Source organism: Mytilus trossulus, chromosome 7, assembly GCF_036588685.1.
Source record: "Mytilus trossulus isolate FHL-02 chromosome 7, PNRI_Mtr1.1.1.hap1, whole genome shotgun sequence".
NCBI classification, from domain to species: Eukaryota; Metazoa; Mollusca; class Bivalvia; order Mytilida; family Mytilidae; genus Mytilus; species Mytilus trossulus.
In genome coordinates, this window is record NC_086379.1 from 45,354,635 (window position 1) to 45,426,723 (window position 72,089).

General features: G+C 30.8%; 2 protein-coding genes across 5 annotated transcripts; both read right to left on the reverse strand.

Annotated features, from left to right (window-relative positions):
- Nucleotides 1–1,343: 1,343 nt before the first annotated feature.
- On the reverse strand, nucleotides 1,344–30,259 carry LOC134725158 (beta-1,3-galactosyl-O-glycosyl-glycoprotein beta-1,6-N-acetylglucosaminyltransferase-like). Of its 3 annotated transcripts, none has more exons than XM_063588745.1 (3): nucleotides 30,178–30,259; nucleotides 4,913–5,900; nucleotides 1,344–1,697 (listed from the first exon to the last, which is right to left on the reverse strand). In XM_063588745.1, exons 2-3 carry the CDS (start codon nucleotides 5,868–5,870, stop codon nucleotides 1,423–1,425), a joined length of 1,233 nt encoding a protein of 410 aa, XP_063444815.1. In that variant the 5' UTR covers nucleotides 5,871–5,900; nucleotides 30,178–30,259; the 3' UTR covers nucleotides 1,344–1,422. The 3 variants fall into 3 exon arrangements, with proteins under 3 accessions (XP_063444815.1, XP_063444817.1, XP_063444816.1); XM_063588747.1 differs by lacking the exon at nucleotides 30,178–30,259 and adding an exon at nucleotides 29,740–29,801; XM_063588746.1 differs by lacking the exon at nucleotides 30,178–30,259 and adding an exon at nucleotides 28,752–28,864.
- Nucleotides 30,260–35,010: 4,751 nt separating this feature from the next.
- On the reverse strand, nucleotides 35,011–50,972 carry LOC134727069 (acid-sensing ion channel 5-like). 2 transcript variants are annotated; one of them, XM_063591454.1, is made up of 8 exons: nucleotides 50,754–50,972; nucleotides 48,749–49,289; nucleotides 44,721–44,822; nucleotides 43,556–43,715; nucleotides 40,757–40,807; nucleotides 39,771–39,927; nucleotides 39,124–39,215; nucleotides 35,012–36,700 (listed from the first exon to the last, which is right to left on the reverse strand). In XM_063591454.1, the coding sequence occupies exons 1-8, from the start codon at nucleotides 50,867–50,869 to the stop codon at nucleotides 36,552–36,554; spliced, it is 1,368 nt and encodes a 455-aa protein (XP_063447524.1). In that variant the 5' UTR covers nucleotides 50,870–50,972; the 3' UTR covers nucleotides 35,012–36,551. The 2 variants fall into 2 exon arrangements, with proteins under 2 accessions (XP_063447525.1, XP_063447524.1); XM_063591455.1 differs by lacking the exon at nucleotides 40,757–40,807 and having other exon boundaries at nucleotides 35,011–36,700.
- Between the last annotated feature and the right edge of the window lie 21,117 nt (nucleotides 50,973–72,089).

The window sequence follows — 72,089 nt, forward strand, 5'->3', positions numbered from 1 at the left end:
AAAAAATAGAATCCGGACCTAGCATTTCATATTCTACTTTTTAGCTCACCTGGCCCGAAGGGCCAAGTGAGCTTTTCTCATCACTTGGCGTCCGTCGTCTGTCGTCGTCCGTCGTCGTCGTCCGTCGTCGTCGTCCGGCGTTAACTTTTACAAAAATCTTCTCCTCTGAAACTACTGGGCCAAATTTAACCAAACTTGGCCACAATCATCATTGAGGTATCTAGTTTGAAAATTGTGTCCGGTGACCTTGGCAACCAACCAAGATGGCCGCCATGGCTAAAAATAGAACATAGGGGTAAAATGCAGTTTTTGGCTTATAACTCAAAAACCAAAGCATTTAGAGCAAATCTGACATGGGGTAAAATTGTTTATCAGGTTAAGATCTATCTGCCTTGAAATTTTCAGATGAATCTGACATTCCGTTGGTAGGTTGCTGCCCCTGAATCAGTAATTTTAAGGAAATTTTGCTGTTTTTGGTTATTATCTTGAATATTATTATAGATAGAGAAAAACTGTAAACAGCAATAATGTTCAGCAAAGTAAGATCTACAAATAAGTCAACATGACCAAAATGGTCAGTTGACCACTGTAGGAGTAATTGCCCTTTATAGTCAATTTTTAACCATTTTACGTAAATCTTAGTTATCTTTTAGAAAAATCTTCTCTGAAACTACTGGGCCAAATTAATTGAAACTTGGCCACAATCATCTTTGGGGTATCTAGTATAAAAATTGTGTCCGGTAACTTGGCCAACCAACCAAGATGGCGGCCATGGCTAAAAATAGAACATGGGAGTAAAATGCAGTTTTTGGCTTATAACCCAAAAAACAAAGCATTAAGAGCAAATCTGACAGTGTTGAAATTGTTGATCAGGTCAAGATCTATCTGCCCAGGAATTTTCAGATGAATTGGATCATCGGTTGTTAGGTTGCTGCCCCTAAATTGGTAATTTTGAGGAAATTTTGCTGTTTTTTTGTTATTGTCTTGAATATTATTATAGATAGAGATAAACTGTAAACAGCAATAATGTACAGTAAAGTAAGAACTAAAAATGAGTCAACATGACCAAAATAGTCAATTGACCCCCTGAGGAGTTATTGCCCTTCATAGTCATTTTTTAACAATTTTCACAAAATTTGTAGATTTTCACTAACATTTTCCACAGAAACTACTGTTTTAGATAGAGATAATTGTAAGCAGCAAAAATGTTTAGTAAAGTAAGATCTTCAAACACATCACCATCACCAAAACACAATTTTGTCATGAATTCATTTGTGTACAATGTTTAATATTAACATAGACCAAGGTGAGCGACACAGGCTCTTTAGAGCCTCTAGTTTTTAATTTCCGACATTCATAAACTACCAATTTAAAAAGTCATTAATTAATCTCTTTGAAAACAGATGTAGGGATCGAATTCCCTTAAGTCTTTCTTATAAATGATAATTGTTTGTAATACAAGGCATCAAATCGCATTGGATTAAATGTTTTGTTATTGACATACTCTTCTAAACATTCCAGAGCTAGGTATTGAAAATCCAGATAGAATTTATTTGCAAATAGTTCTTTTCTTGACACGAGTTCTTTTAAATCTCCAACACCAAAAACACAAATGTCTCTGACAAATTTTCCGTTACACTGATCTGTCCCATCCCAAGCAGCATAAACGGCAAGCCAAGACTTCATTTCAGGGTTGCCTGTAAAAAGATAAACATACGCTTCCAATAATAATAGTTTGAATAATAATCAAAATATTGATAATAAAGATGTTCTGTAGCATATATACTAGTAAACGATAATGATGTGTTTTCACATAAAAACAAAGTACCTCTTTTAAAAACTGAAACTCAGGGTATAAGGTATGGTGTACTGATCATTATTCATAGCAATTCAATCATAGTTTCTATTGAAGAGGAATAAAGGCACTGATGTAATCCAACATATAATTCTTTTCTTGGTATTTTAATGTATATGTTACAGTAAATAGGTGAAATTAGGAATTACACGTATTTACTTAACATTTCAGTAAATACCTGTAATTACTAGCCAATTTAGTAATTACATGTATTTACTAGTTGTTTCATTGATTACTGGTGTTAAATGATTTTTTTTGGTCATTTTTACAGCTATTTACTAACTTGATATTTTTGTTATTAAATTAAAGAAACAATTCAAGATACCAAATAAGAAAGTAAAAGGGTAGGTATTTTAGGGCTGACTTAAGTAAGGATTAAGGAATATAAGGCACATCAAAAGTGTATACTATTTAGTGTTTGTCAACTGAAACTGCTGGAAAATGATTGTTTTAACAGATTTTAAACTCCCTAAAATCATTTTCAGCAATACAATGATATCAATCCACTATTGAGAAATGCATTGAAATTGTGAGAAGTCTATAGGCAACTTCGTCCCCTCTTTTTGCTGATAGACATTCTATAATGCCAAATTTGGTTGATTAATCTTGATAGTTCTTAAAATCTCATAATCTAAATCTCCATCAAGCATACTTGCCCAATGACACAAGTTAAATTCCTTTTACAAAAAAGGTTTATTTAAGACTTCTTTTGTTAGACTGTTGCAATGAATCAGACATTCTTCACAAACAAATTTATACCCTTTGATGGTGTTGTCACATTTCATATTTCTGTGTTTCTCTTTTTATGAGTTTTTCAAGACCTCCAAACTTCAGCTTATAAACCTGCAACAAAATTTTATCATCGTTTTTACTTGTATAAGAATCATCTTTTTGTGGATTGTATAAGTCAACTAATTGGTCCATCCCTTTTGTTTTACTTTCAATGTTGTCATTCTGTTTCTTTTTGTCGAAACTGAGACTATTGTCGCAAAAGCGAGACATGGAAACCATTCTGTCGTCAGTAGCGTCCACACATATTCACTATGTGGTAAGTTTTTCACATTTTGATAACTTTCTTAAATTATCCTGGATTTCTACTAAACTTGAACAGAAGCTTGTTTATCATCATAAGATAATTTTCAAGAAGAAATTTTTTTAAAAATAAAATTATTTTTTCCGTATTTTTCTTATAAATGGACTAAGTTTTTTTGTCAGCTAACATTTCATTCACACTGTGGTGAAAGTTTTTAGAATTTTAATAATTTCTCAAAATATCCTAGATTTCTGCCAAGCTTGGACAGAAGCTTGTTTAGATCATAAGATAATACCCATAAGTAAAGTTTGTAAAATTTTTTTTTTCGTATTTTCCTTATAAATGGACTTCGTTTTTCCCCAGTTAATATTACATACACTCAGCAGTTTTTTTTAAAACATTTATAAGATTTCATAAACCATCCTGTATTTTAACCAAATTTGGACAGAAGCTTCTTACAGTACTTGTCAAAAGATAGTTTCAAGAGTAAATTTTAATATTTTTTTTCCATTTTTGTTGAGCCTGCGACTAACAGCAAAAGTAAGCGAGATACTGGTTCCGCGAAACCTTACAATTTTAAATATGAATACATCGGAAACATATCTCCAGCTAAGGGTTGAATTGTAGGTCACATGCATACGTATTCATTAAGGTCCAATTATTCACTTGCAAGTGCACCAGTACCAGATTGACTGCTAACAATATAATTTCACTATATCATTTTCATTAATGATTGAACAAAAAAAAATCATATTTTATTTTTTGTATATCTCATAGCTAATGCTCCTATAACAAAAAGGTACATTTTAGGCTAATCACTTTTTACGAGTACTCACTGATGTTCTATAGTTGGTATTACCATATCTTTTGATCAGCTGACCATATTATAACATTGTTTTAACAGTTAGTAAATAGGTGTAAAAATTCATTGTAAAATTAGTAATTACTGGTAATAACTGGGCAGTTTCAGGAATTACTTGTATTTACTAAGTGCATTGGGGATTACATGTATTTACTGTAACATATATAGCTTTTGCTGATCAAATCACAACTGGTTTATGTCCGTTCGGTAAACCTGAACTAAATCAGGTACAGATCGATTTGAAGACCAGGTTTAATCAACTATTTTCTACATAAAAATACATGTAATAATTCACGAATATGAGAGTTGTTGTCTATTCGTTTAATATGTTTGAGTCTTTATTTAACCATTTGAGTACGAATTTTCCGTTTGAATTTTCTTCGAAGTATAGTATTTTTGTTATTTTACTTTTAAACGTCACATGATACATATATCAATAACAACTTCTAGCAATCATTTAAAACCAATTTTCGATCATTGACATGACAATGTTAGTGGAAATATCAGGTGCCTGAATTTAATTTAAAACAGTTACAACATAATTTAAGAATTGATCTACCTATAACAACGATTGTTCTACCATAAGTATGCTTTAAATTTTCAAATATTATGGTCGGGAGCATCACTAAAGAGACATTTATTGGCAAAATTCCAATCAGATGCAATAAAAAAAGTACAGTAGTGTTGACCGTTGCAAAGAGGATAAATTTCGAATAATATGATTATAGATGTATATACAGCAAAATGTGTTTAAAACTGTCATTAGACTTGGTATGGTTTCTTTTTTAATCGAATTGCATTCGATTTATTTCACTACCATAGATATAAGGAGATGTCGTGTGAGTGTCAACGAGACAACTCTCTATCCAATTCGCAATTTATAAAGGTATGCAATTATAGGTCAGGGTACGGTCTTCAACACGAAACATTGGCTCATACCGCACAGCAAGCTATAAAGGGCTATAAAAACTACTAGTGTAAACTCATTCAAACAGAAAAACCAAAGATATCATATATGTTAAAAACGAGAAACACTTATGAACCACATTAACTAATGTCAACTACTGAACATAATATTCCTGACTTAGGACAGGTGCATACAATTGCAGTGGGTTGAATCATGTTTATATATTTTTATAAAGTGAATATTCAAGATTCTTACCTGTGAATCTACCTGGCGCTTTTAAAATTTCATTATGATTCAAAGTAGCCCAATAATATTCATCTGGACTCATGATGTCTTCCATATAGTTAAGTACATCTTTAGACCTTTGGTCAAATACTACATATTGAACAAATTTTCGACTAAAAACACCATACGCACTACCTTTTACAATACTTGCGTTATACGGCATAGTATCATTTTTCAGTCCTATACGCACCAAAGAGTTGTTAACATTTTTGTAGCTATACATATATCGCTCTGATACCATCCGCTTAGACGATGTAATGCCTTCGATATCATTAGCACCATTATATATTTTCAATATCTTTACGAGTTCTAAGTTTGTCTTCAAAGGAAACTGTTGGTGAGGTAAATTTATGAAATATTTCCATTTTCTTGACTTTATCAAAAGATCCGACATGCAGTTGATATCCGCCTTAAGGCGTGAAATATGTTTGTAGATAATGTTTTCCGTCTTTGAGACAATAAACACATTTTTGAAACACTTAGTAATTACTAGGAATGCTTCATGTAAATAACTCGAAGAACTGTTATCTACATGTATACAATAGAAGTTATGAGGACGATAAATTGAATGCAGCAAACGTTCAGTCTGATCCGCGTCCTTGAAAGTTAGAATACTGAAGGCAATCGGAAAATGTCTTTCCTCGTCTGTGATTGGATAAATGTTGTAGCCAAAAGTCTCTAAGAAATTCGAACAGTTCGTGGTTATATTGATGAAGTCTTTGTCCAATAGACGGATTGGTGAATTATATTTCATGTATTGAAGTGCTTTTACAATTTCTCCTTTGTCGCCATTAATTATATCAAGGCAGTTAACCTTCCATCCCAGATATACACTTAGATAAACCCGTAAAAAGTTTGATATGCTAAACATGCTTATTATTGAAAATCCACCTATACAAAAACACAATGTTTTCCATTTAGTCTTCATCTATATAGTAAAATATCGTTGGATAGTTATCTGAAATAAAAATTTTAAACAAAAGAAATTAAAAACGAATAAGGTCTGCCTTTCATTTAAAGGAACGTATCAATTCTTCAAACCAATGCAATGAAATTGAAGATTGTACTCCATACAATGAGTTTGATATTGAGGCATGGTATATATATATATATAAGTGTAGTGATGAAATCTCTTTTACTTATACATGAGCTATCAAACCATAACACGCATTTCCTTGTCATATATACTATCGCAAATGAATTATATATATTTTGTAGGACTCAAATCTATGGAGGGTTCAAATCTATGACGGATTCCTAATCTATGGTAAATGTGACGTTACAACAAACAACTCAAATCTATGGCAGATTTTTGTTTTCTCCAAATCTATGGCAAATCTGGGGGAGAGAATAACATATAAAGTCATAATTGAACAACGCCATATTACATCTTCGCCGCCGCTAACGATGGCGGAACCCATAGATTTGAACACCATTCAAGATGAAGCTATTTTTCTGACAAAACTTTGCCGGTGGTTTGAAGGAAAATGTAACCTACTATTCCGAAGAGGGACAACATGTGCTGTATCGATCAATGTCCGCGATGAATAAGGGCACCTCTATTCCAGTATACAGTGTTACTTTCACGGTAAAAGATGCAATAGATGCGTATTGCACTATTTTCAAGAGAGCTCTTCAACAAAATATGTTCTAATAAGACAAGAGGTCTGAAAAACAGGTTCATTATACATCAAACGAACTACTGCAATGAAGGTGTCAAGCAATAATTTGTATCAGTTCTTTGCTTTATCTGTTCTTATTCTATTAAGTCGTATATGGACAGATAACAATGCAACAGTTTTGTAGTACTTCATCTCTGAGAACGATATAAACGATATACACATCAATGTAATGATAAAGCACCAGTCAAATTTTAATTAGTGCGAATGCAACCTACAATGAAGTATCAATTAAATTTAATTGGAGAAAATAAATAAATACCCATTACAGTAACGCAAAATGTTTATAAACTCATTTAAAACTACATCTTGTCGCACATTTTTGAATTGTCAGTTCTTCAATCCATTGTAACCGTTGTAACACTATAATCATATCGAATGAGGTCAAGCTACATACCCTATTCATAAATTAACCTGCTGGATGTATGTTGACTCTTTTATTAAATCTTAGCTAAACATTTTCGTTTCATCTTTCATAGTCAATTTTCTTGATGAATTTATTAGCTTTATCAGTCATCCACTTGTAAGGTATCGCTGGCTTCAAGTGTATGATAAATCTTAAGGGGATTAAAATAAACAACGATTTGTATTCGAGTACTTTGAATATTACATGTATTAACTTTCTATGTACATTTGTTTCATGTATTTGATAAAAACTAACAAGAAGTGTAATGCACAATGAAATTCAACGTAATAACATATCTTTGTTACAAAACTACAAATTGAAATATGACAATTCTAAAATCATTTAAATTAATAAAATTGAATGTATATTTTTAGAAAAAAACATAGATAATTAAATTTCAGCTACAACTCTTAAAAGTTATGTTCTAAGAATCGTGGGCTATTTGTACACGAAAAATGTCTCACATAAGAAAATGCCTTCACGAAAAAAGTTCATCATCAAATTTATTTGTATAAGAGAAGAAAATCCTTATACAACGAAACAATTCTTTTTCTTGGCAGAGTAACTCTTTGTTGAGGAGTTAATATTAGTATTTTAGTCTTCGAGAATATAGTTTATTCATTTTTATATGTTTTGGTTTTTGAGCTAACTTCAGTAAAGCTCTAAAAATAGTCTTATATCTTCGAACCTATCTTCCGAGTTATGACAATTGCAATTCAAGTTTTAAGTTTATTTATATGCTATACTTTTACACTTCTCTCAAGTGCTTTGAGGTGGGTTGATATCGCTTGTAAAAATGTTTAAGCCAACCACATGCTTTATATGTCTGTCCCAAATCAGGATCCTGTAGTTTAGTTTGTCTGTCACATTTGTTTTTCATAAATTGTTTTGTTATAAATAAGGGCATACTTTTTCTCATACCACCTTTTTCTTTATGTCGGTGCTTTTTTGCTGACTAAAAAAAAATGTGTTTTTCCATTGTGACATGTAGAACGATAGCCTATAATTGCTTACATTTACTTGATGTGTACCCCGATAGGTGTCGCAATCAGAATCATTTGCAATCATATAAACCACATCTCTGAATTTCTATTTTAACATTATGTTTCTGTTTGTTTTGTCTTTACTTATTAATAAATCATTTTCTGTATAGATCTTACGAGTCGATATCAAATTTAGAAAATATGGTTTAATTTTTTATGAGAACATTCGACTGTTATCTGTCATATTAGCTTAGTAACAAGCATGTCATTCTTTTAAAGTTTGTTTCAAAACTTGCCCGGACAAGCGTCTTACACCTAAGTAACTTTAGTTGAACATACGGGGTTAAGAAATGATCATTAACCATAAAGAAAAGCCGTTATGAAACACCATGACAGGACAAATGGAGAATCACATCAAACGGGGAACAGTAAACTAACGGTCTTAATCATATTCATAACATACATCCTCTGTTTTTATTATTACAGTTATGTATTTTCACTCACTTTCAAGCGCAAAACATACCAAAACATTCATCCATCAATTGTCTTTTGAAATTCGAATTGTAAAGGAAACCAACAGATCTACATGTGCTGCCTACATTGGTGATATGTTTTGATTATGTGATCGATGATAGTTGTGTGAATAGATTAACTCAACTTACATGGAAGCAATACAATGTTTTCTAGTAATGCAATGTTTAACTCAAAGACAAATTGGACTATACTTAAGGTACAATGTCTGTCAATGTAAATTTTAGAATCCCTTTATAAACAACATAACCGATTACGTGGTATCATGGAAGCATTCGCCTGCCTCTCGAAAATTTGAGGTCGTGGGCTCGATTACCTGCCGGAATAAATAAAATAATTCAAATTGGTGTTATCAGTATGCAATCAAATATATTGCAGATTAGATAATACGGTTGTTTGACATCCGGTTTCATCTGACATCGGATTTAGGTCTTAAACAAAACAAATATACTTGTGAAGAGAAATGCAAATTGTTATCCAGAATATATAAGGACGCATGCATTTTGGCAATTGTTAATGGCGAGTAAATTATGAAGATGATGAATATGAATCAATATCCACTTGCTAGCAAAATTCATTCATGACAGATTCACGTAGAAACGAAAACTTTGTTTAATTCGATATTACAAATCTAGATATAAATTCATAATTTGTTTTAACAATGTTTAAATCTAGCATGCTTATGATAATGGAATAAAGTTTAAAACTTTATATTCGAGGGTCCACTTATAAAAAGGTGTCAGACTATCAGTTCAAAGCTTCCTTTATATTTTACCTTCGATTTAATTTAAAATAAAACAGAATTATACTGAATTGTAACCTTTCTATTACATATCCTGAACCAATGCTAAAGTCTTGCAGCAAAACATCGACCGTTCCGAAGGTAATTGTTTAAAGCAATATAAAATAGAATCCCAGTCGTACTTACATTGTTTTCCACAATTTTTAATAAACTAACAAATATAATATTGATACAAAAATGAATCGATTTGTTTTAGTGATAAGTAAATGTTTGTACGGCTAAATTTAAATAAATAGACATCCTTACTTAATGAACATGATTTTTTGTCTAAACGAATGCAGAATTTTAAATCTTAAATAAATATATTTTTCGTTATAAATGATCTGCGCCTTAAATTTTTAAGCACGATGAAGACAAGATAATAAACAGAACAGCGTGAAAATCGGCAAAATAAACATATTTCATTATGTGATAATTGAAATTGCTACGTCGTTAGAATATATATACATTATTATGAATTGATAACCATCCAAATTTTATATCCTGTATTATTTGTTTTTTTTTTCTCTATAAAATAAGTACACGATATTTTCAAATTGCAAGCCTTGAACTATTGGTCCAGTCAATAGTTGCCAACTTTTGGACCTCGTTGAAACTATTTGACAGCTATCGTCATTTCGCGAAATTTCATAAGCACCTTTTGGATTGAATGATTTTGAAAACATCGCAGAAGTAACAACGTCGCGTCGTACATATGGTACACAGAGAAGACTCCAATGCAGGACGTAAATAGATATAAAAGGTACCAGGATTATAATTTAGTACGCCCGACGCGCGTATCGTCTACATAAGACTCATCAGTGACGCTCTTATCAAAATATTTATAAAGCCAAACAAGTACAAAGTTGAAGAGCATTGATAATCCAAAATTCCAAAAAGTTGTGTAACCGTAGCATTTCAGAATAATTTTGAAGTAAACGTTTCACAGTATGGTACGGTTTCTGCTTTATATATTACGATATTAGACTTATCCCTGCAATTTATTGTCTGTTGTATTTTTCAATTCAATAAAACGCGTAATGACTGGATATTCGTGGAAAAAGTAAAATCACAAAAATACTCAACTTAGAGGAAAATCAAATCGGAAAGTCCATAATCACATAGCAAAATCAAATGACAAAATGCATCAAAAACGAATGGACATTTTTCAAATTTTCAAATATAGAAAATGGTGGATTAAACCTGGTTTTATAGCGGTAAATCTCCCAATTTGTTGACAGTCTGATCAAATTCAGTTATATTTACAATGATGCTTCGCCTCCGGGCACTAGTTGTACCTCAAGGACAATAAAATTACTATTCCACTCATACCCAGTCAATAGGTATACATTATTTAACACCGTGATTTCGATAAATAATTCTGTCATCTTGATCCACCAGATGTGTCAAGTTTTCTTTGAACGTGAATCTTATATTTATAACTTTTATAATATTTAATTCAGCATTCAAATGTTTATTCCAAAACGGGTTTGGTATAGGTTAAAGAGAAAGCATTGAAACATCTCTGAACAAAAAGAGAATGAAAAGAGGTTAGAACGGATTGAAGTTCATTAGACATAACTTCCACTATTTGAGTACCATTATGTTACATGTAACATGAGTCATGAATCATAATTGATATTTTAATTTTGTTGAACAACTATATCGTCATTTTCCCATAATTATGATTTGAATTGATTTTAAACTAATATGAACTAAATGTATAAATGCTATATATACGGCGGGGTAACTGGTACATGTGGGGTAACACGAGTTTTCCTATCTTCTAGCATAAACATTCACCAGGTTATTGGCACACTGAATTTTGTTCATAATTACCTACCTTTCTGTGTCAAAAAATGTAGACTATTCATGCTTTTACTCATCATTTCTAGTTTGTATTTTTGGCCAATGTAATGCCATATATCTTAGATTCATGTCTTTTTGGTTTGCATATAAGTGTTTTGCATCCCTTTATAATGATCCAATTTTGAGCATTTTCTAAAATCCAACATATCTGAAATTTGTATCTTTCCTTCTCCACATGAGTACTAGTGTTATCTTTTAAACCAGAACGACAGAACTCTTAATATCACATTTCTATATCTTACTTTTTCATTAAGTTTTAGGAAAAATCTTTAAAAGGAATCTGTTTGTCCTCTGTGTAAATGATTATGGGCCAATTATGGCAGTATGCAAAAATAAAGTAGTTTATAATTGAAGATATATACTCTATACTATGGAAATAAGTTAAGATTACAAATTTGAGCATTATGGTCGGAATGACCCCCTTAACTAAAGAGTACTTTGAAAAAAATACATCATTCCACCAAACAAGAAATTGTTATATGATAAGAAATGCAAACCGTTCTTCAGAGTTATGAAATGACAAAGTATATTGATATGAGAGGGTATATACAACTACAAAAAGAAAGAAATTGTTCAATAAAGATATCGAGTGATGAAAAATTATTATAATATGACATTTTCAATTAAGTGTTACCACACTACAGATGATATAAAACTTGAATCGAAATAAAAGCTTAAAGGTGGTGTTTAAGACAATCAAAATAATAATTTAGAAAAAGGAAATATGGAAATATAAATATTTTGTTGAAATACTACATTGGCTTGATGTATGGGGGGAGGGTTGAGATCTAATAAACATATTTAACCCTGCCGCATTTTTGCGCCTGTACCAAGTCAGGAGCCTTTGACCTTTGTTAGTCTTGTATTATTTAATTTTAGTTTCTGCTGTACAATTTCGAAATTAGTATGGCGTTCATTATCACTGAACTAGTATATATTTGTTTAGGGGCCAGCTGAAGGACGCCTCCGGGTGCTGGAATTTCTCGCTACATTGAAGACCTGTTGGTGACCTTCTGCTGTTGTTTTTTATATAGTTGGGTTGTTGTCTCTTTGACACATTCCCCATTTCCATTCTCAATTTTATTAATTATATATTTTTGTACGATACTGAAAATAGAATTATCCAATAGTATCAATTGAAGAATTATTTGTATCTAAACGTGGCAAAGGAATTCTTTACATTGTACCTTGATATATATAATCATTTGAATTCTAGTCAATTTTTTACCGGAACCATGTCACTGACAAAAAAATGCTGTTGATAAAAATTCATGTTGATATAAAATCTTAGTGATACCTGAAAGTTTTTCATCTAAATTTTGAAACGATAGTTATCCTCTTTATCCCCACCTTACAAACATTCTTCAAAACAACTGCGGAATTTCGAATATCAAATAATTATTTTTCTTTCGTGAAATTGATATGAGTCTTACATTTATTTATTTTTAAGTTTGAACAATATGTTATTCAAATGCGTTGAATGTCAGTGAGCAATAGGTCAAACAAATGTAAGCCATCTCCACACTACACAGCAGTATATTACATGCATGCAAACACGATCAACACCTACACAAACATAATGACAATGCAAGCCACTTCTTAAAAACTATTTTCTAACTTGAGGGATGCTGAAAATATTATCTAATATAAACTGTTAATATCCTAACGAGCGAGTATATTTTAATAACTAAAATTATCAAGAATATGATTAATTTTAACTACTTCGATTCAGTTGATTAACATTATATATGTTTGATATCATATCTTATTTTTACTAAGGTATCGCAACTGAAGAATAACAAAAAATTATCCTTTTGGTACATTTTGAAAATCTTATAGAACAATAAAAGAGAAAAATCAGTGTGCTTTCTACAACAACCAAATTGAAAGTTCTTGAATGAAAAATCACACTATCAATGTTCTTTGTATGTTTAAAAAAAAAGACATGAGAACAGTCAGTCAGATTAATTGCAAAACTATATATATATCTAAATACAATGGCAAACAAAACAACACCTACTCAAACATAATGCCAATGAAAACCATCTCTTAAAACTAGCTTGAGGGATGTTTATAATAGTATCTCATATTAATATTATAAATATTCTAAGGAGCGAATATATTAGTTTTCACGTATATAATGAATGTAAACTATAGTGCGTGATAACATTGTGTGAGGGAATTCGACGTTTGCTGTACCACTGTTCACTCCAGTGCAATTTATGACAATACCACTGCATCAATCAGAATTATTATTTTTGTAGTGTTTTAAGAAATGATTTTGCTTTGATGTCGCGTATTATTTGTGAAACATTCAATGTTTTAAAAAGGCGAATTTTCTGTATAAAGTCAATGATTAGGTAGACTTTTGAAGGCCAAACTTTCTACAGCCTTAAATACGATAATGAAAGATCCAAAAACTATACCAATACATAACGAAATGTTTATGAAATTATAACAAATCTATCGGTAAACAAATTTTTATTCGTTATTGCAAAATAATGAACTTAAAATATCCGACATTTTCTCCCTACCATGTTAACCCCTAGACATTTTGTATGATGTGTACTGGTCATTGTTATTGAATCGTAGACAGTTTGATTGCCTTAAGTTGTTATTAGTATACCTTCAAACTTGTTTATGCTTTTCATACATAACTATTGATTAATTAGAACGTGCATGAATGTGTACGGTAACTAAAATTACCTTCAGATTGGACACTGGACGAGTCAATATTATGTTTTATCAATGAAAGTAAAGGTATGAAAGGTAAAAATTGCCACTTATTCTTTTTCACAAAATTTTCGGAATATACAGTTGAATCGTTATTTTTTAAAAGCCTATTGTGAAGATTAAAGAGAAAGTTTACAAATAATACGTTTTGTTCCATTAAACAAGTCATTTTCGTAAGAGAAATGCCGAAATATATTTTACGCACGACTACGACAGGTAAAATTATTATTTATCATTAAAAAAAAAGCATTTTTCAGTCTCATTGGAATATAATGATTACAATTAATGCCAAACTTAAGAAGTAAGTAAATAAAGTCAAAATATGTCCGATCTGCTTATTTCTGCACATCAAAATTCAATACGATCGTTTTAAAGTTAATTTCGTCTACCTCACGAAATCTTGTTAGGCACTATACCTGGATTCAGTTGATTTTTTTAAACAACATGTTTGATATCATATACTTATTTTTGCTAAGGTAATGCAGCTAACGACAATATAACATTATCTTATTGATACATTTTGAAAATCCAATGGAAGAATAGAAAAGAAAGTGTGCTTTTTACACTAACCAAAAAAATGTTCTATGAATGAATTAGATAAACCGTGGTGCATTTGTTAGTAAATTAGTTTTTATAATGTTCTAATTTTCGATTTTAATATTATTATTTTGATTAGTACATGCATTATAAAGACACGACAATGAATATATATTTTCGTGTTAAATAAATCAAATTTGCCATCACTAGAATATACATCTGAAACTTTTGAATTCATAAATATTTTATTTCATGTATTATTTACCTTTCCATGTAGCGTTATTGGTAAAGGGTAAAATAACAAAAAAAAACAAAGTTCGTTGGAAATTCAAAACGAAAAGTCCGTAATCAAATGGTAAAACCACAAGCGTAATAACATCAAACGAAATAATAACAACTTTGATATCATAAATCATTGTTTAAATTTGACCACTAAATTCATCTGTACAATTTTAAAACAAAGAAGGCAATTTAATCCAGCATTCATACATATATTGATAAAAATAAAGTGAAGATATTGCTCATCTTTGGAAATCTTACATGCTAACCTATTTTAAATCTTTACCGAAGTATTTGTGTAATAATACAATGAAAGTAAATAGATAAACTAAATGCGTATGATAATAACCAACCTTGGCAATAAAGCGATTCTTTTTAAAGTTTACGAAAGAAACTTCGAAACGCGGATCAAAATTGTTAAGCTAACATAGAAATTGGTATTTTCAAATTCGTCTTTTAATTCATTCAATTCAAATGCTAAACATCATAATTTTGTACTAAAATCATATTATCAATGTTCTTCGTATGTTTAAATACGAAGACATGAAAACAGTGCGTCAGATTTATTGCAAAACTATACCATATACCTAAATACAATTATTGAAAACTTGCAAATTTAAAAATATATTACAAATATGGTGTAATTACCTTCAACATAGATAGGACTGTTTTAAGACATCCCAAACATGCCAAACCCAAACAAAAATTGCTATTGAAGCAAAGATAAACACATATTTTAGATAACATAATTTTTCCGGACCAGTCAATTTTTATTTTATCTAATATGTCTCCGACGACATTGTAAAATTGTAAACTAATATCATTTTGATCTGATTAATATATGGTTAAAAATTGCAAAACCATGCATACAAATAATTCAGTTGTTATTATTAAAATGGGTTTCACTTGCATTTTTTATAAATAATCTATATATATTAAAGGTAAAAAAATCCCTAAAAAATAACAGGAATGATGTTCCTAACAAAAACTAATATTTTTTTTTATGTTAAACTACAAAAGTAGCAATTGAACGGAAGCGTATTAGCGCCACACAATTTTTTTTAAAATATTTCTTTCATATTGCGTTATAACGCCAATATCATAATTTTAATTATTCAATTAGCTTTGTATATAGGTCCGTCTGTCATTAATTTTAGTTGTGATTTACTAGTAGATATTAAAAGAACCATAAATACAAGACCAACATATTATACTATGTATGCATAGCATAAAGTAACAAGGAAATAGATATGGTATAGGTATATTTTGATTAAAAGAGCACACATAATGGCAAACCATAATGCAACTTTCAAGTCGAGTTGAAAAAACGATCTTTCTGATAAAATTAATTATTAATAAAGAAACATTTATTTTTAAATTTTGATGCAATATTGTGTTTAAATCTCAGAATATGATAGAAAGTCATGCAATTTTCTTTTCATTTTAGGTAACATTAAGATGCTTGGGAAGCAATTTGAAAGGAGAAACATACAATTAATAATAAAACAACTCCATGTTATTGCAAAAAGATAGCTTGTTCGAATCTAATCATGCAACCTTACGCAATCCTCAAACGAGAGCTTACTTAAGAAGTATATTTATATTGGTTTTAGCTGTATTAGCATAGTTGGTTTTTTATATTCTTCAATATAACTTCAATTGTGGAGTGAGCTTACATAGACTATGACTGTTGCCCAATCCAATCCAATTTATTTGAATAAAATATCTTTTTATCTTTTTTGCGTTTTAAGTCAAACATAGAAAGAAATATTAAAAAAGGTTGTGTGGCGCCAATACGTTTACGTTCAATTTTCCTATAGCTATGAGTTCGTTCATTATATTTTCATGAAGGTGTCAAGTAATAATTTGGGTCAGTTCTTTGCCTTATTAGTTTGTTTCTTATGTTATAAAGTGGTATATAGACAGATAACAATGCAACTTGTTTTAAATTCATTATCTCTGAATTTCTTCTGCAAACGATATAAACGATCTACACATCAATGTAAGCATAAAACAGCAAGATCTCACTAATGAACGCAAGTCAATTTAAACAATTGCAAATGTAACTTACATTGAAGTATCACTTAAATTTGATTTGAGGAAAAAAGTACTTACCCATGACAGTAACGCAAAATGTTTATTAACGTATTTAAACTACAACTTGTTGCACAACTTTAAATGGTCAGTTCTTCAATCACAAAATGCAATGATTTCCTTTATAAATATCGTAATGCTATCATTTTATATGCTGAGGACAAGTTACAAACACTATAAACGGATAGTCATAAGTTAACCGTTTGGATGTCTATGTATAATGACTCCTTTTTAAAATTTAAGCTAAACATTTTCATAGCCTATTTACTTGATGCATTTATTGGCTTTATCAGTCACCCACTTGTAAAGTATCGCTGGCTTCAAGTGGATGATAAATCTTAAGAGGCTTAAAATAAACAACGATTTGTGTTCGAGTACTTTGAATATTACATGTATTAACTTTCTATGTACATTTGTTTCATGTATTTGATTAATATTGACAAGAAGTGTAAAGCACAATGAATTTTAATGTAATAACATATCTTTGTTACAATACTACAAATTGAAATATGACAATTTTAAAATCATTTTAGTGTCCCTTTAGAAACGACATAACCGAGTAGGTGGTATCATGGAAGCATTCGTCTGCCTCCCCTTCCCTCGAATATTTGAGGTCGTGGGCTCGATTACCTGCCGGATTAAATAAATGAATTTAAATTTATGTTGAGGACTGTGTTCTTTAACTGCAGCTTCAAAAAGAAAAAGTAAAAGTGAAGACTCTCCAGATCCAAGTCAGAATAATGAACCCGGTTTTGATGACATTCATGTCTATAAGTATGTGATCCAATATATTCCAGATGGGATAATACGGTTGGTTGTTATCCGGTTTCAACTGACATAGGATTTCAGTCCCAAACAAATATACAGTATGGAGTGAATTAATCATCACTTCTTAATGCATATACTCAGAATTATTATAATATAAAAATGAGTTCAACCATGTGTTAATACAACTGCAGAGTATCTATTGGCATGGAATCTCAACATTTTTGTACAAATGAGGAGTAGTTATCTTAGATATTAGAAATAACAATGCAGAAGGGTGAACTTTGCTAAAACAAAAATATAAACAAATAAAATTAAACTCAAATAATTTGGTGTGCTTACATATAACATTTAAAGATAAAATTGAAACAAGCCATCAAATGTAATGATAAGTTCATATTGTACTTTTAGACATAATCAATATAAACCATAACCCCATTCGTACTTGCTAAGTTTTCTACAATTTTCAATTAGCTAACAAATAAATAAACTCATCATAGATACCAGGATTAAATTTTGTATTTACGCCAAACGCCCGTTTCGTCTACAAAAGACTTATTAGTGACGCTCGAGTCAAAAATTAAAAAGGCTAAATAAAGTACGAAGTTGACAGCATGGAGGAACAACATCCCTAAATTTTTTGTCAAATACAGCTAAGGCAATTATCTATTTCTGAGGTATAAAGGCTTTAGTATTTCAAATATTCAAAAGTTTTGTACACAGTTAATATATAAGTATGACCATTTCTATGATAGTCCATGTCAGCAGCTAACTAATTGGCTGGTGATACCCTTGGGGAATTAGAACTCCATCAGCAGAGGCATGGAACCAGTTGTTGTAAATAAACTCATTATAAATACAAGGATTAAATTGTGTATTTAAACTAGAAAAATGTTGATACAAAAAAGATTCCATTTCTTTCAGTGATAACTGAATGTTTGTACGTCTTCTTTATACTTACTTTACGAACATGAGCTTTTTTTCTAAACAAATGCAGAATTTTAAATCTTAAACAACTATATGTATCGTTATACTGCGCCTTAAATTGTTAAGCATGATAAAGACAAGCTAATAAACAAATCAGCGTGAAAATCGCCTAAACAAACATATTTTATTATGTAAAAATTAAATTGCTACGTCGTGAGAATATATATACATTTTTGTGAATTGGTATCCATCAATATATTATATGTTATATCATGTATCATTTACTATATATATATTTAATGCCGTGATTTCGATAAATAATGCAGGCATTTAGATCAACGCAGGCGTCAAGTATTCTTTATACGTTAATCTTAACCAAATAACTTTTGTAAGATTAAATTCAGCATTCTAATATTTATTCTAAAACGTCTGTGAGTATAAATTATTGAGAAGGCAACTAAACAACTCTTAAAAAAAATTATGGAAAAAGGTTAGGACGAATGGAAGTTCAAAAAACATAACTTCTACTTCTTATTTACCATTATACTATATGTGTCATGGATCATAACGGATATCTTTTTGAACCACTATACCGTCATTTTTCTATAACTGTGACTAGTTTTATTTTCAAATGTGACATGATATCAAACAGAAATGAGATATATAAAAGACACTGGTAGAGAGGCAACAGTTTTCGCTCTGCAAGCACATAGATCCCCCAGGTTATTGGGAGGATTAACTGTTCATTATTTCCTTTCTGTGTAAAGTAATGAAGGCTATTAATGCCTTTCTTTATCATTTCCAGTTAGTATTTTGACCTATTTAATGTCAAATATCATAGATTGATGTTTCTTTGATTTGCATATAAATGTTTTTCGTCCCTTAATAATGATCACTTTCTGAGCATATTCTAAAATCAAACATATCCATTTTTCACTCCTCCTCCGCTCTGAGTACTAGTGTTATCTTCTAAACCAGAAACGGCAGAACTCTAAATACCACACTTATATATCTTATGAACCCATTAAGTGTTAGAGAAGATCTGAAAAAAGAATATGTTTGATCTCTGTTATGATTGGTTATGGTCCATTTATGTCATCATGCGACGAGAAAGTAGTTATGATGTAAGGTCCTCAATACCTATTGAAATAAATTAAGATGACCCCTTCACTCGAATGGAACTTTGAAATATATACATCTTCCCTTAAAGTAAGAAATTGCCATTGTTAAGAAATATAAACGGTTCCTAAGAGTAATTCAATCAAGAAATATGTTGACATGAGAGAGGGTATATAACACTACAAAAAGATAGAAATGTTTCAATAAAGATATCTAGTGATGATAAAACAATATAATATAAAATTTCCACCTAGTGCTATCACACTACAGATTACTAGTATATACAACTTGACTGAAAATAATAGAACCTGAACGTTAATGTTTTAGAGTAACAAAGAGTTATAATATATATATATAAAACTAGAATCTATAAGGAGCCTGTGTCGCTCACCTGATATATTTTTTTGTAAACAGAATTTTACCCCCTATGTTCTATTTTTAGCCAAGTCGGCCATGTTGGTTTCTGGTTTAGAAGATAACAAATTTTTAAACTAAATACCCTAAGACAATAACAATAAAAACCAAGGAGTAAACAAAGACTCACAAAACCAAAGGACATTTACATCAACAGTTATAAATAATAATTAAGAAACAACACGAACTCCTTTAAAAACCAGGTGTGAAATCAGGTGCTCCGGATGGGTCAGCCTATCCTGCACCGTATACGGCACCCACCGTGTTATTTCTTTGTTCAGTTTGGTAATGATGGAAGGTTATTATGACTGAAGAAGAATATAAGATATGATTTCTGACACACTTTTGTCATAATGGCCAATCAGCTCATGGTGGCGACCGTAAACTTTCTTAAGTGATGACCGTAATGTGATTGATTCGTAGCCCTGTCTTAGCATCTTTTGAGAAAGCAGTATTTTTCGTTCAACAAAATCAACGTACTTTTAGCTAGCTCTTCGGGAACGTACCAATTGAGACACATGTATTCCATATGCTGATGCCGCTGGGACGTTGCTAAACAGAAATGGAAAATTGACCAAATGAAAATCAAAATCATCACGTTTGTCATAAATTTTGGTATTCAACCTACCATTAGTAGTCATATCGAAAAAAAGGTCTAAATATGAAGCAGATTTACCTGTGTCGGTAGTATCTTTAATTTCAAGTTCAGTTGGATATATTAAATGTAATTGATCACTGAATCTGTTATTATTAAGAGACAGTACACCATCAATATACCGAAAAGTGAAATTAAAGGACTGAACTAATGTCTTTTTTACTTTCTGTATACGTGCACGCCCTTGGATAAATTCTGCTTCATAGGAATAAAAAAAAAATCTGCAAGTAGAGGAGCAAAATTTGTACTCATTTGGGATAATGATGATTGTGACCAAGTTTTTTAAATTTGTCTCAGAGGAGAAGATTAACAAAAAATTACGAAAATATGTTAATAATTGGCTTTAAAAGAGGGACGAAAGATACCAAAGGGATAGTCAAACTCGTAAATCCAAAACAAACTGACAACGCCATGGCTAAAAATGAAAAAGACAAACAGAAAAACAACAGTACAAATGACACAACATAGAAAACTTAAGAATAAACAACACGAACCCCACCAAAAACTAGGGGTGATCTCAGGTGCTCCGGAAGGGTAAGCAGATCCTGCTCCACATGTGGCACCCGTCGTGTGGCTTATGTGATTACAAATCCGGTTAATAGTCTGATTCGGTAGGTCAAATTCATGAAAGGGAAAGGAATTGTAGTTACGACGTAAGGAACATATCCGATATCATTTTTTAAACGGCAATAACTCCTTAAGGCGCAGGTGACAATTTTGGTCCTGTTGACTTATTTGTAGATCTTACTTTCTGAACATTACTGCTGTTTACAGTTTCTTTATCTATAAATATATTCGAGATGATAACCCAAAACTGCAAAATTTCCTTTAATATTACTTATACAGGGCAGCAACTAAACAAGGGGTTGTCTGATTTGTCTGAAAATTTCAACGCATCAATGCATATAAATCATTACCTAATAAACATTTTATTTTATGTCAGATTTATGCTCAAGTTTCAAAGATATAAGCCAAAAACTGCATTCTACACCTATGTTCTATTTTTAGCCATGTCGGCCATGTTGGTTGGCAGGTGGGCTCATCGGACACATTTTTAAACTTGATACCCTTATGATGATTGTTGCCAAGTTTGGTTAGATTTATCTTACAAGTTTCAGAGGAGAAGTTTTTTGTAAAAGGTTACAAAAATATAAGAAAAAATGGTCAAAATTGACGATAAAGGTCAATAACTTATTGAGGGGTCAATTGAGAATTTTGGTTATGTTGACTTATTTGTAGATCTGACATTGCTGAACATTATTGCCGTTTACAGTTTATCTCTATCTATAATATACTGAACGACTTTAGAAACGCAACACTCATTTTGTTGATTTTTGTTAACCAAATCTTTTTTGATTCTTTCACAACTACTTTTCATGCTTTTCATGCTTCTTTTTCCTTACAAAAAATCAAAATATGACTAACCTGTGGTTATTGAACATACCGAATTTTTTAAGTCGCACGAATTTCTTGAAGCGAACTTTTGGACCCATAACAGATTGTTTCATTTTTTTTGCTTTGTGAAACATTTCTTTCAATCCTTTGCCTCACTTTAATCAGTTTAAAAATGTTGCATCTCCATTTTGCCAAGACTGAGAAATAAAAACCTGAATTAGCCCTTTAGAATACTGCAAACATGAAAACATACTGTATGACTTCAGAAACTCGTCTTACTGTCCTTCCGACAATGATACAAGTAAACAAGATTTGTCGCTGGCCATCAATGAACAGATCAACGTGTAGTGACAATGAAACGTCTACAGAATTTTATTATGCAACGTCATTTACCAGACATGTTAACGGTCGCAACGGCAACTGCTAATCAAATTGTCGTGTCCCATTGAGTACAGATTCATGCCATAAATGTTCCCAATCAACTGAATTGTCAAAGAATCGACCGAAGGAAAACCTTTAAAGCCCTCAAGTTCCAACCGTATAATTGCCAATACCAAGTAATGGGTTGAACAAATGCAAAATCAGAAGGTGTAAAACAGAACCCATAACATGTTAGACAGAAATTTTTGACCTTTCTGAAAATCATTTTGGCGTTTGTAACAGGCAGTCATCGCTTTTGACGGTGACATATTCATTCAAAAATAACACAAAAATAATCTAGTATTGCGTTTTTAAAGTCGGTCATTATAAAATTCAAGATACTAACCAAAAACTGCAAAATTTCCTTTAAATTACTAATTCAGGGGCAGCAACCAAACAACGGGTTGTCTGATTCATCTGAAAATACCGGGCAGATAGATCTCAACCTTATGATTATTTTTACCACATGTCAGATTTACTCTGAATGCTTTAGTTTCAGAGATATAAGCCAAAATCTATTTTACCTATATGTTTTATTTTTAGCCATGTCAGCCATCTCGGTTGACGTGCCGGGTCATATGACACATTTTTTAAACTAGATACCCAAATGATGATTGTGGTTAAGTTTTGTTAGATTTGGCCCTGTAGTTTCAGAGGAGGATTTTTGTAAAAGTTAACAGACGACAACGGACGAAAGACGACGAACGCCAAGTGATGAGAAAAGCTGACTTGGCCTTTTAGGCCAGGTGAGCTAAAAATAAATTTAATTTTGTCGTTGACAGATACTGAATAAAATTTGCTTGTATTGTACTGAATAATAGAATTGGTCAATAAATGTCAATTGACCGAATCTGTGTATCTAAATGAGGTAAAATTTATACATATATTACTTGTCAGAACTGTTAAGTTTTGTACCGCTACCATGTCACCGACAAAAAATGTTGTTGATATAAATTCATGTTGATTTAAAACCTTAGTGATACTTGAATGTTTTTCATCTAAATTTTGAAACAATAGTAATTCCTTTTTATCTCCATATTATAAACATTCTTCAAAATGAATGCGGATTTTAAATATCAAATAATTTTTTTTCTTTCGTGAAATTGACCTGCGTCTTACAATTGTTATTCTTTTAGTTTGACCAATATGTTATTCAAATATATTGAATTGCAACGGATTAATGGCCAATCCTATGTAAGCCGTTTTCACACAACTTGGTGCAGTATATTACATGCATGCAAACAAACAACACCTACACAAACATAATGACAGTGAAAACGTCCTCTTCGGACTAATTTTTACTTGAGGGATGCTTATAATAGAATCTCTTAATAAAACTATTGATATCTTAATGAGCGAATATATTAAGTTTCAGTTATGATTAGTTCAAACTACCGAGACTTAGTTGATTAACACTAGAATATATTTTTTTCAAAACAACATGTGTTATATCATATACTTATTTTTACTAAGGTATTGCAGCTGAGGAATAACGACAACATAATATTATCCTTTTGGTACATTTTAAAAATCCTATAGAAAAATAAAAAAGAAAAAAATAGAATGAAAGTAGTATCCTTTTCTCACCAAACAAAAAAGAAAGTTCTTTGAATGAATTAAATAAAACAAGGGTACATTTGTAGTAACTAGTTTTTACGATTTTCAATTTTTTTATTTAGTATTATTTTGTTTGTTTAGTACATGTATTACGCGACAATACATATATAGTTTTCATGTTTTATAAGAATCGAACTTGCCATCACTAGAATATATATTTATAATTTTTTTAATTCAAAAATATTTCATTTCGTGTATTATTTACTTTCCCATATAGAGTTATTGGTAAAAAGTAAAATAACAAAAATTAACGAACTTCGTAGGAAATTATTTTTTAATTTTTCAAACCCTAGAGTTTTCTTGAGATATTTTTGTTTTTCTAGCTTGTATTTATCATGACGTGGTGACAAAAAAGCAGATTTAGGTGTTGCGGCTTACTCTTGGGTTATCGTTAGGACACAAATACCCCATAGATAATATTCCGGATGAATCTATGAGTTTAAATGACTGCGAAGAGTAAATATAAGCACTTTTTAACAATTTAACTTACAAATATGCAAATATTATGAATTAATTTTGTATCCAGGACTTTAAGTAAGCTATGCATACTGTAAACTGTGAATTTATGCTGAGTCATCATATGTAAGGCCCAGGATTCTATCAATCTTTATTAAATATTTATTAAACTTTATATTTGAGTCAAATTCTTTAAAATCTATGAAATAAAGCAAATTTAGTTAAATGCTGAAGGTTCCTCTTTTTCACCCTATATAGGTTGCATTTCTGTAAACATTGACAATGCAATTTCCCATAGGAACTCCTATTACGGCTAAAACTGTACCACTTTAACTATGAAGTGTTGAAAAAAATCTTATCCTAGAATTGAAAGTTCAAATGCACCACAATTTTTTTCAAATGTCAAAATATAGGGCTGTGCGGCATATTTTCAACGTTCATATGCCCTGAAGGTCTCAGAGTTTAAACTTACACTCATTTTCGTAACTACCCCTACCTCGAATGAATGGTTACCACAGATTTCAATGTAAACACTATGCACGTGTGTATTTACTGGTAACATTCCTAAGTTATGTCTCTGCTATATGGAACACAGAGAGCATAACTGGGAACCAGTATGTAAACAAAATTCATTTTCTATGAATATTCAATTACTCCCCCACAAAAGGCGTGTTTTGAGCAACAGCTGTATTTACAAAGTGCAACCTACAGGTAAGTCAGTACACAGAGTAGTTTTTGAGGTGAAAATACAGTCATATGTCCGTTTGTTATGATGAACCTTAGGTAGCAATACACAGTTAGGAGTTTAGTTTCGCAGTATGGCCCCTGTGAATTTTTCAAATAGGAAAGTTATTGTGTAATAAAATTCATTTTTAGACAGATGAGTGCTAATTTAGCCTTCAAAGGTGGTTTATAAGAGCATCAAGATTATTTTTTACATGTTTTATGGGCTGTTTTCTGTTTGACATAGCCAGACCGGTCATCGGTCCAGAAATTAATCTACTGTTTACAAACACTCTTTTTCTACACGAAGTTTTTGAGGCAATTTTACAAAAAAATGAGACGAAAGACATATGATTTTCATTGGATTTGCTGAATGATATATGTACACAGTTTCAGAAAAGGTATTACTTCAAGCGATTGAAATTCTACTTTTAGCCAAGTTTTGGGGAAATATGTGACATCTTCCCCCCCCCCCCCCCCCCCCCTTTTTGCAATATGTCATAACAAATAAATGCAGATTGTTGCCATGGATACACCAAAAAGAAATGATATTTTACCATTTTATATACTGGAAATAAAATCTATGGAAGATTCCGATTACATACATATGCCCATATATGACACAAACAGTAAGCTTGATATTGCAAGAAAGCAATGAAAAGGGAATGGTAAAATTCATAAGGGCAAATTTTAGTATTTTTTCCTAACTGTTTATTGCTACCTTAAGCAAGCAGAGAAGGCGGTATTTAAAAAAAAATCTTTCAATTTAAGGCTTAACATAATGATTTATGTAAAATCCTGGGTTTTGATTGGTTGGTAGCCAGTGTTTTTTTTTCACCATTTTTTCTACATTCGGTGTAATTAAACAGATATAGCATGTTCTTGAGGGGTATTTGCGAAAAATACCTGTCTTGAGAATGAATTTTCCTCGCCTTTCGGCTTGCGAAATTTTACATTCTCTCGACTGGTAGTTTTCGCAAATACCCCTCCGTAACATGATATATCTGTTAAAAATCACCCTACAATGTTCTTTGTACGTTTAATACAAAAATTAAAAAAACTATACATTTACCTAAATACAATTGTTAAAAACTTTAAAATGAATGTTAATATAGTGTAGTTACCTTCACAATAGATAGGACTGGTCTAGGACATTCCAAACCAAACCTAACATTGCTATTGAAGTAAAGATAAACACATATTTTAGATAACATAATTTTTCCCGACCAGTTAGTGTTTGTTTCATCAAAACTGTCTCCGACGGCAGTATATAAAATCGTAAAAAAATAACATTTTTCTATGATAAATGTATGGTAAAATGTTGAAAAAACATGCCTGCAACTAATTTAGTTGTTATTATTGGTTTCTTTTAAATTTGGTTTTTTAATCTGGATGTATTTAGAGTAAAACATATCCTTTAAAATTAACACGAAATAATGTTCCTAACAAAAACTGATATAGCTATTGAAGTCCAACAACAAAAGAAGCAATTGTCCTATAAATATAAATTTGGTCATTTTATTTTCGTGTTTCCTAAACGGAAAAGATAACAATGTATATAATATATTTACTTTCAGGCTTTGTATAATCATTTATCAAAACTATAAAAGATGGTAGTGTACAGTCTGGCATATTATTATGATTAAAAATTTGTAAGTCATGTACATATACTATTTCTGAACTACTGTTTAAGGTTGCAATTTTGTAAATATAGACAATGCAAGTTCTCACAGGAATTCATTTTACAACATAAACTGTACACTTTTACTTTGAAATCATATCATAGAATGGAAAGTTGATATGCACTACTTTTCTTTTCAAAGGTCTTGCTAGTGAGGTTTATTTTAAACATTTATATGCCCCTAACTTCTAAGAGTTTAAATCTATACTAAAACTATACACTAACCCTTCATAAACTTTTTGATTTCCTCAGAATTCAAATCGTGCCGACCAATGTATAGTTAGATGGTGAATATTCCCAAATTATGTCTCCATGAGATGAAACATAGATATCGTATCCGAGCAAAATATCTATGAATATCTTATATCAGCCATTTACCAAGTGCAACCTTTAATTAGCAAAGTTTATACTAAAAAGTAAATATAAGACAAATCTTAAAAAACTTCGCTAATTAAAGGTTGCACTTGGTAAATGGCTGATATAAGATATTCATAGATATTTTGCTCGGATACGATATCTATGTTTCATCTCATGGAGACATAATTTGGGACTATTTGTCTATTTGCAATATATGTCATTTGATTATAATATTGAAAATAAACAATCAAAATGGGGTCGATAAGTAATAAAATTTAGGTTAATTATTAAAAAGTGTATGATAATAATTCATCAGTAATTAACACATCACACATAATAGGAAACCCACCACAGATAATAGGCATTACGCTTTACTTCTATGACAAACTTATTCAAGTAGGCTAGTCTAAATATAAATGAATAAGATGAGATAAAAAGTAAAAAGTTACGTTGAAAATAGTGACTATTTTAAAAGACTAAAAAAACGAAAGTTTGGTTATTTTTATTTGAAAGCAGTATGAGTATTTTTGAGAAATTTAAAAACAATGATTCTGAATTGGACTGTCGAATGTATGGGAAATTCGTAATTACATCACATTGTTCAATACCAAGAGAAACTAGTTTACCTATCTTTAAGTAAATTATGAAACTCAAAATGATTACCCAAAATGTTTTGTTAAACTGTCAACTAGATTTCATATTATGTTATAACTATCGGCTTTAATTGTCAAGATACAATAAAAAAAAACATTATTGAACGGTGACAAGCTAACTTGAAAACATGGAAATTGTGCATGAATTAGTTTTGATCGTTGTGTAAAGGAATATAACGAGTGGATTATTCGGTCACCTCATTTGTATATTTGACAACATCATGTGTATGTGTAAAACAAATTATTTTTACAGAGAACAAAATGTTGTTTGGTTATTAAGATTAAGTATGTGCATGTTACTATTTTAAACCTTTGGTTAATATGCATTTGAAAAGTCATTAAAGACTTTAATTTATTCAAAATCGTTGTTGTTGATTCAAAATAATTTCATTTATTAATTTAGTTTTTCAGATTGATACTTAATTTCCCAAATGACCTTGAAAACCCTTTCTTGTGCAATTTTACTATTCAAAGTTAATAATATCTTCAGTCCCCTATTATTCAGAAAAAAAAGAAAAAAAAAACACATATAATATATAGAAATATAAACAGTTCCTGGTACACATATGGCAGCTGTTGTAATGTTCACGTTAATTGGAATATGTGTTAATATAAGCTATACACTGGATTAAATTTACTACTTGTCAATAATGGAATTGAATATATGATTATTTAAAAGATAGCAAAAACTGCATAAAATTACATGTAGATCAGTGATCACAAGACCAAACTTACCACAAGTATGAAGTATGATATATGTACTAGTACATGAATCCTGCAAAAGTCTGCAACAAGCTAATCAAATGTCTATATGATCCTGTAACCTCTGGTATCAAACAGACTGTTGGTGTTAGTTACGTCATTTACTAGTACTTAGATTACATAATACTCTAGAGTGCTTACTGAACATAACAATCGGTTCTCTTAAATTTATATACTGAATGCTCGTAACAATTACTGAAATATGTTCTGATGAATTAATTTGTCTTAGATTTTATGTGCAAATATATATTTGATTATTTCTCGGGACAAAAACGGGCTTCAGTAAAATAGTGTTTATTTTCATGAATTTTCTAAATCAAAAGAGCATATTTCTGGATGATAATTGAGAAGAAGACTTATAAATGTATAAACGATTAATCAATATACAATTGTTAAATAAAATTAACAGTACATTATGATTATTCTTATTATGTGAAGTACAATAAGTACAAAAAACACTCTGATCGGCGTTCAAATGGACAAAATGATGTCTATTTAATGTTAAATAAAAAAAACATAATCACCCTCTCTTAAATATTTCTACACGTTGGTCATCTTGTTAATTCAAAAACATAAATATTGTATTTCATGGGTTAATATTTGCTTCATACAGTGATTTTGATAATTTATTGTTTAATATTGACCCGAGAATCGCGTCAGGTTTTCTGTAAACACTCATCAAAGATAACTGTCTAATGGTTTTTGTACATTTTTGGAAAAAAAAAAGAATTTGGAAATTTTGATAAAATAATCATTTATAATCTTTAGTATTACTTTGAAATATTATTTTGTTAAGTAAATACGAACACAAGTTACTTTTTGTCACGAATATCCTTTTACACAAAAATGTTAGCAAGTGTCCATTATCGAAGATGCGCATATATCCAGGTGAGCGACCCAAGTCTGCATCTATTACTCTTCTTTCATATTCATGCTGAAGTCATACCAAAAAAAAACTTACTGTTTAAGGACTTAAGCGTACATACAGCGGTAAGGTTTTCATTTTCATTTTAGGAAAACAAATCCGAGACGATTTCACTTCAAATATTAGGCCCGTTTATTTATTGTGGTATTGTTGTCTCAGGTAGGCGACGACCTATTTATATTTGAAAGAAGGTGATAAGTTTATATGGTATTTTCTTTTACAGATGGTTAAAATGTTCATTTCCATCATTTGTGAAGCCGTTTTTTGTCAATAACAAGGACAACCATTTTCATTTACAGTTCTTTCTTGTGGCAGTCATTTCGTTACTGATGCTAATTCAAATATGCGTCAAAATATACATTTTAAAGGAATTCCGTACTTTTGTAATGTAATTAAATTTAAGAAAAAAATGAATTTAAACATGCATAATATTACATATAACTGTAAATCAGTTTTAACAAGGATATAACTTACCACAAGTCTGAATAAAGTCTTATAACATAACAATAGCATGTAGTGTATTATTGTATGTCAACAGGATATGGGTAATTGTAAGAACAAACACACTTGAGTTTTTTTGTAATTTATCGGTATTGTTTGTAATTTTTGTAGATTACATAATTGTAGAGAGTTACCACTGAACTGATTTTTTTTCTTCAAAACTTTTGTCGATCGCACATAAATTGTAATAATTTGCTTTTGTAAATAATTGTATTAGTGATACAATTACTTTCCGCTTTAAAAGATTATTCTCAAACTTTTTATGTCAAAATGACTGGCATAATTTTTCAATAAGATGTTGTCTTCGATAAAATGATCACTAGTGCGTGTATAATGAAATAAACAACTTAATCGGTTATCTAAAAATACTGCCATCGCTAAAATTTTTAACAATAAAAATCGTGGTTACCCTTCTATCGATAAGTGTCATGCCGAAAAATGACTTACATGTCCCCGTCTTTCCACCAACAATACGGTAAGGTCCACGTTTAATGGTCGCATATTTTCTTTAAATTTTGAAACTGATAAAACTTGAAAAACAAACAGTTTTATTTATTTACTGACATGAAACAAACCGGGGTGTGGTATTCAGTACGTAGGAGAAACTGGACGATAATTTAAACGCACTCAAGAACATCTGTATCGTTTTAAAAGACCAAATAAATTCAAAAGTATCATTTACCAACACCTTAAGAAGCACAACCATCCTTTTAAATATTTAGCAGTTCAACCTTTAGAAGTAGTAAATAAGCAGCCTGGTGAATCGCATTCAAAGTTTGTACGATCACGGAAAATAATTTAATTAAATTGGATTAAAAAATTACAGACAGTTTACCCTCTCGGTCTAAATGATGATATCATGGGAATTTGTAATATATCTAGAACCAATTCCGTTAACATTTTGGATATAGTTTCTAAAACTGTTCGTGAAAACCGTTCTCACGGTTGTAGAACAAATCGCAATCAAAGAAAATTTCGTTCCAATCATACCAATATTTCGGACCTTATTTCTATTTCAAAAAACATCGGCACACATTATCTGTTAACAAAACTCTGTTCATAACCGGTTAATAAGTTAAATAAAATTTTGGAGGATTGCAACACAATTTTATATAGCAGTCCTAAGCATGAAATTGTTCAAATTATTATGGCATATTGTTATTCTAAATTATTTCCCAAAATTGATCGCCCTGAAGATCATAAAAAAACATTTTATTAAAACTAAGTATGTCAATAAAGGTTTTGATTTTGTAAATATTGCCGGTATATTTAACGACCATTCTGTTAAAGAACACATTCCTGGATATTTTGACAATACTGAGCTAGCTCTTATTTGTTATATTTACAAGAAATATACCCGGAAATTTGTGTTTAATTATAGTCAATTGTGTAAATATGTTAATATCAGTGAAAATGCACCTACTTCATGTAGTTGCATTAATTCCGAATATGTTTATGGACCCATTTCCCATATTATAACAGGAGATCTTAACATCGTTCAAGACCGAGAGTTCAAATCATTCCTCAGTAAAGGACCTAAATATCGCCCCCCCCCCCCGTCAATTATTTATTGGAATGAGTGTCGTAATATCATCCACAACTCACTCTATAATTACTGTATGAAATGGATAAAACAAGAAAAAGCTGACAAACATTTTTGGACTCTTTTTTTAATTAAGTAATGAAGATAGTTGATATACGTATTCAACATTTAAAAGAACATTTTACTATTAACAATAACCACAATAAACCTATTTCTCGTATCAAACATAAACTAAAAGAACTAGCCAAGGAATTTGTTTTTGTTCCGGCCGATAAAGCTGCTAATAATATTGTTATTGTTTGACGTAAATTTTTCATTGAGGTCCTAAAAAAGAAAATCACCAATTCACCAACATTCCAACTGACTCCATTTTCAGAAAACGAAATCTGTAACAAACATAAACTTTTAGCCACCGCTTTACAAGCAGAACCAAATACAATGAAAGTCCCAACTATGTATTGGTTTACAAAGCTACACAAAACCCCTTACAAATATAGATTTATTTCGTCTTCAAGCCATTGTTCAACTACTAAACGCTATTCTTCTTACCAGCACACTTCGTACAATTAAAAACCTTATAATAAATTGTTCAAATAAGGCCTTCGAAAATAGTGGAATAAATTACTTTTGGAGTGTCATGAACTTGATGGAAGTACTTGATAAATTGCATGCTTCGTATTGGTGATTTTAAATCTGTTCAAAGTTTTGATTTTTCTACCCTGTATACCACATTGCCTCACATTCTCATTTTAAAAAAATTCACACACCTAATTAAATGGGCATTCAAAAAATCAGAATGTGAATATATATGTTCAAACTCTTTTAGGTCATTTTTAAGTAGCAATAAACAAAAAAAAAACTATGTTAATTGGACATGCTTTGATACTATATATGCCCTTGAATTTTTACTAGATAACTTTTTTGTTCGCTTTGGGGATTCCGTATATCGTCAGATTATCGGAATTCCAATGGGGACTATCTGTGCACCATTTATTGCGGACCTCTTTTTGTATTGTTATGAGTTACAATTTATGACAAAAATAAGCAAAGACCCATCAAAACAACATCTGATAAACAAATCTAATAATACTTTTAGATATTTGGATGATATTTTGGCTCAATAATGACGACTTCAGTATGTATATTGATGAAATTTATCCTGCTGAACTTACTTTAAATAAAGCTAACACTAACAATGACTACTGCCCTTTCCTCGACCTTGATATCTATATCACTAACGGAAAGCTGAATACTGGATTTTATGATAAAAGGGAAGATTTTTCATTTCCTATCGTTAATGATTCCCTTGTCACCATCTTCCGGTGTTTATATATCTCAACTTGTACGATTCGCAATGTTGTAGATTTTTTTAACGAGAGAAATTTATGTATTACTGAAAAATTATTACACCAGGGTTTTCGATATCACAAACTAGTCAAAACATTTACTAAATTTTATCATCGGTATAAATACATCATTCGTAAATATAGCTCAACATGCAGACTTCTTATACGTTCAGGTATTTCACATCTATTTTTTTAATGGAAATATTCTTTAAAAAGCACAAAGGTGTCAGTATTCACCTCAGAAACTTTCAAAACCTTTGCATAGACTTATTAAGAAGGGATATAATTACGATACTGTTGTCAATTCATTAAAGATTGCATATTTTGGCGTTAATTTTGAGTCACTGATAAGGTCTTTGCGTCGGAACTAAATTCATTTATTTTAAAAACAGTTGTTGGCATGACACGGGTTATGTTCTTCTCATATATGTTATGATGGTATGATACTAAACCCCTAACGGGAAGGATTGTGCCTGATATTCATATGATGAAATCATAATCTTTCAGTCAGTTTAATTGAAGTCTGGAGCTGGCATGTCAGTTAACTGCTAGTAGTCTGTTGTTATTTATGTATTATTGTCATTTTGTTTATTTTCTTTGGTTACATCTTCTGACATCAGACTCGGACTTCTCTCGAACTGAATTTTAATGTGCGTATTGTTATGCATTTACTTTTCTACATTGGTTAGAGGTATAGGGGAGGGTTGAGATCTCACAAACATGTTTAACCCCGCCGCATTTTTGCGCCTGTCCCAAGTCAGGAGCCTCTGGCCTTTGTTAGTCTAGTATTATTTTAATTTTAGTTTCTTGTGTACAATTTGGAAATTAGTCTGGCGTTCATTATCACTGAACTAGTATATATTTGTTTAGGGGCCAGCTGAAGGACGCCTCCGGATGCGTGAATTTCTCGCTACATAAGAACATAGAATATTTTTTTTACACTGTTTTTAAAAAAAAAACTAACAAGGTTATAAAATACAAATAATTCAACCTTTACTAACATATTTCTATATAAATGTTCTTGTAAACGTTCGTACATGTCAACTACAGAACTACAGAATAACAGCTATAACCTGAAATCAATGTACGACATAACACAATTACAGCTATGCGTTACTAGAATCTATAAACGCAACAGAAAAGTAACTTCAAAGGATAATATCTAAAAACTTGATCACAATTTGTTATTCCTTTTTTAGATATTATCCTTTGACGTTACTTTTCTGTAGCGTTTATAGATTCTAGTAACTGTATTTGTGTTATGTCATATATTGATTTCAGGTTATAGCTGTTATTCTGTAGTTGACATGTTGGCATGTACATTTATATAACTAGTATGCATTTATGTATTTCTCTGTCGTAGTTTTTCTCGCATTTATCCATATTTGTATACTGTATTACTCTCACATAACGTGTCATTTTAGCGGCATTTTTAACACTGCCGTATCAGCGGTTGGTTTGGCTAACCATACAACTTGGTTTAACCCACCATCTATTCAAAAATGTCCTGTACCAAGTCAAGAAAATCAAATTATCAAATTTCATTTCTATGTATGTTGGTGGTTTTTTTTATGCTTTTCAGTGTTTTTGTTGTTTCTTCGTTATCCTCTTAACAATGGTATGTTTCTCTCGGTTATGTTCTCGTTTTTAATCTGGATTTGTCTTCAAACCTCTCTATTGATTTGTGACTTTTGAAAAGTGTATGCTACTGTTTCTTTTATAAACTACTGATTTATTTTTAAATGCCTGAACAATTAAGTGACCCATTATAAAAGAGTATTTAAAATACAAATTTATTATGAACTTTAACATGTCAAGTTATTTCTTTCTAATCATTTAAACTAAAAATCTAAGAGGTGATTACTAATCTTTACTTTTACATACATATACAAAATAAATTAAAACATCCAATCAGAATAGCAAGTGAAATATCATACCAAAATAACTAAATGTTCGATGTATTTCTAAAAGCAATGCACTCAGCAAAACAGTTGTAGTCGAAAAAAGGCAATGTTTGATATTTAGAAGACCAAACGATATAGAAGGTTAACCACAAACAAAGACGAGGTTAAAATATCGTTATTTATATTAGACACTGAAACATAGTATAGATCAATCAATTCGTCAAGCTGTCCATTAAATTTCATCTGTAATCTTGCATCCTCATAACTCTGTTGGACCAGTTTTTGCTCAGTTATCACACTCTTGTATATGAAGTCATTATTGTGTGAATATGCACGTACATAACGTATTACTTATTCTTCAAATATCAATGGACAATGATTGAACAGCAAATGGTTACCGTACAGTCTCCAAGCAGCTACATGTACAATATAATTCATAAGATATATCTTCTTTATTTCATCAATTATTTACATATAAATTGACAAAACTAAGATCAGTAACTGCTATTTAGAATTATGAATACTACAGATACAGTTATTTCTGCCTTATATCGTGACTTACTTTTAGAAATTGAGTCGGTTGAGAACAAATTAACGACAAATGTGTATGTAGGAATAATCTAGAAGCACCGGCATATACTCATATATCTCCCAGTTAGTAAGTTTAATCAGAACATGCCTTTCCTATCATAGTGTCTTTGGTATAGTGTTATTACTCAAAGGGAAGCTGCAAAATCAAGACTTTTAAAAATTGGTAGTTTAAATTATCCATTAGAAAACTTGACGATGCATATGTTCCAATTAATGTTACCACAATCCCGTCAATTTTTCATCGAATGTGACATTTCCAATTCGACTTATCAATTGGTTTGGTCTTACATGAGCAACACCACGGTGCCATATAAGGGGCAGAATCCGCTTCCCTTCAAAACTACATGAGATCAGCCTGGAAGTTTTGTGGTGTCCGTGTCTTCAGTTTTTAATGTGTTTTTTTCTATATATTTTTTTGCAATTTGGAAATTTTTGTTTTTGCCATTGCCTTCTAATTTTTCGTCCTATGAGTACAAATTCCTCTTTGGTAAGTTGAACCTCTCTAATTTAGATAGAACTGAAATTAAAATAGAAGTAAAACTTCGCATGTTTGTACAATGATTAAAAGGAAATCACCAAATACATTAAATTTGACTATTCAGAATTGTCAATTGAGCTTGTCATTCAGTAAAATATGGTAAAATGGCATATTTCCTTTTATAGATATAGGGAGAGGTGGTGTGAGTGCCAATGAGACAACTCTCCATCCAAATAACAATTTATAAAAGTAAACCATTATAGGTCAATATACGGCCTTCAACACGAAGCCTTGGCTCACACTGAACAACAAGCTATAAAGGGCCCCAAAATTACTAATGTAAAACCATTCAAACGGGGAAACCAACGCTAATGTATATAAGAAAACGTAAACATAAACAAACGACAACTACTATACATCAGATTCCTGACTTAGGACAGGTGCAAACTTATGTACGAACTTATAACATAAACTATTTGAAAAAGCTAGGCTTTCCCTGGTTTCACTGCAGTCTTTCCACCTGTTTTAAGTCGAGTGATTAATAACCATAGATTAGTAAAAACAAATTCTCCAAGTTCAGTCATTGTTACGATACTTGCTCCTAAAAACAATCCCATCATTCCTCCTAAGTTAGCTGAAATGATAAATAGATAAAGGTCGACAATTTTATATCTTTATCTGTGCAACAATTGTATTTTTACGTCCGGCGATAGACAGATTATCTTGTATTCCTGTCTTTGTGTCTACTATTGGGTTCCGTTTCAGGTTAAAGTTTACTTTACACGGGTTTTTAGGTAAGGTAAATGTAATTTATAACTCAACTTTTGAACTAACATCTTCCAATTCGTAGTGACGTCACATACGTTAGTACGTTCGAACTATATAAGTAGCATAATATGATGTTTATTCTTCAATATTTTGGTCTTTTTATGGAAAAAAAGTGACAACCGATATATTGATATTAACACTCAGTGTTTGTACACTATAGCTAAATGTATATCCAATATGTCACGTTCTAAAAGGATCGACGAAAATCAGTAAACTATTCAAGCGACCTAATGCAAAAGTTAACAGCTGTGCACTGTGAATCCCAGTAAACTACGGCGATTGACCAAGGTTCCTTCGAAATGGCCCAGGAAAATAATGTTTCGATTTTCCTCATCATGCAGAAAAAGATTGATATTTTTTTTTATTGAAAAATCTGCGTCGTTTAAGATGGAAGTTTAAACTCTATCCCATTTTACTGTTTGACAATGCTACGAAAAATACCACTAAAAGGACAATATAAAGTTACAGGAATACATTACAAATAAATCAAAGAACACTAAAGACAGATAATAGCATATTATATATATTTGGACATGTTAACCACAGGAAAACAACGAGAACCTAAAATTGATTAATTACAGTACACAAATACAGCATATTAGAATTTCAAAATCTGGGTCACACGAATATATCAATGCTACGTATACAAAACATAACGTCGCAGTTATATTTCTAAAAAAAATAAACATAAATTCGGAATTAAGTTTGTAATGGTGTTATCTAATGTATTGTTGATACTAATTAAATTTAAAATGTTTGAGGTCAGTGTGAAACAACTCCTTTTGTGATGAAGACATTTTCATGTTACAAAGCGATGTAATTGGAAGCATTATTATTCGAAACCGTTTTAATCTTTCAAGTAGATAAATTTGATTTGCACTTTAATTTTAGTATTATATTCTCGTTAGATGATTTTAAATGACTTACGAAGAGAAAATGTAGCAATTAATAAGGCAAATAGCTTTGGCAATATCAGTATACGTTTTTATTATCAAACATCAATTTTTACCATTATATCTGTTCAAATGTGAGAATGCTTTTACTCAAGATTTGAATTGTTGAAACGAATTTGTATGTATTCAATGTAAACGTTATTAATTCACATTCAAACAATATGAATGCGTCATACTAAACACAGCTGAATACACATATATAATACTTTAGTTTTAAGCCAAGAACTTTCATACCATTGAATGAAAAATTACATAAATAGAATAACTGTGATAAACTTTGATCGTGTGATTTCAACTTTATACAGCAAATGTTACGAGATATGTAAACAAATTAAAATCTGACTTATTTTTTGTTCAGTTAATTATCAAAAAATAAAGACAACAGTAGTATACCGCTGTTTGAAAATCATAATTCGATTGACAGAAATCGAATCCGGGTAACAAACTAAAATCGAGGGAAACAGATAAATTGTAAAAGTGAAATAGTAAAATATTAATCGGCTTTTAGCAGGCAGTATGGTTCAAGTTTGTCAAAATAAGATACAAAACATCGACGAGGAAATATTCACTTGAAAGTGAATAATTCGACATTATTGAATCCGTTTTAATGTGACCGTAAATGAAACCCTTTAGCAAGAGATTGATTACGCATGAGTTATGCTAGTTCAATTATTGTTAGAAAAACAATGAAAAACAATGATAACGTTCAGTATGTTCATAGTGAAATAAAGGTAAATCATTTTATTGACTAATTTGATCCTCACAAGGTTATTTTATACAGGTAAACACGATGATTGGAAAATATATTTCAATCTAAAATATGAAATATATGTTATCTAGTTATAGTCATATTTATGTTTATACAGCTTAAAGTCCCGTCGTCAGTCTTCAGATGTCAATTCGACAGTTTATTAGATGGTGTCTAGACTAAAATACACACGAAACGATAATACCAATTATCGAAGCCATGCCTTTTAAATTGTTTATTCTAGTCTTTTTATATTTCAATGCTGTGCAAATGCTTTTTTGTAGATGTAGTTCATTTCAGATATGAAGGTACACGTGTATATCGGAATATTCAGTTAAGAATATGATATTCAATCAAGATAATTAACTATGATGAAAATACCGATGAAAAATGCATCGACTATTTGTATACTGGTGTTTTGAATAAAAAGATAATACGAATTTACTTTATAGTTCTGAGCGTTGATTTCGAGTGTGTAAATTGAATCAAAGACATCTACATGTATTTACAGTATAAAATAGTACTAACCAAACATTTCTCCAGCTGAATATTTCGGTGTCTGTTTTGACACAATTGTTTTCAGTTGATCAAAATAGATACGTAGATTTATGAGGTTTTTCCTGTAACAAAAATGAAAACTTAATTTAAATTCTTACACATCCTTGGCTTATAAATATTAGTCATTGATCGTTCTTAATATAATGACATCAAAGAAAAAACAATATGTTGCAAAATATTTCAGTGTCAGTTTTTTAACTCATTGTATCTTTGCGAAAAACCTATCTTGTTGAGTCCGTTTAAAACCAATCACAGCATTGTGGTGTATGCTTTCCTTTTTTTTTTCTCTCAGAATACATAAGATTCTGAAACGTGGATGGTATATGGTTATCTTGTTTTTTTACACCGTTAACTAAAATAACATCTAAATATATTTCAATTTATAAACTTTCGATATAATATATGAAAAAGATAGCACGGAAATAATGTCAAGGAAACAGTAACTATTACATTTATCTAGCGATTTGATATAATCGAAACTGGACACGTATTTATAAAACTTATTATAAAATAAAGATTTGTTCCGAACGGAAGGATTTTTCTTCATTTCCTATCGATAAATTAGTACTACAATATGATTTTTAACTTTTGCGGTTTTTATGCATATCAGTTCTTACCGGTAATAGTTTATATCCCAGTATGGGAGCCAAAATCTTTTTAACTGCTCGACATTAAATTCTGATGGAAATAATATTGACGTTATTCTAGCGTCATATCTTGTAAATTCGCACGACATTGGACAATCACATGTCTTTAAAAGTCTTGTAGTAGCATCTAAAATGAAATCAGACTATAATAGGTAAACAGGCAAATAGGATAGACAGTACCATTACAGATTAAACATACGACCGTTAATAATGAATAATACATCGCTAAGTAAGTTATAAAAACTTACAATAAAAAATGTGAAGAAAATAAAACCAATTAGGAAGTTGACGTTTTGATTAATGTCGAAGCAGTAAATTTGCTAGTACAATGTTTTTGACATGGAACTTGGAATATGCCTGTATAAACTGGCAGGATAAAGTGCTTCCAAATGGCCCTTACCTTATAAAGTAATTAAACAACACTAAACATCCTAAATTATCCGCTGAAACCAGCACGATTGGCAATCTTTATCTTTATGATGTTTAAGTGAGGTAAGGTTTTAGTTTAATGTTCAAGGTCTCACAAAGACTATAAAATGAACAACAACAATAAACAAGCTGTACCTTCTGTTGGTGTGTTTTATATGTGCATGACTGATTTTGTGTCAAATGGTTGTTCCTGTATATTGAAAACTTAATATCTTTCACATATTTTCAATTTTTTTTCTGTAGATAGCATGATCGAAAACGGAAATTTTAATGCATCTTTTCTATCTTTCAAAAGCATCAACCAATATAAACGTTCAAGCGTACCAGTAAATAAATGATAGCTGGATTTGCAACAATTTGTATATTAAAAACCGGGAAAATAATCTGAATAGAACATAGGAAGTACATTTGTCTATTCTAAAAACTAATTTTAAAACAGTCATCTTAAGTTTAAACAATGCACAAATGATTTGATTGTGTTATTTGTCTATATTTGTGATAAATTTAAAATGATTTTGCATAAATACCTATATCTTTAGTACAGTTTTCTACGTCGAACTTTGAACAGTACAGAGTATCTGCAAAAATTATACATTTTGGCAAAAATTGACAATTTATTTTTTGTTTTAACCTGACATTTGAATACTGCATGGGAATTTATGATGTGCTCTTAAACATTTTTCATTCTTAAGAAAGTACGTATGCATGGGATCGTTTAGTTAATGAAAAAATGTCATCCCAAAGTGGTTAATTTTATTATTGTCTTCTCATTCAAAGTAAGGTTTGGAATACTCATATTGTCCTCTACAGAATCAGGGATATAGCAGTTGATATTAAATAGTCTGATTCGATGTATGTTGGCGTTTGTTTTTGTTGCAGTTCAGTTTTTCCGTTGAACCGGTGGTTTCCTCATAATTGGTGTGATTGCTTCGATTCTAGAAATTGATCCAGATTTGTTTTCGCTTCGATTAATCGATTTACGTCATTGAATAGCGGTATACTACTGTTGTTGCTTTCATTGACTTCTAAATATTTTGGCTATTCTTTTGGTGTGTTTTTAAGGATCTAAACGTAGGTTGCTGATATATTAGTCCAGAGCATTCTTAATATTGGTTTTTGTTTGTTAAAACTGTGTTAAAACATGTTTTCACTTTTGAATAATATTTGCTCTTTTAAAGATCATATAATACACATTGTGACTCTTCAACTATTAGCTTTACCAATTTTTGAATATGTTACGATTATCGTGTATGTTAACGATTCGATTAGATAATTTAACAAAGTACTAACAATTACATTATTGTTAGGCGAACATTCACAACTTGATTAACAACATGGAAAACGAAATAAAAAATAGATAAAAATGATAGATATAATTTGCTGTTAAAAAACTAACTGAAGAACTAATTAGATTTTGACATTTGATTCGGGACTTTCCGTTTTGAAATTTGTTAGAGTTCAGTATTTTTGTGATTTTACATTTTGGTTTAGATATTTGAAATTTTGTTATCATTGAATTGAAATCGGACCCATTATATATATTGTTATAATGAAGCTCCGTGCTGAAGGCCGAACGTTGACCTATAACGGTTTACTTTCTAGTTTTTTTTTTAACTAACTGTGACTTAGATGCAGAGTTGTCAAATACGATATCCTCGGATATAGCACGTCGGGCATAGTGAAAGGCGATTTTGTGCCACGATATCTCAGTAACATGAGTTCGAATCCAGGAAAGAACAAAACATTTGCTTCTGCTGTTTTATAGATCTAACTGATATTTAGACGAATTATATGTCTAAACAGATTGTGTTTTCAGCCTTGTGTCACCATCACTAGTGATCCTAAGGATAAAAACTATCGTAAAGAAGTCACTGGTCGAGATGTACTTGTAATATACTTATTTCTGTGACTGCATCCTAAATGTATTTGTAATATTCTCTACGATAGATAACTCAACTGATCTGTCAAAATTTACAGATCTTATGTTGTTGGGCTGATATTTAGACGATTTTTTATATATATGCTTACATAGTGTCAGTTTTTATGTTCGTTCGGTCTGTGTCATTTTCTTGGTTAGTTTTCTTCCTTGTATTAATCTGAAGAGTTAAGCTTTTTCCAAATGATTTTGATAATTTGTTCATATGTTGTGCTGTTACACATAGGGCCTCAGGGAGAATTTTAAACATGTATTTGCCCGCCAAACAATGTTTATGCCTGTATTACAGCAGATTCCAACGAGTATGAAGCTTCCTAGGACTTTTTGTAACCTATAAACGCCAGCACATCATAGAAAATCTAGTGAGTAATGCTTAAAATTTTATAACAAAGATATATGTTGATTTTCTACAAAAATCTTCGTTTATTTGCCACAAAATCCCGTTAAACTTTAAAAATGCAATGCAACTATAAATAAAAATGCTTGCTCGAAGTTTCCCCTTTCTATACGTACAAAATGGCCAATTTCTACTATTCATTATCTTTGCTGTTTTTTATACTATTGCAGTTTGACAAATTCGTAATTTAAAGGCAATAGAAGGAAATGTACGCCGTGAGTGTACTATGTAAATTAAATTCACATAACTGTTTTTATAAAAGAACTGAGGAATTGATTGAACTAAATTTGGCAAATCAAACACACCTACAACAAGCCTGTGAATTTGCTTATACTTATTGATAAATTTAAAATTTAGATTGAAATCTTATTTTTAGAATGACTTATAAAACTAGTTTTACAATGTTTATATTCTGTCACTAGATCTGCATGTTCTGATTGGTTCTCTGTTTAACTATTGACTCCACCCAAAGGCTTGTGTACCTTACCTAATAATGATTTCATGGTTGAGCTAGCAAGGAAGCTAACAAAAGAATCTACCTGTAGCTTTATACTCGCTGGAATCTGTTGTAAGCAAGGATCCTATAATTAGGTGGTATATTATATATGTTTTCATCTGATCGTAATTAATACGGAAATGTTCATGAATTTTCTTTCTCATTTGACGTTTTGTGAAATAAGTCGCAGGCCTTTGGTTAAGTTTTGCAAGAGAGGGGGACATTTAAAAAGTGTCTATCTCTGACCCATGTGTTAGAATAGATGGTCTACCTCGTGTTGACCAATCAAAATATTACATTTGAACGTGACATATAATATCTAAAGCTGTTGTTTCTATCAGGTTTGAATATACATAAATTATGTACATACAAGGTTTTGTGTATTAAACAAAACATTTCTCATGTTCCTATAAACGTTTCTATACATAAAAAAGTGACAAAGATAACAGTGATATCTTAACTCACAAGTCGAAAACAAAATGACAATGCAAACTTACTATTAGCAGTAAAGTCGATACAACCACAGGACGCTACCATGTGTCTGGCAAAACAATCCTTGAAACAGTGTGTTGAGTAATAATCTGTCCCATCACTATTGCGTTTTTCTCTACAGTAGTTGTTACCCATTGCCTTGTATGGTTTGGACAAATATTCAAACTATAATATATAAATAAACAATTAACCAAACTTGATACATGTATTTATTTCTCTATAATTCTTCGTCAATTTATCCTTTTCTGCATCCATTGTATAAAAAAAAAATTAATCAACATATTGTACGTTTTATCTCAGTCCTTCATTGGTTAAATCCGATTATGACGTCGAATTTTCTTGCTTTCCTCTGAATTTCCTATTGTGACGGCATGAAAAGAGGCGACCATGCCTGATGACCTTACATAGAAAGAACACACCTTTTGTAGATCATTCGAAAAGAAGGAATACGTTTGCCTGCATATTATTTAAAAATCATTAGAGAATTATATTCTACCACTAAATCTCGTGTAATACGGTAATCTCGAAAGTTAAATTTTAAATATTTAATGAAAATTTAACTGTCTCGAGTGGAAACATATCGAATCACATTCGATGCAGTGGTAGAATCTATATTTGATTAATTGGTCCCATGTGTAACAGATAAACAATGATCTTTCAAAGTCGGGGATGATATTGTAAATGAGAAACATCCTCCCATTTTGGTAATCTTTAAATATCCCATAATAATCTCGTAATTAATATAAAATGAAATATTAGTATATAAAATTAATTATTAATGTTGTAAATGGTATAATATATACATTAAACTAAATTATTAAGCCAAAGTTTATAGTAACATGGTTATCATTACCTAATTTAAGAAGCTACACAAAATCAAGTAACATATTTCAAGAATCAAATTATAGATTTATTTAGACACATGCTACATATAGACATATCATAAAGCAGTTGTAGTGGCCAGGTAGTGTGGCATGCGTTATAGAGGAGGCATTGGATTTAACTTCAACAATACTAAAGGTCGTGGCTGCATATCCTTAATGAATGCCTTACTGAGGTTTATTACGGAGCGGAAAAGTCAAAGAAATAACATACTTACAACCCCGGTGAACGCTACCGGAATCTGGATCATCCTGACTTACTCGTAAAGGTGAATATTGTTAAACTTACCTTATTTTTTGTAATTGCAGCATAAATCTCGTGCCCTGGTTCCACATAGTACTCGCTTATTCCATCGAAATCAGGATACTCCCTAGGATCATGTATTTTAAACTGAAATTCGAAAATATATTTTTCATTCAAATCATACTGAACAGCATTCTTAAGTCTTTTATTCGGTCCATTGGTGTCACAGAAACGTGCGTCTTTGAATACTGAGGTCTTAAGATTCAACTACGTTAGAGTGCGGATAACGAGCAGTCAAGTTGGACATTGTCGGGTCTATGACGTATTTTAAAGAAGTATAATGCATTGTTTGAGGTAAATGTTCAATTCATTTTTTTTTTAAAGTAATATGAATAATGTTTAAAAAACGTTTATGAGTTAATATCTGTTGAATATGAATTATCCCTAGTGTATATCATAACCCTTCCCTATAATTAACCAATAAACATACAAATCGGGGGCTAAAATGAATATGGATAAGACTGTTGGCATGTATTTAGGCAAGTGGCGAAATAAAAAACCAAAATTTAACAAAATTAAATGGTCTAAGCGTCCTGTGAAAGCATTAGGGGTACAACATGGATACGGGATAGACTTAGATCAAATTTGGTTAGAAAAAATAAATAAGATAAAAAGCTGTATGGAAGTTTGGAAATCAAGAGATCTCACATTTACGGGAAAAGTTTTAATTATTAAATCCTTTGTACTGTCTGTCATTGGATACGAAATTGAAATGAGAGGTATCCCGGAGATATACGAAAAACAAATAAATAATATTATATGGTCCTTTATATGGGATGGGAAAACAAACCAAATCGCTAGAACAGTGTGCTGTTTACCGAAAGAAAAAGGGGGGATAGGAATGATAAACTTAAGGGACTTTATTAAATCAAAACAGGTGAAAAGTATGTACAGTATTGTCAACTCAAAAACACAAAAATGGAATGCAATAGGAAAATATTGGTTAACGTCACTAGACGAAAAATATGATACAGATTTTTTTATATGTTCTTGTTCGGACACTACATGTTTTAGGCAAATACAAATGTCCAAATATTATAAAGAACTTTTAACTTCCTGGTCTGACTTACAGAAAATCCAAACATCGGTCACGAAAGAGGACCTTTTAGAAGAAAATATATTCGGCAATTTTAAATTTAAGTTCAAGGGACATGCATTATATTATGCAAATTTTGCCTCCAGTGGAATAAAAAAAATTAAAGATATATGGGACTTAGACAATAAATCCTTTAAAACTTCTTTTGATATTTTTAACCGTCTTAAAGATAAAAGGAATTGGATTGCACAATATAGCCGCATTAAATCTTCGCTAACACATCAACAAATTGACGTTTTAAAAACATACTCTAGCATGCAAAGTCACTCTGATAGACCTATAAAAATAATAAATTCTTGTCAATTTATAAAAAATGGAGTTGTCGTTGATGCCAAAAAATTATGCCTTAAAGATATTAGATACTTCTATGAGAATAAAACAGCTCCAAAAAGCCAGCTTAAGTGGAATTTACATTTTGGGAATGAGCTACCATGGGAATACATTTGGGAAACCTTGAATAAGAATTTAGCTAATAGGAAAACTAAACAACTTCAATGGAAGTTACTACATAATATAATTTACACTGAAGAAAAATTACAAAAAATGAATCGCTCAAACGGAAAGTGTCACTTTTGCAATGAAAAAGAATCACTTTTTCATCTTTTTATTTATTGTAAACTGGTGGAAGACGTTTGGCAGGAAATTTTTGAGAAAATTTGGGAATTTTGTTCACAATTAAATATCGAAAAATTACAAAAATCGGAAACAAGTATAATATTTGGGGTCATTAATGCAGATGCATCTTATACCCAAATTTTAGATACGGTACTTCTAATCACGAAATGGGTTATCTGGAAAACTAGAAATATCGCAAAATATCAAAATAAAAGGATAAGTAAATCGTTGATTTTAAATATGATAAAACAAGAAATGCAATTTTTGCTCAAATATTTTAAACCGAATACAAAAAACGAAGCCTTTTCTATTATGTGTGACATTTTCTGTATATAAATATACATTTTGTGTGGTCAGGTCAGTGCAATGACCTCTTTGATACTGATTTAATAATAATATGTATAATGTAATTTCTATTGTGTATGTAATTTAGGTTTATCGTCTAATTGTAACAAGGCATGTTATATCAACAGGTTAATTTTATAAACAAATATTTACTCACCATATCTTTGAAATAAAACCTCTTTGGAAATCAAAAATCATTAATAATCCAATTTTTTTTTTTTATGAATGAACTACTGTTACACATCCCTTTAACAAATCGCACGTGGTAAATGATCACATGACCAGAATTTAAATGTAATTGAAATTAACATAACAAAAGACTTGATGTACGGTAACTTTGAAACTACTTAATAAATACAGGTAGCTTTTGTGAGAAATAAATAAAGATACAAAACATACTTTATTTAAAAAATATATATATGGTGAGAGGTAAAGATATATTATATATATATAGATCGATAATGATTGCAGGTACATGTACATTTGTACAAGGACAGATAATATTTTTAAAGGTAGATGTTAATAATTTATAGTGGGAGTTTTTTTTTCTCATTTGATTTTTCCCCGACAAATGAGACTGTAACAATTGGGGCCCCCTAAGTTGCTCCCCTGGGCAACTGAGGGTTGATGTAACAGGCGATTGTTAATAAAATATGTTTTATATTTAAAAAAAAAAAAAAAAAAAATAAACATACAAAAAAACGTTTAAACAGAATCGATAGCCTTTTGATCAGACAAAGTACAGTAGCTTTTCTGGAATTTTTTTTTGAGGGGGGGGGTATGCATTTGAACTGTTGCTCTTTTCAATTTTTAAACTATTTCTACATATATTGCCAAAAGATTTGTTATAATGGAAAAACATGCCAAATTTATATTTACTCCCATTTTGTGACAGTACTGCCAAATGTAATAAAATGGAGAATGAAAACAACCTGAAAGAAACAACAACCTGAACAAAGGACAGAAAACATTAGGCCACAGATGAGTCCTTAACACAGATAGAAATCAAATCTTTTTTTTTTTATCATATTACTAAATCTGTGTCAATTATTAATCAAATCATTACAATTCGCATTATTTTTTGTTTATTTTAATGGGAATTAAGCTGTTAAAATTCTAGATTTCTGTTAAAACTGAATGTTTTTGTAGTATTTTGTTTTAAATTTCGTGTTCGTTCTATTTTAGCCATTGCATACTTATTCTTTCTATTAGTTTGATTTCATCCTTTATCGATTGAAATTATTTTTTCCGCACAAAAATATACTTGTTACTATTATCCACACTTCTAGTTTGAAACTATCTTCCTTGTAAAAAACAAAATTTTTCACTTGTATCTTAATTAAAAAAAAACATATCAGAAACAAAAAAAAACAAAAATATCTATGTACGTTATCAGTAAAAATTGTAGTTTCAGAGGGGAAATTACTTCGACAAATTCAGCATGAAATCAAAATGAGTAACTGAGGTATCAATTCTTTTTGATGTTAGTGACTAGAACCATCAACTCTGTATTATAAATTCATTTACATGTAATAAGCATAGAGTCTTGAAAAAGAAACCCCGAGCTTGATTGGTGCATGTTTAATTCTTTATATACCTACGCTTTCATATTATGTCTATTACGTAAACGTTTGTGTTGATATCTTATCAACATTAAATCATTTTCTTAATTAAAAGGTGTTGTAAGGATTAAATTGAAAGTCTAATTCAGCGACAGATTTCTGGAGCGTTGTTTGGAGAAAAATAATCCATGGTAAATGAATAGTCTGGCTATGCCGTAAATATATTCATTCGTCAGCTGATGTTTTAATGTAAAAAAGTATAATGATTGTCATAATACATATTATCAAATGTTCACTGTGACACTTATCTTTGTTCATTTACACGATGTTGATTTCTTTTTGACATTATAAAAACGTGACAGAATGCACATTATTTTACATATTTTAACGTTTACCTTTATCCCTGTGCCATACGATTCTCCAAAGTAATCGTTTTCTGCATCAATATCAATCCATGCATTCAAGTTAAAATTTGAACCTGTGATGTCTGCTGTTATTTGTCCATTCGGATCGAATGTAAGACATGGACCACTCCTTAGTATAAAAAATGACACGTACTCTTTTGCATCCAAATCACGTCCATCAAACACCCATGCCTGAGAGCGGATTTTGTGGTCTTGAAAGACATCGTTTAATGTTCTCTTTTCAAAAAAATTTTGTTCTTGGAAAAACGGATCAGACCAATTACTGGGTGTGGCATACACATCAAATAAGCTTAGTTTAAGGTAATGATTTTCCATCCTGGTGTCGTTCAAAATTGAGTTACGTTTCAAGGAATTCAAGTTACAAACTGTAACTGCTGGGAATTGCAGCTCTGAATGTGTTTCTGTGTGCATATTTGTATTTACTGGATAATTGTAGTAGTCAATTATTTGGGTTGTTACGAACAAGACTAAAAATGTTGTACAAGCTAACAAGACAATAGACCAAATTATCCTGAAATGATAAACGTACAAATTAAAAGTTATAGCACAAAAATACTGTACTACGAAAAAAATTCAAAACGTAAAGTCTTAATCAAATGGCAAATTCAAAAGCTCAAACATGTCTAATAAATGGCCAAAAGCTGTCATATTTCTGATTTGGTACATGGATTGTTTTATGTGGACAATGGTGGATTAAACCTGGTTTCCAGCTAGCTAAACCACTCACTTGTATGAAATTTGTATATAATTCCATTACATTGACAACGATGCATGAATTTATTATTAAATTGATAAATTCAAAATATTTTTTCTTTATTCTATATCTAAATCTTTTTCTTTTTTTTTTTTTTTTTTTTTATCTTAACGATATTCCTATCTATATTCAAATCATATCATTGTAGTTCTATACAAGGATAAAAGATTATCATTCTAGATCGTGACTGGTTTTTTTTTTTTGAGTACTTAGGCATCATAATATATAAAATTAAATACCTTTTCGTTTGTTGATATCGTTTTTTTTTAATTTTATTATTAGAAAACAAAAAGGGGAAGGGTAAAATTACCATTGAATTTTACTTTAAAAGTGAAAGAAAAGAGATTTTTTAAACAGATAAATATTAGTTAAAGTCAAAATGTTAACATTTCAAAAATTTCGAAAAAAAAAAAAAAAAAATCTAATTTTTATCGTATATGTCAATATATTGATTTTGAAAAAAATGTTTCATATTTGTGTTAATAAATTGAGAAAGTGTGGATAATATTGTTATTGTTTTTCATTTTTTTTTAACGCGTCCACTGTATCTATTTTGCAGTATTGCTGGTTTTGATGCTTTGTTTTTTCTTATCTAAATTATATGCAAACGGACAGTCTAAACATATTTAAAATATGCTAACGGACAGTCTCAACACAATAAGCAACAGTCGCAATGTCGTACGAGTATTTCTTATTCTTTATTCCATTTCATATAGGTGTTTTTTTCTCGTTTTTAAAGAAAAAAAGTTCAATTGAAAGCAGATCTGAGAACACTTCAATTTTTTGGTGGGATTTATTTTGCTTGTTCTTAAGTTTTCATGTTGTATTTTGTACACTGTTGTTTGTGCTTTGGTCCTTGTTTTGTTATAGCTTTGTCAGTTTATTTTCTACTACTGGGTTTGAATATCTCATTGGTATCTTTTGACTCTTTTTGTGTTAAATGATTTCGGTCTGATTGATTTAGAGCTTTGTATATAGAATAGCCAATTGTTTACATCCTACAAAGCAACGGTATATTTAACTTTTTACAGTGATTTTACTTTTTGTTTTTGTGTCGATTGCAAAAAATCGAGAGAAAAAAAAACCAATTACACAAGCGAACATACCCATATAAATTGTTGTAAACCAGTTTTCGTATAATAATGCCTTAACATATACATGTAATCAAAATGCTTATTAATAAATATGAAATGATTATATATTTTTTAAACTACTACTTACAATCTAAGTTTATTTGTTGAATGTGACAATTTATTTATCCCATGGAAGCCTGTGCTCTGACTGAAATCCTTCCATAAAGACAAGACATTATCATTTTGTTCAACTGATACTGACATAGTGAAATACTGCACTTGCGAAAAGCATCACTCATTATAAAATGAAAGAAGTTAAAAACATTTTGAATATTTGAAATCACATTAATAGTATAATGTTTATGAATCCTATATGTTGCTTTATAACATACGCAATATTTTAACTTTTCTTTTCAAACGGACAAAACAAACTAAACTGATGATATAATATATAATGGACTTTTATTCATTGTCAGGAAGTACTATTTAAAATTCCATTACCTTCTCAAAGAGACTTCATCAACCAGTTATAGTTTGACGTACTCGCAATAGTAAATCCATATTTTTAAAAGAATAATGGAAGCGCTAGCTTTCCAATTTTTGTTTACCCATTGTCACATATTTAATGAAATACAATTTGAATAAATAGTATGGTTATCAAACAGTTAAGATCAATTATCTTATTCAGCGACATGTATATAACGACTTGTAATTTGGTGCTTAGTCTATCACGTTATCTGTATGTTTGTTTAGAATACGTTAATTGTATTGGCCAATAACAATAGCAATTACGTCACTGCAATATAATCATTCGTAGTTTAGTTACACGTGATATTCGTGACAATGCTAAAATAGTGAAAACTGCTTGATTTAACTATAAATTTTATGTTATGACATTACAACCTAATTTTAAGAATTGGCCTAATTTCATAATGTTTTGGTAGTAAAAGTGGTGGTGATCGTACGCACATTTAAAATACCTATTTCGCATATCATACAAAATGTCTTTTGGCCAAGGCTTTTACACACTTATAAGATTATAAAAGAATAGATCAATCCTTAACGGAATTTTCTAACATAACAGAAATCTTCGAAACTGCTGATATAAGTTCAAAATTGTATTTTATACTTATGTTGATATCCTGATAGTATTGTTATTGATTGTGATTCGTTTGTTACTTATCTTTGGCCCTCTCATGTACTTCATTATATAACAATCAACTTTCAACATTCAACATTCAGTCTTTTTAATATCTTGAAGTGCAGTCAGGTTTAGGAATTGATAATACATAGATAACCCTTTTGCGTATCACACATAAACTACTTGTAACGTCCCACTTTATTGGACGAACGATTCAAATATACATTTAACACCAATCGTAGAGAACACGTAATTGAACAAAGGTGACTGACAATGGAACATACTATGTGTCATTTAGTTCTCTTGTGAACGGTTGTCTCATTGGCAATCATACCACATCTTCTTTTTCAAATGTAAAAGAACACAAAGAGTTTTAAACAAATGCTTTTGAAATGCTGTGTCGTTAGCTGACGTTCAAATAATAGGTTAGAAATATTATAATTGTGATGAATAAAATGTTGTGGTAACACGTACTAGGGAACTCGTAGTAATAATTGATGATAGGTCGGACATTCATCTTTTGCTTTGATGTTATAAAACGAATATAAGTAGCTTATCATTTGGTTATTCATAAAAAAAAAATTGTTTTACAAACTAATTAATTGGCACATTCATTCATTTAAAAATTGAAACAAAGCAAAAATAATCGTATTTGATAAGTGAATGAACACAATTGCCTTACTATGAAATGTACCATCATAGTAACTATGGAAATAAAACGAATTTTAGGGATGTTTGTGTACAAATAACAGTACACGAAACACAACAAAGACAATAACTGACGACTGTGCAACACGAACCCACATGAAAACCTTTATGTTTCCTTAAGTTATTTGCTAAATATAAATGTTTACCATTTTATACAACGTTTATGTCCATACATACAACCCTTAACGTGTCCATGACTTTTGTTATTGATACAGCTAACCTAATATATAAATTTCAATAGTCTTAAATGCCCCATTGGCAAAACAGTACATGTACTTGCTTCATAAATATATTTGAAATAATTTCAATCAGCATTCACATAAGACAGTGTGTTTTTACATGATCTTGGTTTATGCATTTTATAAAAACTGTCAATTATCTCTTCTTTCAGTGTACGTTCACTTGTTTGTGTTTTTGTCCTTTAATTAAGGTCAGCCATTTCATTTGATATTATATAGTGTGTCTTGACTTCCTGTGTTGTGATGTTACATTATTGTTTCAGGTAAAGGTGAAGGTTGGTATCTGTTCAAACGTTTCAACACGCTGCATTTTTGCAGTCATAAGCCAGGAACATGATATTCAGGAGTTTTCGTTTGTTGTTGTGGTTCATAAGTTTAAGCCAGAGCTCCTGTTGAAATCGTTCTTTAACCAACAATGATCTATTTTAACAAACTGTGACTTTGATTGAGAGTTGTTTCATTGACACTCTCCTCACACCTTCTGATATCTATGTAAATTCAATAATTGACGAGAGCAGAGAATAAAGTAGGTCGGAATCAAGTGAATAGAAGTGATAAAGCGTTTTCAAAGTTTTTTTAACAAGAAGATTGCATTGATTGTGTATTTTTCTGCATTAAGTTTTGATCTAATTTTCCTCTTTGATTTGCGGTTAAAATGAAGACAATAATGTGAATATTTCAAACAAATGCTATATTTATTCCATCAAATAAATATCTATTCCCGCAAATACTATTCTAAATACTGCAAGTAATATGTTAATTACCGCAAATGCTTTTAAATCCCACAAATGCGTATAAATCATCGCAATTTCAGAAACTATACAAATAATAGTTACAAGCAAATTGTATTTTTTAGCCGCTCTGATTTGCTCCTAAATGTAACAAAAAGCGCAAATATTGCATCATTGAAAAAGCAATTTTCGATAATAATTTTGTTCAATTTTGAACGATAAAGGACGAAACGTACATAGGAATTAGTGTAATAAATCATTATTATCATGAGTAAATGACATACAATTACGACATATATTCACATCTACAGAAAATATTCAGAAACAAGCAACTAGTCCTTATTTCAATATGGAATTATGTTGATACATTGAAAAGATGCATCGTCCATATTTTCTGATGATGCTTCGTCCATTGTCGATTTTTCAGAAATTAACTTTATTGATTTTGATATATAAGATGCATATAATTATCATTATTTGTAAGTTATCATTTATTCATGTTTTTATATTTAATACATTTAGCAGAATCAACAATTTAGAGCTTTAGTTATTTTTTATTCTAACCATACAAAATGATATCCTTTCTCGACATAGTGCAAAAGTTACATAAAAGAGGGACGAAAGATACCAAAGGGACAGTCAATTCATAAAGCGAAAAATAAACTGACAACGTCTGCCTAAAAATGAAAGAAGACAAACAGACATACAATACAACACATGCCAACAACATAGAAAACTTAAGAATGAGCAGCACGAAGCCCACAAAAAACTAGGGGTGATCTCAGGTGCTCCGGAAGGGTAAGCCGATCCTGCTCCACATGTGACACCCGTCGTGTTGCGTATGTTATAACTAATTCGGTAAATAATCTAATTCGGTAGTCCTTGATTCAGAAATCATAAACAAGTGGACGAAAACATCAGATATAATCTTTTACTCAGAACAAAATCAATAAAAACTAGAATTGGCATAGCGAGCAATAGCGGATGTCACCCTGGTCCTCCAATTGCCACTGAGTGGAAGCCATTTTGAAATTTTTTAACATTTAACAATATGTCACCCGACTTCTGTCAGGGTGACATAAATATATAAAAGTGCAGAAATTAAGATCTTCGTTCAAGTTTTCATTTTCAAAGAATCGCAATATATATTTTCCATAAGGCTGACATTTGCTATTAAAATCCATTTTCAATGTGATTAAGTAAGATTATCTCCATGTGGCATGTGTAAAGCATAGTGTGTTCCAACAAAGATCAACACTAAGCTTCCAGAAGATCGTTTGAGGTGTCGATTAAAAACTATACATTATTGATGATATTTTACAAAATGTGACACAATATTCATGCAATCAAACTTCGTGTCAAAAAAACCCATTATATTTTTTTTTATGACAGATGAATATATCTGAATTAGGAAATAAGTCATCAATACCACATGTAAAGGCCAAATGACTTTTCCTCATGCCAATTCAATTTATTTTCTTGTTAAACTGGACTTTTCTACTCCAGAAATTCAATTTGCAAATTTTTAGTCGAAGCTTGAACATCAAAGCGAGCGAAACATATCATGTAAACATAGATTCTTACAATATTGACCAAAACGAAATGGTATGCAACATGACGTTTCTTTTATTTATCAACTGTTTTTTTTTAAGTAAACAAAGTGAACAAGAAACAACATGGAAAACTAAAAACAGAAACAGGAACAATTAAAAATCAGGGGTTGATCTCCGAAGTATTAAAATGGCGTGGCCTCAAAATTTCTTTATATTCAATATTCAATCAATTTCATAATATTATTTTATCGAGCATCCGAAATATATTTTATATTTAGCGTAAAAAATATATAACGATTACATGTATATATATATCAGTAGATGTTGTATGAGTGCCAATGAGACAACTCTCTATTCAATTCACAGTTTGTAATAGTAAACAACTATAGGTCAAGGTACCATCTTTAACATGAAGCCTTGGCTCACATGCAACAACAAGCTATTAGTGGCCCTACCGATTACTAGTGGATAAACATTCAAAAGGTAAAACCAAGGGTCTAATATATATAAAAAACGAAAAACGAGAAACACTTATAAACCACATCAACACATGACTACTTCATAACAACTGGCAGCACACTTAGTCAATGTACGTACACTTCCGCCGGTAAACAAATTAATATAGCACACAGTTGTCCAGAGAACGTTGTTATTTCGTAGTACTTTTAGACCTCAAACATTCAAATTGAAATCAAATCGCACCAGATATACATATACCTTTAATTAAACAAACTAAGATCAGTGTAGTGTATTGCTATTTGGACAAATAATTTAAACATTATGGAAACTTTAACCGGCTTTAATTCAAAATATAGACAATTCTATGTTTATAGGATCTAAAATTCAGTTTGACAGCGTCATACATACATAATAATCATACGTTTTTTGATTGAGTTAAGTCTGCCAATTGATATTTTATCGTATGTTTTTAGATGTTGTGATGTTATGCTATTGTTTCAGAAAAAGGGAGAAGGTTTGGGCCCATTAAAACGTTTAATCCCGCTGCAAATGTTTGCACCTGTCCTAAGTCAGGAATCTGCTGTACAGTAGTTGTCGTTTGTTTATGTAATATATACGTGTTTCTCGTTTCTCGTTTTGTTTATATAGATTAGACCGTTGGTTTTCCCGTTTGAATGGTTTTACACTAGTTATTTTGGGGCCCTTTATAGCTTGTTGTTCGGTGTGAGCCAAGGCTCCGTGTTGAAGACCGTACTTTAACCTATAATGGTTTAATTTTTGAATTGTTGTTTGGATGGAGAGTTGTCTCATTGGCACTCACACCACATCTTCCTATATCTATAATACACCTTTCTGTAACTGAAAAAAAAAAAAACTTAACATAAACATTCAGCACTTAATCTTTAAACATGTAATGTCATTCTTTCACTTAATATTTCAAGCATAAAATATCAAGAAATATATTTGACAAGAGTATAAAAATATTTTGCTAAAAATATCCTTTTCACACTCGAGACTTTACTCGTAGAAAACAAAAACCAAGGAACGATAAATGTTACTTTGGACCAGGTTATTTTGAAGTGGTATATATATGGAAGTGTATAACGACCTTGACTGGCTTTTCAGCACTCGCACGGTCGGTTGAAGTGGTACAACAAATGGAAGTTTTTAATGACCTTGACTGGCTATACAGCCCTTGCACGGTCGGCTGGAAGTGGTATGAATGGCTTCCTCAATCTTATATTGTAAAAAAAACCAGAGAACCAAAGGTCCAAATTTTTTATTAAGTCAGCAAAATTTGTTTGCAGAAATGCAGATATTTAATGTGAATTTTCATTTAAAAGAGCTAATTTATAAGAAAATAACTTATAGATATTAATATCTTTGCAAATGTTCATTAATTTTTGTTGTTTTTATTTTTTTTTCAAATTGGCATTTAAGGAGAGGTAACTCTGAAACAGTGCATTTTCTGAAGGAATCTACATGGAATTTTCCTATTTTGTATTTTAGCCGGGAAAAACGTACGGTGACCCTATCTTTACTTTTGATATTCTCAAAGCATTGTCTGAAAGCTAACTTTTCCTTAAGTATTTAACAATTCTATCACTTTGATTAATTTCTAATCCCAAAATGGTGTTTTTTCCTGTATAATCCATACAAAATGTGTCATTTTTTCACGTCCTGTAGCTTGAGAAAATACGCGGTGGCCTATCATTTTGTTATATTTTTCAACATATATCAATAGATACTACGTTTTGGCAAAGTATGAACAAATGTTATCATTTTTATTTTAGACTCCCATACCCACTCATCATAGATACCATAATTGAAATTTTATATATACACCAGACGCGCGTTTCGTCTACAAAAGACTCATCAGTGACGCTCGAATCAAAAATTGTTTTAAAGGCCGAATATAGTACGAAGTTGAAGAGCATTGAGGACCACAAATTCCTTTTGCCAAATACAGCTAAGGTAATCTAATCCTAAGGTAGAAAAGCCTTTTTGTAAACAAACACGAAAAAGGTTAATTCATTATTACACTGTGTCTAAACCACACCGGCAAAATTTATTCGGACCCGATGTTATCTTATAACGTACAGCACAATGACGGAACATTAATAGACAGAAGAAAGACAGCTTTCTCCTTATTTTCTTTTTTTTATAATATCGAAGAATATATATACATTTACAACTATTTTCTATTGTAATCTGCAATATTTTCTACCACCGTTCTATATTAACGGAGAAATAAGTTAAAATGCGCGTAAAAATGCCGAATTGAGTGAACTTGCCTCGAATTTGTTAAATTTATCGTTAAATTGTTCACATTATACGGAAATAAAGGTACGGGAAGATAGATACTGACACGGAGATTGCAAAACTTGTCATTATAATTATGAACATCTCAATACTCGTATTTCTGAATATAGAACGAAAGAAATGGGTCATGTCAAAATTGAACTGGCCGGTTTCGTCAATGTTTACCACCCGGTTTGGTCATGTATTTCACAATGCATAACCCGGTTTGGTCAAACAAAAAAATCATAATTGCATTAAATTATAATTGATAATTTAACTTCAGTGTTAAAAAGAGTTTTGTGACATAGTCGTTGGAAAACAAGTTCTTTTACAGAACAACGGCTTTTTGTTAATATGATTAGTCTCACTTTCAAATAAATAATAAGCAAACACTATAATTTCTCCTCTTATAGAACACAAATTATTTAAATTTTACTTTCCATTCAAAAATTTTTAACAACAGAATAAATAGAAATGAAGGTTATAATGCAAATTGAGGCTCTCAAATATGTGTTTTCTATTGGAATTATGGAAAACATGTTTAAACTTGAAATTAGAGTTAAACTTTAAGGTCTTAAAAAATTTAAACACACAATTGATATTTGATTTTCTCGTACACTAGGATGGACACCTTTATAAGTACTCTTATTATTCTATGTATGTAATCTTTTCTATTATCGTTAAAATAAATCTTTGATGATAAGACAAATGTATATATGCATGCATAGTCGACATAGAAAATGAAGGTTTATAGGGGGAAAAGGATTACAACTTCCAAGCATCAAAAGTTGGATCGGGGGCGTGCAATCTTAGGTATAATAGATTCGCCACTTATCTTATTAAATGTATACCGAATCAAACTATTGTAAGAAATAATAAAAAAACAGAAACACCCGCGAAATCGGATTATGTGAGTTTGATTATGCTTATTATAGCGTTTTGAACTATTTGTATAAAGCTGCATATGTCAAAAGTTTGATGGTTTGACTGTAACGGGCCTACTGTAACATATACAAGTATGGCACACAGATCTAACGATTTCCCCCTTATTTGCCACATGTCCATTGCCCTTGCCCTTAACCTCATTTCTATATCTTTTGTCCTTCGGCCACAAACAGACCATGAACTAATTTTTTTCATTGGTAAATGTGTTTTGTGTTGTTGGTTTTAATAACTAAAATGTGTTCATGTCCGTCTGGCAGGATTCATAAGACCTCGACTTAAATGGTTCCATAAACAATCGGTTAAGTTCCTGTGACAATTTTTTTTAAAATTACAGACCTTCATAATAAATTGAATTGCGATCATTTAAGCATTTGTGACATGTCAGTGCGTGCATTCAAATATAATTATAATGTCTAATTTTTTTTGAAAAAAAAAACCGCCAGTGAAATTGTTTGCTATGTCCGATCAAGTTACCTGGTTCGTGAAATTTAAAATTTTCAGTTTTGTTTTTTTTTAAATTCAAGAACGGTGTAATTTTGTTTGGAATTCTTGATTCTATTTAGCTCACTTGACCTAATAGGAAAAGTTTTTTTTCATCAATTGGCACCGGTCGACCGTCGTTCATTATCTTTCAATACAATTTTTTACATAAATTTTCACATCAAAAATTACTAGGCTGCATTTAACAAACCTTATCTAAAATCATATGTCTTTTTTAATTATAATTAGGGTTTCTAGTTTTAAAAAGTTGTTTGTGATCCTGCTTGTCAACCAAGATGGCCGTCAATGCTAAGAAATAAACAAAGGTGGCATTCAAGTGCATGATGCCAATTATTTAAAAACAGCCATAGACATAGACAATTGTAAAGGGTCAGATGATTATCTTCAAAATGTTGAGCTCTACCATTTGTCCATTTACTATAAAATTCTCACATAAGTTCTTAAAGGAGTTATTGCATTGCCCTTAAATGAGGAGTTTTAAGTTCTTTTTATCAATTTCTATCTATTATTTTCAAACATATTAAAGTCATATAGCAAAAATTACTAGGGAAGTCAAGACGATATACAAATAAATCGACTTGACCGATATTCTAATAAAACTTATTGACTTTTAATTAAGTTTTTTTCCATTTCACTGCGATTTTTACACGCCCGTCACAATTTTGAAAGGACGTATTATTGTATATATCCGTCCGTCCGTCTGCCCTTTCTTCCATCCGTCCGTTCCTCCATCTATCAGTCATTCTGTCCGTCCGTCCGTCTATCCCTCTGTCCAGCTTAAACATGTCGCACCTTAACTTGAGAACAACTTATCTAGTTTTCATGAAACTTAACAAAGTTATGTCTTGAAATTGTCAAACTATCTGTAAAACTTTAAGTGAAAATCAAATTAAATCGTTTTGAGTTACCGTACTTTGTAAGTCAAACAGGAGTGTGTTTTTTTTAACATTTCGCGCCATATCTCAAAAACAATTTATCATTATTGCATCAAACTTTACACACTTCTAAGTAATATGAATCTTAACTCCTGCATACTTTTTGGTGATGTTTAAATTGTGTTTATAAAGCGTTATTTAGGTTTTTTTTGTTTTTTGTTTAAAAGGGGGGGGTCACAGATTTGAGATGTATCTCAAAACCTATATAAAAAAATATTATAATGTGAATGTTAAAAGAAATAAGTTATCTATATTTCATTTAAAATTAGTTTGAAGATCAGTGAAGTAACGGATACGACTTTCATTAGGAAAATGTGTATTACTGTACTATACATGTAATTATCTATGTCCAGAAGTGCCCGTTTAAAATAAAGTTTTACTTTACAATAAATATTTATTTGAATTCTTTCGAAAGACAATGTTCAGATCCGTGTTAACGTTGCTTTTCATAAATTGTTGGTTTTAAAAAAAAACAAAAAAAACACGGGTGATGTATATATAGACGAAACCGGGTAATTGTGAAGAAATAACCATGCCTAAACCGGTGTATTTTAATTTGACATGGCCCATTTCTTTCGTTCCATACACAGAAATACAAGTATCGAGATGCTCATAATAACTAGTTTTGCAATCTCCGTTTCGGTATCTATCTTCCCGTACATTTCTTTCCTTACAATATGAACAATTGAACGAGAAATTAAACAATTTCGAAGCAAGGCTCACTCAATTCGTCATTTTGACGTGCATTTTTATTTCTCCGTTAATATAGAACGGCTGTAGAAAATATTGCATATCACAATAGAAAATATGTGTATATGTTTATATATTCTTCGATATCATAAAATAAATAAGAAAATAAGGAGAAAGCTATCTTTCTTCTGTCTATTAATGTTCCGTCACCGTGCCGGACTTTAGATACCATCGAGTCCGAACAAATTTTGCCGGTGTGGTTTAGACACAGTGAATTATGAACATATAAATTATAACTCAAGTCATCACAGAAGTGCTGACGCCTGGACTGTTGCTACCCTCGAGGAAAAAATCTCCACCAGCAGTGGTATCGACCCAGTGGTTGTAAATAAACTCATCATATATACCAGGATTGAAAATTTATATTTACGCCAAATATAAAAAAGAAGATGTCGTATGATTGCCAATGAGACAACTATCCACTATCCACAAAAGACCAAAATGACACAAACATTAACAATTATAGGTCACCGTACGGCCCGTTTCGTATACAAAAAAAAATTATCAGTGACAATCAAATTGTTGTTTTGTTCACAAAATTGATAAATTTGTTGCTCTAAGTGAAAATTTATCGTAACACTTAATACCAGGCAGATACCTATATGGCTAGCTGAAAGTAAACATGAGAAATTGATCAGTATGTTAAGAAATATTTTTCCAAAAAATGAAAGATTTTAAATTGCTGACAACTGCTTTTGGAAAATTTAATAAAGGTGCATAAATTAGATTTTTTGGCATTTTGTATTTATGTATTTACTTGAATTACGGTATGGCGCTTAATCAGAAAATCCTCAATATAAGCAATTATATTCGGTGTTCGTTATTGATATATGGTTCACATGCTGAAATGAACTGTTGCTTGATTATGGATTTTTCTGTCCTGCGTGTTCTTATATATATTGGTGTTGTTTTCCTGTCACGTAATATTGCAATTTTAGTGGTGCTTTCAACATTCATTTTGGTTGAGTTGATTTTTCTGTTTTGTAAACGTAGTAACAAATATACAAATTTATTTGATACATACTATCGCTTAAGATTTTACTGTTTTTATATTTAGGGGACAGTTTTATTTAATAGTATTAAAAATTCATCATGTTCATAATATTGAAAAATTAAATATATTTGTCAAGTAAAACACTTTCATGAGTCGTACATCAGAGAAGTTATGTTCGAATAACCAAATGTTCACGTGAAGTCTTGACGAAAGACTTTATACGTGGATCTTCAAAAATGCATCACTTAAAAACAACTTCATCGTATATAAAAAAAGTAAAATTACAAAAATCTTTAATTACAGAAAAAAATCAAAATAGAAAGTCGTTAATCAAATGGCAAAATCGAAAGCTCAAACAAATGAAACGAATAGATAACAACTGTCTGTCATGTTCTGTACTTGGTGCAGATATTTTCTAGTGTACAATATGGTGGATTTGTTTTATATCTATATACACCTCTTACTTTGATGGCAGTCGCATCAAAGTTAAAAATAAAGACAACGACTTGTGAACATCACAAGCAGACATAACAGGGAAACGAGAAACGAAAGATACCAAAGGGACAGTCTAACTCATAAATCTTAAATAAACTGACAACGCCATGGCTAAAGTGAAAAGGAAAAACAGACAAACAATTCTACACATGACACAACATAGAAATATACAACACAAACCCAACAGAAATCTAGGGGTGATCTCAGGTGCTCCGGAAGGGTAAGCAAATCCTGCTCCACATGTGACACCCGTCGTGTTGCTTATGTGATATTAAATTCGGTAAATAGTATAATTCGGTAGGTCACAAAGGAAAGGGGATTGTACGTTATGAGTTGTGGAACATATCCGATAGCATTTGTGAAACGGTTATTCCAGAACTGTCAACCAACTCGTGATGGCGTCCGTGAAATTTTCGAAGGGATGATTTCAACTGAACATTTGAAACTCTTGGTTTAATAGCTTTCTTGTGAGCAGCAACCCTCTATCAAGGAAATCATGATAGGAAATGCAAGCACGGGAATATCGTATCAATTGGGAGATATATACCCCGCATGTGAAGGTGCTGCTGGAATGTGCTACTTAAGAATGGAAAGTTCACAATTGGAAAGCTGAAATCATCCCTTTTGTCATAAAGTTCTGTTTTTGATTGACCTTCATTGTCAATTTCTAGATGTAAGTCAAGATATGTGACCGACTTAACTGTATCTGTAGTATCCTTTATCTCTAGATCGATGGGATAGATGCGTTCCACATAGTCATCAAATTTTGAATTATTTAGTGAAAGAACATCATCTATATAGCGGAAAGTAGAGTTAAAGGATATTGCTTACTTCTTATCATTCGTCCTAAGAAGTTCCTGTATGAAGTCAGCCTCATAATAATAAATAAACAAGTCGGCAGATAGAGGGTCACAAATTGTTCCCATTGAAATGCCGACAGTCTGTTGAAAAAAACGTCCTCCGAACGTAACAATTATGCTGTCAATCAAGAAATCAAGCAACTTGATAATATCAGTTTCAGAGAATTTTTTGTTTGAAGCAGAGTGGTCCTTTACAAAGTAGGATTTATCCCTTCCTAAAACAAGATACTTGTATCTACGTTGGCAATTCTTTTTTAAGAAGCAAAGTAATACCAACTCTTTCAATTTGTCTTTTAGTTTGGAATGCGGAGTACTTGTGTAAAGAGTAGAAAAGTCAAATGTTTTAGTACTGTAACAAGATGAAAGAGAGTTAGATTGTATGAACTCTAAAATATCTTTCGAATTTTTAAGTATTCACATCTGATTCACGCCACCTCCAGTATAGGCAGTTTGAAGCCCGTCTTTTATTGCTGATAAAATGGATGTTTAATAATAATGTAGAAAGAGGTTTCCTGGAGCACTTGGAAGACCCAACAATTTTCCGTTGTTTGTAAGGACACTTATGTAGTATAGGTATCCAATACAGTGATGGAAGATCCAGTTCTTCATCGTTGGTTGAAATTCTAAAGGAACCTAGAACAGACCATTAATTATCCATGATTTCCTCTTTGGTAAGTGTCGTGAGGGTACATGTTGAGTGTCCAGGTGAATTGTCGATACCTAATTCGTTTATCAAGCAGTTAATGTGATGAGTTTTGCACACAAGAACGATATTGTTTGGGGCTTTATCTGCGGGGACAACAAAATATTTGTCATGGAGGTAGGATATGTTTTTGGCAACATTTGGGTTTTAAAAGATCGATGTAGCATGGGCATTGATAGACCCATTCAGTTTCTTAATTCTGATTTGTATCAACCACCTCACTGTCTTAATCTATCCTGAAAGATATATGTGTCTATGTCTTCATTCTCGTGCTTAGTAAATTGCCTGGCATAATCATCCACTGAATCCATCAAAATTTTAAAGTTGTATTTCCAATTGATGTATTAGGGCTCACGATATTCGGACCTTTCGGCAACATTTCGTAGAAAAGGGGTATTAACAATGTTTTCGATAATGCGAACTGTCAAATTAAGAGGAATAGCAGTCATTATTGTGTTGTAATCTTAAGCATTATAAAACGTATGTGTTGCCTAGGGTTGGTGGTCTTTAATTCTGAAAATTTTGTTTGTCGTTCCATGAAATACTTTATAAACATGATAAAGACTTTAATGGGTTGGAACTTTTTAAAATTTCATAAAATAATCGTGTAGACAACAATTTATGTATAAATCAATGCAGAAAAAACATGAAACGATTATCAAAAACTATAGATAGATTGGTAATACGCATGCCTAATTGTAATATATTGATTGTTAGTTAATTGGTTTGAAACTTCATAATTCTTCACAAAATTACTGAAGGTGTTTCATCTACTTTGTGATGTATTTGGTATTTCTTCGTTTGAACATATTGTTCAGCATTACAAAAGGTAAGAAGAATTGTAAACAATAGAGCACGATTTAAATAATATAAATACGAACATTCATGAATTCGCTTCACTCATTTAGTCCAGGACACTATTTTCCTCGTCGTTAGAAGTCTGCTTCTATCATGAAATGATGATGTTTTCAATATCACCAAATATCACAAGGGAAATAACAATTGAGTGTATCATATATTTGCAACATTATAATAATTGTTAAGTGGTCTATGCTTTTCTTTTCGCCTTTTTTCTTCTACTTGTTCTTTTCAATTGCCTTTCTACCGTTTTTACTATGATATACACATACATTCTAAAAACAGACTGACGTGCATTTGAGTGACAAACTTTTTTTTAACTATATGATATTCAACAACCAAAGATCATAAAATTGTAACTATCTTAGTATTTAAACCTCGAACTACAAAATTACTAGAATTACAAAACGTAAATAACGTAATATTTGGGAAAAGACAAATAACTGAAACATTTTTGTGAAATTAATTATTATTATTTTCAAACAAATAAGCTATTTATAAAAATAAGTTGTAAATTTGAAACACATTAATTTTCCTGTCTTAGTTCTGTCAAATTGAAGTTGATTAAAATATGATTTAATTTTGTTTGTTAAAATTTAATTTACATTAAACTAACTAGCAGCAATCATTCTTTAAGTTAATCAAAATTATAAGTTAAACAATTTGTTTTGAGTTTTGTAAAAAACGGCGAGGATGTATTTTTGCACATTAAAATAAGCAATACTATATAATTCTCTACGAGGTATATGTGAACAAACATAATACTAATTAGGGCGTTGTTGATGCAGGCAAAGAGTGCTTTTCAATAATTCACTGTTTGAAGTATTTTAGGGGCATTGATGATAAGGCAAAGAGTGTTCCACACGCATTCAATTGAAAAAGTCTTTATTTCATCTGCAAAGCAATGGATCTTTACTTCTGCTAGTGCACCAGGGGGTATCGTCATATCAGTAGTCAGTGCTTCGGTCATGGCATGATTCATGTCATTTATATTGTTTATAAATTGACGTTTGATTAAGTTCTAATTATTTAGGCTCTAAGGTTTCACTCCCTGAAGCTTAAGTTGATCTTAAAAATATTTGGCTACTGTCTTTTTTCCCCTCTGATTAGAGCTCTTAGCGTGTTTTAGGACTTCTTTTTATAAAGATAAGCAAGGCGGTATTGCATAATCTGCGTTGTTGATTGGAATTATTAAACTTTTTTTAAGTTAATTAACTCATTTGTACTTGTCAACTATTGAATATAGATGTGAATCTTGTTAATATATTTATTTCCAGCTATTAAAGAATAAAATAGGCATATTACGAAATTATGTTGATCAAATTCCGTTGATTTTATTGTCCAAATGTAAAATAGACTATCGTTTTACAAGAAATTGGTTAAACCAGAGAATTTCATTGTACACGATCATTAGCTTTCGAATAATGTCTTATCTCCTTTTAAATTCAAAGTTATGTTAACACTAATTCTAATGCAACAACGTGTGTAACGTTCATTTTGATTGGATAACGTCATTTATTTACATGGCATCAATTTACAATTGATGCTATGTGACGTACGCGCATGCGTAGACGGCATATGACAGTTTTTAAATGCATGTTTTAACGTTGTTTTCTATCCGTTTCATTAGAATGGAGATAACAATATTGTATTTTAAGCTTCGCCCGCATCAATTGGGGATTTGATGCCGTCGGAGCTTAAAATACAATACAGTTATCTCCTAAATGTATAATTATGACCATTGTGATCGTTCACAGCAATAACGTCAACATAGCGTGATCCATATCAATTCGATTTCACTTTTTTTCTTCTGGTAAATACGTAGATTTCACGAAACAATACAGTCATGCCACCAAAATGCACCAGGACACGTGGGCGTTGTAGTGGGGGTTGATGTAGAGTCAGATGGAGCTCTAATAATAACGAAGAGATGTCGGACCGACCAATCCGACCTAAATTCAAACCTATTGCTTGTCCATAAAGCTGAAATGAAGATAGTTTAGTGAAAGATAGCAGAGATGACACAGATATGTCAATAGATATAGGAAGATGTGGTATGAGTGCAAATGAGACAACTCTGCATCCAAGTAAAAAAAAAAGTAAAAAAAAAGTAAAAAAAAAACATTTTAGGCCAAGATACGGCCTTCAACACGGAGTCTTGGCTCACATCGAACACAAAGCTATACAGGACCCCAAAAAACTAGTGTAAAACCATTCAAACAGGAAATCAAACGGTCTAATTTATATAAAAACGCGAACCATGGTTGTGCCGTTAGAGAAAATTGACAAAATGTATAACTTACATACAGACAAACAAAACCTGGAGAGACTTACTAGTAATATATTTTATTTGAAAATGATAATGAGAATGATAATCGTAGTATGAAGAAAAGCGGGATGAGGACGACAAGGGTGTGCGAGAATTGTACTATGGTCGTGAACAGCGTGGTATAGTCGTAGTTGAAGCGTTTGTGGGTCGCGATGAGAACTTGATGTTCGTAGTGAGGTCGTAATACCGTCGCAATGAGCTCGTGGCGCAGTTTCACAGAAAAGAATCACGCTTTCGCTACGTATACACTCTGGCCACGATGATACAACGACCTTTGCGATCTTACTACGCTTCTACTACAACCGTGATATGACCTAACTGCAATCTACACGATCGAACTACGATCATCAAAATTTGCATTTTCTTCACAGATCGTAAAGCGATCGTGGCATAGTGGGACTGCGCTATTAAAAACATAAGCATTTCGTTTATATTTATTTAAGTTTCATAGGAAGCAGCTGTTAATAATGGAGGAGGATGAATATTTTAAAATGTATCGCCCTTTGTATTCTTTTCAAAGTAAAATCCTTGAATATCAAAAGAACATATCATTGATTAATTATATTTATGAGCAGGATAAAACATATACATACAAAGAAATGTTGTGTGAAATTTTGTCTGATAGTACTGGACAGGTTACAACATTATTCGTGCCAAGTATTCCTTTCTTTAAGTTTTTTTAAAAGTGCAAATTTATCAGACTTATAGGGGAAACATAAAAGGGTAGTACACATTTATGTGATATGAACCATTTTTAACTATTTAAGTGCAAGCTAGTGAAATAAAATAAATAATTATTCAAACTAGACTGTAACTCAAACTAATGTAGACACTAAGAAAACAAAAATCTGCCGCTGTCAAATTTAAGGATTAAATTAATCTAGGTAAAAAAAAGTAGAAATTGCAGTTCGGATATTAATTCAGATAGTAAAATTTAGAATTTTGAACTGTTTCAAATCAACTTGGATTTTAATAAAACTATACAGCTGTATAAGTAATATATTGATCTTAAACATGTTAAACAAAACGAAACTTATTCACCGGAATTACATAGCTTTGATTTTTTGCAATCTAACAATTTCAATTAAAATGTTTGTTTTTCAAAGTTCGAAATCTACAAAAACTAACCACTTTTTTTTTATAAAGAATACCAAAGTAGGCTTCGCAAATTATACTTTTGTCAATAGTCCATACTCATGATAGTACAAATTGATTTTGTTATAACATTTTCTGTGGGTAATTTTAAAATCATACATGTATTAAGGTAATTCTTGTTTGTCAGAAACTAAGAAGTTTTTAAACTTATTTTTAGTACATTCTAAACAAAAACTACATAAGTTTCATGGTTTCATACAATAGTTCTAAAATTATCGTTTTGATTAGGTAGCAACAGCAAATATAATCACTGAAACTGTGTAACTAAGCTTTTATTAGAAATGTATTATATTATAATTTGGGATTTAGTATATCAAATAACATTAAAGAAATTATATGAATTGTTCTTCTGATTCGTGGTTAAGTAATAAGCAATACATCTTGCTTGGGGCAACACATTAGAAAAATCAGACCTGGTCATAGAGTACTAAATTCTATTCATTAAAAATGCTATATTCTATTAAACTAAAATTAAAAGGTCTATTGATTTCACTAGATAAGTAATACACGAGTTTACTAATAAAAGGGCTTTCTTTTTTCCCAAAATCGTAAAAAACTTATAAAAGTGCTTCTTGTATGCCATGTATGCCATGAATTTAATTGACAAAAACTATTCAAATTTGTAAAAAAATATTTTGTTTACTGTAAATGTAACACATTTCCTTGTTTAAAAGGTTATCAAGGATTGGTATGAAAGTTCTGTTATCATGAATATATTAAACTCTTGTTTTAACATAACAAAGGTGTCATTTAAAACTTTTTCAAATCAGCATGGATTTTCATCAAACTTTTCAGCGATCTTTATTACATATTTATCTAAAAAAATACTAGGTTGTTTTGTTTTGATGCTTTTATGTGTATTGCTGTCAACTTTAAGGACTTAGTTCATAAGGGAAAAATAGCCCAATATTTTCAGTTTTGACTAAAACTAAAAAATTCTAGCTTTTTGTAACTTGATTTACTAAACCCTTAAATTTTACAACAATATGCCAAACAACACAATACCTTTGGATTCAGAGTGATCAATATACAACTGAGATCCAAGTTAATTTGAAAATATTAATAAACAAATTTCAAAGGTGACTATCTAAATTCAGATTGAACTGAATATTCTAGCTTATCAAATTTCCTGAAACTTAAATCCCTGAATTTGACAGCATGACATCAAATGCACAAACAGCCTTAATTTTTTTTAAATCAAAATATAATTGAGATATCTGTATAGTTCCAAGATGAAAATCCGAGATGATTTGAAAACGTTATACAAGAAAATTAAGTGTACTATCTGAGTTTAGTCCGAACTGCAATTTTTTGCTTGTTTAGACTAGAATTATTCACTCCTTAAAACTACATGACGACCTGGAATTCAATAAGATCAACATATAATTAAGAAAGCTATTAAGTTGATTTGAAACAGTTTAAAAAAAAACAGGAAAATTATACGTGTTTTATCTGAATTTAGTCCGAACTGCACTGCAAGTTCTACCTTTTTTTACCTAGATTAACCAAATCCTTAAATTTGACAGCAATACACTAAACTGATGTTGATTCCTTTACTTTCGTGGGTACCAATTTTCGTGCATTACAGAAATTTAACATGTTAATGGATATTTAATTTCGTGGTTTTGCAAAAATCTGCATACAAGCCTATAAACATTTTTTTATCCGTTGAACATTTAGTTTCGTTGTTCATCTTTACCAAATTTCACCAATATGAGTATCCAACGAATAATACTGAATCCACAGTACATAACAACCTTGGATTCGGTAAGATCAATATCTAACTGAGATAGCTATTAAACTTGATGGAAATCCAAGTCGATTCGAACATTTTATACAAGAATAACATACATGTAGGGACCTTGGATTCAATAAGGTCAATATATAACTTGGATAGTTGTATAATCTTTTGGAAATCCAAATTAATTTGAAAAAGTAATAAACAAATTTAAAGTTGACAATCTCAATTCTGTACGACTGAAAATACTAGCCTTTTTCGTATTATATTTAAATCCTCAAATTTGACAGCAATAAATCAAACTGCCAAACAACATAGAATTCTGTAAGATCAAAGGATAATTAAGATAGAAATTTTGAAAATCCAAGTGTATTCAAAAAAATTATAGAAACAGTTAAAGATGACAATCTGACTGTAATCAAATTTTTTGACCTATTGATTAAATTCTTTAATTTTACAGCAATAAACCAAACATCCAACTTAACTTAAATTTTGTAAAATCAATATATAGTTAAGTTAGATGGGTTTATTCAGACCAGTCAAGATCAAATTTGAAGGTCAAAACTCTAATTATATCAAATACTGATTGTTCACTTTATATGTTTATCAGAATTTAGAATTAAGCTTAAATTATAATTCATAGATTAAACATTTTTTTTAGTCAAAGACAACTTCACCGGATATTATACCAGTTGTGAAGCACCTGGTAAAAGAGCTGTACTTTTTAGTCTTGGTGTTGTCTCCTCAAGTCTACTGAAATGTTCTAAGATGTGTTCACAACTTAACACTTGTGCAGTTTTCAATTACCAGAACCAATATAAAAGGTATAACATTGACTTTTAATATAATTTTTTGAAAGATTATTTGTCTTTGCATGTTCACACTATACAAACTGGTGCATTAAATTCCCCTTCATATTTTCATAGAGTTTCCTTTATCCAATCTGAAACAAATCACGGGCTGAATAATAACATATGGTTCTAATCAGCAGAGTGTGTAAAATGCATTCAGAACTGGTATACATATACACAAATAGAATGCTGTCATATGACCATTCACCTGTTTCATTGTTGTTTGGCTTTGCAGTTTTCGGGTATAAGCATTCCTTGACAGTGGTGCTGTAAATCCGGAAATGCGATTAGGGTGCATATAAACATAGAATATGAAGCGTCGTTTTTTATTATAGCAGTTTTATATGATTATTCGATTCTGTTGATGTGTCAACCAAATTAAATTGGTATCCATTCGCACTTAAACAAAAAACAAAAACAATAGTCTTATTGTGTAACGATAAATTAAGACATTTGAACTATGTGCTAATAACAAAATTTAAAAATATTAACATAAACACAGCAACGGAAAGAGCTTTAATGAATGTGTTATGCATAAATGAATCAATATAACTAGTTGTTCATTATATTAACAGCTGTGAACTCCTGTCTGTTGAAACAGACCCTTTGGCTGATGTTCCCAAGTCCCTTGCAGTCGGATGGCAATACTACGCTAAATGTTACGATGGAAATGAAGCATGTTTTGGATGTTTATTCTGACATTACCACGTTTCTGAATCATGTAAATTAGACAAAAACTTTTATTTGATTTTTTAAGCAAAAGACACTTTAAAATATATTGTTGATCACCATTAAAGACTATACTTATTATATTTATTGTTTTAAGAAAAGAGGATGATAATCAGACATGTTTTCTAATATTATTTCTTTAGCTTTTACACTTTGTTGTTGTGAATGAATACATGTGTGTAAATTGCTTATTCAAAAACTGACCAGGTAATTAACATAAATTAAGTATTAAGAATAATTATTCCAGAAATAAGCAATCATACAACATCTTACTTTTTATATTTATTACTGACAACAAGGATTTTATAAAAAAAAATCGAATATGGCCTTCTCTGCTAGATAACATCTATGTACGTTTCTGCGATAAAGGGTATCGTCAGGTAGTAGGTATTCCTATCGGCACTAACTGTACCCCTTTAACAATCAACCGACATAATAGATAAACAGTATACTATTTCCAGAAAAGAACCTCATATACTTTTTTTTTATTAAATCATTGTAAAGATCTG

Coding starts and splice junctions, on each gene's coding strand:
- LOC134725158 (XM_063588745.1), bottom strand. CDS start 5,870: ATGAAGACTAAATGGAAAACATTGTGTTTTTGTATAGGTGGATTTTCA. Junction 1,698..4,912: donor AGCGCCAGGTAGATTCACAG/GTAAGAATCTTG, acceptor ATCTTTTTACAG/GCAACCCTGAAATGAAGTCT.
- LOC134727069 (XM_063591454.1), bottom strand. CDS start 50,869: ATGTCAGTATCAGTTGAACAAAATGATAATGTCTTGTCTTTATGGAAG. Junction 40,808..43,555: donor TATCGACTTTACTGCTAATA/GTAAGTTTGCAT, acceptor TAATTTTTGCAG/ATACTCTGTACTGTTCAAAG. Junction 39,928..40,756: donor AAACTGTACTAAAGATATAG/GTATTTATGCAA, acceptor ATTTCATTTTAG/ATGCTACTACAAGACTTTTA.